The sequence below is a fragment of the Cyprinus carpio genome, chromosome A2 (assembly GCF_018340385.1).
Source record: "Cyprinus carpio isolate SPL01 chromosome A2, ASM1834038v1, whole genome shotgun sequence".
NCBI lineage: Eukaryota > Metazoa > Chordata > Actinopteri > Cypriniformes > Cyprinidae > Cyprinus > Cyprinus carpio.
Window position 1 is genome coordinate 20,102,231 of NC_056573.1, and position 55,487 is coordinate 20,157,717.

General features: G+C 39.0%; 1 protein-coding gene across 3 annotated transcripts; it reads right to left on the reverse strand.

Annotated features, from left to right (window-relative positions):
* Window positions 1–437: 437 nt before the first annotated feature.
* On the reverse strand, window positions 438–38,172 carry LOC109111126 (ephrin type-A receptor 4-like). Of its 3 annotated transcripts, XM_042777753.1 has the most exons (19): window positions 37,943–38,172; window positions 36,839–36,906; window positions 34,101–34,764; window positions 17,963–18,118; window positions 14,187–14,522; window positions 12,613–12,737; window positions 11,395–11,554; window positions 10,884–10,995; window positions 9,511–9,618; window positions 8,783–8,841; window positions 8,410–8,523; window positions 8,058–8,243; window positions 4,974–5,035; window positions 4,647–4,856; window positions 4,236–4,412; window positions 3,956–4,149; window positions 3,074–3,232; window positions 1,855–2,716; window positions 438–1,498 (listed from the first exon to the last, which is right to left on the reverse strand). In XM_042777753.1, exons 1-18 carry the CDS (start codon window positions 38,040–38,042, stop codon window positions 2,602–2,604), a joined length of 3,105 nt encoding a protein of 1,034 aa, XP_042633687.1. In that variant the 5' UTR covers window positions 38,043–38,172; the 3' UTR covers window positions 438–1,498; window positions 1,855–2,601. The 3 variants fall into 3 exon arrangements, with proteins under 3 accessions (XP_042633687.1, XP_042633673.1, XP_042633680.1); XM_042777739.1 differs by lacking the exon at window positions 9,511–9,618 and having other exon boundaries at window positions 37,943–38,162; XM_042777746.1 differs by lacking the exon at window positions 9,511–9,618 and having other exon boundaries at window positions 4,236–4,385; window positions 37,943–38,161.
* Between the last annotated feature and the right edge of the window lie 17,315 nt (window positions 38,173–55,487).

Here is a 55,487-nt window from a genome sequence, read left to right on the forward strand (position 1 = left end):
TTAAAATTGTTCGTCGGGGGGAATTTGCTAATTTTTTTAATCTTATTTTTTATACGCTTTTAATGTGTTGGTTATCCCCGCCAAGCTGCTTTTACTCACAATCAGCGTTTACACAAACACTAACTTCAAGCTCGGGCTGCATGAGACGAGCTGAGAGGGTGAAACCGAGAAGAGAAACTCAAAATAATCTGAATGCTACTGGCAAGACCGACAAACCTGTTTATACCACCACATTCGACCATTTCGTTTGAACTGTGGCCAAAATGTAATAGAAATATGTAACCAGCATTGGAGCCAACTGTCCGCTCTATGTGGATATAAACACCAGATCTGTTTCTCTCTGTGTGAAAATACCTCATCAGACGCTAATCCAAATACCTTTTCAGCAATCCGTTTCGGAGAATTAGTGGAATTAACCACATAGATTACTTTAGACATTAATTACAATGCACTTGGCAATCATTTATTTCTCTCATAGCTCTATTTTACAATTTACAAACTAGATAAAAAAAGACCATAAATAAATGACATGTTTCATGTACCTAAATTCATAAAATAAAAAATGGAAAAGGAAAAAATGTCACAATTATGCACAACATAAAACTTAAAATGTCTAGATCTGCTGGGAAAAAATGTGATTTGTTAGTGTTCCTCCGGAATAAACTACATTAGGAGACTTGGCACGGTACATTCTATTGAATTTCTCTCCTTTCACATTCATTGCATATTCAAACAGTTCCGAAACAGATGAGGAGGGAATATTGAAAGATGAAATGGTTAGAAAGCAAGGAGCATTTCATATGAAAATGCGTCACATTAACACATTAAGTTTTTCAGATTGGACGGATGGATGCGGATGACATGAAACAGAGCACACTTGAAATGTTAAATCCCCCTCCCCCCTTTATAAACATTCCTGTAATAGGTTTATTTTAGGTACAAATAACGTGCCTCTTCTTGCAGTCCACTGGAATTAGTATTGAAATTGAGTCAAACGACCGGAATAAATGTGGCATGTTTTTTTTTTGTTACAACCTCCAGCATTGGTAAAAAGCGTAGAACAGCAGTGGCTTAGCATTTATAGCAACTCCAATATGTTGGTCTCCAGAGAATAGCCACAAAGTTCTGCAGTCTTAGCACACATCATGTGCTTTTGTCCTTTGTGTATGTGCCTCAAAACAAACCGTCATACTTAAAAGAAAACAGCAACATGCTGCACTGAGAATGAAAAGTTATTCCTGTCAAGAGTGAGACCAAATGAAAATGTTCGTCATATCTTTCATCAAATCTCTTAGGAGACAACCGAAAGGCCTTCAACTGCTCCTCTGGTTGTTTGTCATATTTTCAGTTTCCCTTCGTGGAAGCATTCAGCATTTGCTGGGAATCATGGGAATTGAAGTCTTTTGTCCCGGTGTCAAGTAAATGTAGTTACTGAAACTGCAATGGATGCGAGTCTGCGCAGCAGATATCACTGCGGAGCAGATGTGTGAAGGTGACTCTGTGGAGCGAGAGAGAGAGAAAAAGAAAATGATTATGATTCAGGGATTCAAAGCGCGTTCTGTAAACAGACCAGGACACACAAACACAGCATTAATTTAAGTAATCCACAGAGTATGGAAACTGAAATTGCTCTGTTTGCTCTGTTGCTGGGGAGCATGGGAAAAACACATTTCACACTTTTGGCTCAGTTTTCATTTTGAGCTCATCCCATCAAATGGCACCGATATATATCCCTTGTATTCATCTGTACTGGTTCTAATCCTAACTAATGAGTGGATAAATAACTGCAGGGGATGGAGAGGAAGTAGAGCAGATCCCATAAACATTGGGTCAGACTTGTTACGTTGTGCTTACCTTAGCTCAGCTCTGATGGAACGTCCAGTAAGGGAGACATGTGTTGATTTCATGGCCCGCTGAAGGTCTCCGGAGACAGAGAGGCAAGGACAGAGAGTGCACGGATGGAGGTGGAGATAGAAAGATGTAAACTGAAGGCTGATTTTTCTATTCCAAAACAGGCCAAATGGAACAGTGTGGAGAATTGTTCAGTGGAGACAGATATTCCATTCTGAGGGTGGGGAGACCTTGAGACCTTCCAGAGTTGGTCTTCTATTGTGGACATAGGGAAGATGAATGCCTCTCTCAAATCCCCGGAACAAAAGCATTAAAGATTACATAAAATCTTGATCTCTGACACCTCCATTTCGAGTGTGAAAATTTTGCCAGGTGCCGCTCACTCAAGTCCCCGTGAAATGGCAGGAGCAGACAAAAAAATCCTGTACTATTTATACATTTACTTACAGGCACATACATACAAAAATCAAATAAACAAACAGAGAAACTCCTTCGTAGTTTCACTGAAATGAAAAGCTTCCTACAATCATATCCAGAGCTTCATTACAGCGTGGGACGATCCTCTTGACTGGACAGCGAGGATGGCGTTATTGAAAGAAAAGTGCTGTATCGTACCTCTGAAATGTATTTTTTTTCCCCAAAATTTAATTTAAAGTGCATGGATGAGGTAAATGGATTTTCTTAGAACCAAAATAAAAAAAAAGGAAGTCCAAAGTATGTTTTGAGTTTGTGTGTTCTGATCCCATGAGTTCAGACAGGAACCATCCTGTCTTGCATTTGTTGCATCTGGGACAGCATTCCTTGTGCGCTGTTGAGGATCTTATCCTGATGTATGGCAGAGGATATCCCTATCCTCGTCATGTCTCTGTTCCAACGAAACAAAGACAGAAGTGATGAGAACATGTTTGATTTGGTCTAATTTGGTTTAATATTTTTATCCCTCTCTCCTCATTTGCTTTTAACATGACATCTAAGAACTCGATCCTGGCTGAACATTTGAATGCCAAAGTAGAAATTCTCAATGCTTCGTTGGCATCTACAGGGGTTTTGCATGGAAATGTGACTACTGAACCCATAAGTCAGGACCGGGTATCCTTGAGTGTTGATTTAAGAGCTGGCTTTCTTTCTCCTGTGTTAGTCAAATCACACTCAAAGCCAACATACACACATCACACATCTCCTAACACCTGAAGAATGCCCAGTTTTTGTTCACGTGACTCACTCTTGTGTCATGTGGACCACAGCCTCTGGAGTGGTGTAGCCAGCAGCGGTGAAGTTGTCTCTGTAACGTTCCATGTTGATGGCCTGCAGCCAGTCGGCAACTGATCCCAGGGTAGATGTGAATTCTGGGCTGCTGGGCTCCAGGAGGGTGGTGTTGGGTCTACAAAAAGAGAAAAGACTTACTTGGGAGCCCCAAGAGCTTGGGCTGGCTATGTGTTGCCCACTTTGAACAACGTATGAAAGAACTATAAAAGATTTTATAGCCGCGAGCATCACTTCATTGGAACACGTTTATATAACACTGCAAGTCATGCATGTAACATGCACTTATGTGCCACAGCTAAAAAAGCATTTACAGCAATTTATTACTGGTAAAAAATGAGACTGGAACCAAGAATATGACTTATATGAGAAGTGGCATGCCCAGTCAAACTGAACTAAGATTTTGAGATGAAGTGGATTTTAAAAGGAGCAATGATTTTAAGTTAAGTGTATTATATATATATATATAATACACTTAACTGTGTATTTGTGTGTGTGTGTGTGTGTGTGTGTGTGTGTTTGTATGTATATGTATATATATAGCACCACATATATATATATATATATATATATATATATATATATATATATATATATATGCACAAAAATTTAATAATATACAGTATTATCAAAATATGATAAATATGATTAAAATAATGAATGCAATTTCCAAAAAACAGTTTTTGATAGCAACTGTTGAAGAAGAAAAAATAATATTAAAAATTATTAAAATGGATATGGAAAGATATCTGATAGGGAAAGTGCACCAGAACTGTGACTGGTGCCCTTCAAAAAAATAGGTGCATGTTGCACCTTGACTTATGTGAAATTTATTTACTACCTGGCTATCTCTCCTCCCGTCCTTTTCAAGCTGTTGGGGTTGCGGATGAGTTTGTCCAGCATGTTGACAATTTGGCTGAACTTTGGCCTTTCGGCACGCTCTTTCTGCCAGCAATCCAGCATCAGCTGGTGCAAAGAAACTGGGCAGTCCATGGGCGGAGGCAGTCTGTAGCCTTCCTCAATTGCCTTTATAACCTGAAACAAAACATCCAAATGGTGTTAAACACAACAGCTGACAATTTATACAATGAAGCTCTGAATCAACCATGTCAAACACTTACATCCTGGTTACTCATGTCCCAGTATGGCCGTTCTCCATATGACATCACTTCCCACATGACAATACCGTAACTCCATACGTCAGAGGCAGAGGTGAACTTCCTGTATGTAATGGCTTCGGGGGCGGTCCAGCGAATAGGTATCTTGCCTCCCTGTGATTGATAGGTTCCTGTTATTTCCTTTCAAAAGAGATAGCAAACACATGCATGGAGGTTAATCACACACACGCATGCACACATGCACGCACTAGGCACTCGATGTTGGGGTTAGTTTGCTAATTTCTATAATACTTGAAAAGATACTAGCACTTCATGTAAGCACATGCGGGTTAAATGCTGAAGATATTGGGTTAGTAAGCTTGTGTTAGGGCTGCAAACACAAGGCTGCAAACAAATAATATGTGTCAAACTTACCCTAGTAGTGTAAGCAGCATCTGGATCTTCCTCCAAAACTCGAGACATGCCAAAATCAGACACTTTACACACAAGGTTACTGTTAACCAGGATGTTGCGTGCCGCCAAGTCACGGTGGACGTAGCTCATATCAGATAAATACTTCATTCCTGAAGCGATTCCACGCAGGATGCCCACCAGCTGAATTACAGTAAACCGCCCATCGTTCTTCTACAAAGGAACGACATTTACAGTTAAAAGATGTTTAAGCCAATACAGGACACCAGAGTATTAAATGACCGCTGGGTCAAAAAGATGTGCTTGAAATAAAACACAAACAAAACCCACCCTGAGAAAGGCATCAAGGGATCCGTTCTCCATGTACTCAGTGATGATCATAACTGGCTTACCTGCGCAGACAGAAAAAAAAAAATGTAAGTGAAAAGTAACAGTAAAGTCATTTATAATGTTACAAAGCAGCACAACTCTTTTTGACATTGAAAATAATACAAAATTTTAGAATGCATATAAGAGTGATTTCTGAAGGGTCATGTGAGGACTGGAGTAATGGATGCTGAATAAATTACATTACATAAAATTAAAATAGAAAAAAAATATATATTTTTGATCAAATAAGCCTTGGTTAGCACAAGAGATTTGGAACAGTAGTCTATATATACTAGAACTTTAGCTTATGTATGCGTTTAATTTGCTTAATCTTGAGTTCCCAAGTTGGAAACCCAACTTCCATTGAACAGAATACAACATTAAAGCAAGCAGATCTTTTCTAGCTGCATAATAGCACCTGATTGGCTGCAGTTTGTCCTAACAAATCAAGTTTGTTGATCTGGGTCCTGAACCAACTATCTGCTTCAATCATATGTCTTCAAGAGCAAAAACACTGTGAGTAAAAACTCTAAGTGCATCAAAATGTCAAGAAAAATGCAGAGATTTGATGGTGTTTGTCCAGTGCATTTTATGCACTCAAGGCACTCTGCACCCATTACCACATTTGAATGACACTTCCCAATCAAGACCTAAAGTGTCCGTCTGCTATCCCCTCCTCTTTTCTCACACCCCCCCCCCCTTCCTCTTCGCTCCTATTTGCGAGTGGGATTTCTGTGTGGGTTTGTTTACTGAATGCAGCCGTTGCTGGAGGCTATCAGGGCTGGATTCCCACATTACCTGCCAGTCAGTACCGAGGCAAGGCAATGCTATGGCAACACAGTCCCCTCTCATGGAGCCAAAAGGAAGGAGCGGAGGGGCTTCACAAAAGAGGACAATGGCACACGCACACACACACCTACACAGAGCTGCTTACAAACGCATACGCACATACACGCTTCACCTCAGAGGAATCATTTCAGTGTTCTAGCGGTGCCTTCATTATGCAAATACAATCTTGCACTTAATGCCAGCGCATAAAAGACTGCGCCCACCAAGTCCGTCTGTGAACGCTTTCTGCGTCGACGGCTGGCATCCTGCTTCTCTCCCACTCTCTGAGGCTTAGGGGCATTTTGTCTTTATTTATTTAGGACAATTTCGACATCATTAGTAATTTATTTAACAGGTTTAATTGGCCCGGTTGGAGGCGTAGGCTATAAGAGGGCTGCCATTGTCTGTTTGTAATAACAGTTATCCTGAAGACACTACTTCTGCCATGCTGTGGATTATGGGAGAATGGCTGCTAATAACAAACAGCACTCCAACGCTTCAAACTAAGCCAGCCATGAGATGCCAGTCCTGTTAAAGGAAAAGTTCTGATCACAATGGTATCATACATTTTCTTAATTTTATCTCATGATCTTAAAAAAAATAAAATAAAATAAAATAAAATAGTCCAATTCAGTTTGGACCAGTTTATGTGCATTCACAGCGCCAACAAACTCTATCAAAAATAGCAAATGGCTCATGTAACTTAAAGGTGTGATTCTATTCCTAGAATCTGCATTTTTATTTTTTTCATGTATTTTTCCACGAGTGGTGTCTCTCCTGCTCCTTATGTCTCTGTGTTTGCTTTCTGTTTCACTCCTGTTCACTTTCTCTCTCTGTAACCCATCTATTGGCATTGTCTTCACTAATACATCAGAGAGGATGGGGATTTGCCAGGGCTGTCTGGAGAAAAGATGTGACTCGGTGGGATTGTGGGATTGTACGTGTCTGCAGAAGCCCCTGCATATGAATGCAGCTCTCTCCATGCAGTCTACCAAAAAAAAAAAAAAACATCTTCATCTTTGTGTTTCTGTAGAGCTCCCGAGCTGCCAGACAGCACAAGAACCATCAGCGTTAGAAGACACTAAGGGTGTTCTTCAGTCCAGCTGTCAAATGCAAAGCCATCTAATGCAAATCACTGCTCCATGTTCACACACACACACACACACACACACACACACACACACACACACACACACACACACACAGACACACACCAGGTCCTCCACATATTTGTTATGCACGTTGAGGTCTGGCCACAACTACACCCTGGAGGTTTCTTAAACACACATATGAGAGAGTCAACTTTCAATCAATAACAAGTTATTAAAAGGTTTGATGTCAGGTCTGCCAGCCGGCCAAGATTCCGTTCTGGTAGTGGGAAGGGTGCATTACAAAAGACAAGGTTGATTTTCATCAAATTATGGAATGGAGAGTGCGTCATTTCTTCAGCGTGGTTCCAAAATGCATTTAAGATGCACAGAGGAGGCAGACTGCAACAGTAAAAAAAAATAAAAAATAGAAGCAAAGTGGTCCAATTTTTAATAAAAGGCTTTTGATAGCTAAAAGTCAAAGCAAAAGTCAAAAACCTAAAGAAATGAAAACCATCAACTCTACAGCAGAGCTTCAATGGGTGGCCAACTAAGCTGGGAACACAGCAAACAATACTTTTACTTAATAGGTATTTTTTTCTTGTTTTCCAGTAAAAATATGTAAACATACTTTTAGGTGCTTGGCATACAAAAAGGAGTTATTAAAAGTTATGTAAGAAGCAAAACTGCATGAAACTTTATTATTCTTTATTTATATTTAAGTTAAAGCAATAGTTCACCCAAAAATGAAAATTTGATTTTTGATGTTGATGGTAAGCAGATAAACATCAAATTTTCATTTTTGGGTGAACTATCCCTTTAATAAAAGTATTAATATAAATAATGAAGTCTTGTTTCTTGTTTTAAAAATCCTACCAATTTAATGAGGTTCATGCTAAAAAGAAAAAAAGTAGTATTTAATTTAAACTTTAACAAAACTCATCATGCATCACTTTGTAAAAAGACTTTTCATGAAAGATGGCTGACAGTGAAGCACACAGCTTGAATTGTGAGATCAACAAGGTCACAATTTGCAAATGATATGCAAAACCAGAGCAAATCAGTTTGAAATGATGTGGTCATAGTAAACGAATAGCTTGTTCACATTAAAAACACTTGAAAAACTCACATTTAGTGACGACTCCCTCCAGTCGGATGATGTTAGGGTGGTCAAACTGGCCCATGATGCTGGCCTCGCTCAGAAAGTCTCGCCTTTGCTTGTCAGTGTATCCTGCTTTGAGGGTTTTTATGGCTACGCAAATCTCGCGCTTTCCAGGCATCTTGAGACGACCACTGCACACCTCCCCGAATTCTCCTTTAAATGGAAAAATCAGGCTTGAATCAGAAATGTCTTTGGAATATAATGACCCATGAGATACAGTATCTCCTGAACGGTGGGCTAACATTTCACTGTTACAGTTGTGGTCTAGCTACACTCAGTCTGAGGCAGACGAAAAGGAAACAGCAGGTCATTTGCTCACCAATGCCAATGACCTTTTCAATCTTGATGCAGGAGGCGTCGATTTCTTTAGCGAATTCACGGACTGCTTGGTTGGGGTCCTCATAGGTGAAGGGGTCTACATAGATCCGAACCCCTGTGGAGAGATAAAGAGAGGTGCCTACATGTTAGGAGGTTGAGAGAGGAGGAGGGGAGGATAGCTGGCAGACAGACAAAATGATGAATATACAACATCTGTTTTCCATTCTCCTCCCTCTCTTGTTGGCTTCTGTGTGTCCTCTACCACATTGAGAACATACAAACTTCTCTTCTTATATATAGCTTTAACTTAGATGATGAATACATATTTGAGAATGTGTAATTGTGTATATGTGTTTACATGGCCACAGCATTACCTGGATGTAAATGCCTCTCCTCATCAGAATCCTGTTTGGCTTTGCTGTATTTGCTTCTCCTGTTAACAAAATGATGTAAGGGATTATATTTCACATGAAAGAAAAATAACAAACAAGATCTCTTCAATGTCTAATTTTTTTTTTTTTTTTTTTTTTTCTTCATGAATGAGATGTCAAAAAATGTGATCGTTTTCGGATACCAAAGTGTGCAATTTAAGTCAGATTTTGCATACATACATACATAGATAAATAAATTCTACAAAACATACACAAAGATCAACTGGCACGTGTGAGACACAGTGGGCCGGTACATGAAGGAACATCCTGTTCCAAGTTACTGAAGCAGGTCAAAGTTTTGAACAGCCTTTTAACCTTTTCTTTAAAAGTGGGACTGTAAAAATCTGTAAAGCTAATAAAGCTGCACAGAGAGAGTACACCATCAAAGTAGAAAGAAAATCTGTCTATGAACCAAGTCCATTGGCCTTTCATCTGAAATCATTTAGAGATTGACAGATAAAGAACAAACAATAATGAGGTAAAGAGAATGACAGATGAGTAAACACAAACTCATCAAGTGGCAACAAAAACCCATTTGAAACCACTCCACCCCCTCCCTAAAAACATCTCTTCCCGTCTGTCCACAGTGACATAAAGGAGCTAGTATGCACCACCTTCAAGGTTCCCATTTCACCCAATTACCTGCTGACCCCTTAGGGCCAACCACTGACCCTTTGGCATGGGTGCAGGGAGCAGAAGAGAAGCAATGGAACGGATAACAACCCCGCCCAGGACGCTGCCCTAACCAAAGACTCCCTGCTGAGGGTGGGGTCACCTGCCTGTATATAGAAAGGGAGGGATTGGCCAGGAATGCACAACGGCTGTTATTGTTTTTATAGTGCGTTCTGGCGTTGATAAAGGCCCCCAAGGTTCGGGGCTAGTGAAGGAAGAAAAGGCTAAAGTGAGGGAAAGGGGCATATCCACAGGTAGAACAGGAGGAAAGGGCCAGGCTTTAATGCCTGAGCACTCCACAGAAGATGGAAATAGCTCTGCCTGCAGGGGGCCATGCCTTCGTGGGAGGAGGCCCTGCCATCAGCCCGAACAGTCGGTACACGTTTATTTTAAGAACAAGGAGATTATCAGGTGTGCTATCCAAGTAACGAAGCGAGGAACCCATGGCTTTGTGCAAAGCTGTAACCCCCCTCCTTGCCTCTATGATCGAGCGGTTGGTGTCCCCTCCAGGTAGAGAAGAACGGGCCAAAGGTGAGAGCTACTTGGGATGTGTAGTCTTGTCTCTTGTTGAAGGGCTCCACTGAGGAAGTGCTTAATGGCTGCTTGGCCAAAACAAAAGCCCCATTCATTAGCTTGAATTGTTATTTTCACCCTGAATGAGGGAGATGCTCCTCTTCAGGGACTTTGAGGATGTGAATGTGATTATCTCAGCTGATAATAATACAATGTCAACCACTATAAGAATAGACACCCTCACCCTGGTCTTGGGAAACTACTATCAGATACAATAGGAGGAGGCCTTATGAAAGGGAAATGTAGCTGATGATAACCATAGTGGAGTAAGAGTGTAACTGGGAGAGTTTGGCAAGAAAAAGTTGTTTGATTAAGGCAAAGCAACCATGACGTTTTGCCCGTGGGAGTATGACAGCCGCTCTGATTGAGTACAGTACAGAGACGTACATGTATGCGCACATACGCCGGCCTGGCGTGCGTCTCGGCTCCCTTGGGAATGGTACGTGTTCCCAACGGATTTCGACACACACGGCACAGAGACCCATGGCAGCACAGCGGAGACTAATCAGGCAGAGCTGCCAGTGGCCTGTCACAATACCACTAGCTACACCACAGGGGAAAAGAGAGTGAGAGAGCAGGAAAGAGAAGGAGGAAGAGCCATGAGAACCAGACTGATGGACAGGTAGAGAGAGGGGAAGACAGCAGGAGCACAACAGATTGACTGATACAGGATGACAGACGGGGTGAGGGAGAGGTGAGGGAGATGCCCCACAGGGACAAGTGGAGAGATGGAAGAATGCTTCCAGGTCCAGACAGTACCTGTGAGACAACTGACACCCAGTTGGGCCTGGTGGCTTACCTGCGGGTGATGATGAAGACTCCGATGAAGATGAGCAACAGAATCACACTGCCGATCACAGACACCAGCAGCACGGTGGAGTTTGCACCATCTCCGATGATGGGAGAAGGAACTGAAAGGAAAACAAGATTAAAGTTCATCTCAAATGTGTAATTCTCATTTAAAGCATCAGATTAATCTTTTGAATTCTTATTGAAGAGCCTGGTTTCATTAGTGAGGAGCAAATCCTGTTTTTTAAGTTGCTGAATTGACCTAGTATCAAAGCTCCAAAACATTCCAATCGTTACAGAGTTTACTTTAAAGTGCTTTTAAAAATATCAGCGACTTTGTAGTCAGCAAACAAAGAAACTATCGTAAAGAAAAGGAAAACATACACAAAGGCTATAATTACGTTATTTTAGAGAAATAGTTTCTGGATAAATGGCTGATCCATAAAACTCAACACGAGTCTCTAATTGTGGGAACAAAGACTTGTCATTGTCGGTTCAGTAACACGCACATGGAAACCTACCTGAATTGGTCATGAACTCAAAGGGGGCGCTGAAGTCTCCGTAGCCAGCAGCAGTGCGGGCACGCACATGAAACACGTAGGAGGTGAGTGGGCTTAGGCCTTTGATCTCAGCATTTCGAGATGAGGTCTTCATTATGCGATAGCTGCGCTCGTTTTGATCCTGATTGGATGAGAGAAACAGGAAATGTTGAACCAACCTGTGGGATTGGTCATTAGGATTGTTTTATTTGGAATCAAACACTGATAAAACAAAAAAATAAATAAAAGGGTTTGTTTAATGTCTGACACAGAAACTACAGCCAGGCTTTTGTAGGGAAAACCACAGCCCTGTTGTACAAAAACAAGGTTGCCATCTTTGTTTTCGCTCGCTCCCTTGGGTGTAACCTGAATTTGCTTGTTCGAAATTCCCCTGTTTCATCACTAGATCAAAACCACTTAAATGATGTCGAGTTTGAACCAAAACAAGCAAAGGAACTAAGTTTACTTTTCCCCCCAATGTCCCCTAATGTTTGGCTTGTAATTGTTGGATCACGAAACAAGAACCTTTGTGTCTTGGTCTTGTATGTGTGTCAGTGTATGTTTGCAATGGAAAACCTCACAGTGTAAGGGAAAAGAATCTGACCACTGCTGCAATCTGTAATCAGTCAGCCAGAGGAAGACACAGCAGGAGCAGAGAGAGGAGAATGCTGTTATCCTCTCTGTATCCCAACGGCCTGTATATCCATCCACCCCATGCTGTTCTGACCCGCCGGTTCACCAGACTCCTGCTGCAAGTGTGAGTGAGTCTGGTCTGGCCATGAACTAAATGCAGCTCTCTCGTTTTGATGTACCTGACATCATACAGTTCATGTTCAAGGCTTCACCTTGATTGCTACATCTTAATCTGCAGTTTCAAAGAAGCATCTCTCCCATTTGGAGTTCCTAACAAGTAAGTGACGTCACTAGGCCTAATCCTGAACTACATTTTCCAAAGTTTATCCCTCATCCCATGCTGTCTGGATGAGGAACCTCATGAAACACATGCAAAACTGAATGTTTCCAACCAGCATGGTCCTTCTGGTGAAGCAGGTTGACCAAGCTGGTTAAGAAGCATTGTGGGGCTGCACACCCACATCCAAAACACAACATATTACGGTGACCAGCTATGCTAGTCTTTTCAGCATGAATGATCTCATCAGGGGAAAATTTTGGAAACTACTTTCCCATGAATCTTCTCACCTTCTCGTAGTACTTGACCTCGTACTCAAGAATGACTCCGTTGGGTCTCTCAGGCTGTTGCCATGCCAAAGACACAGCGTGTCTGGTGATGTCCTTGGCCTGGATGGTGGTAACTGAAGAGGGAGCTGGAGAAGGAGAAAAGCACAAAGACAAAAAGCTTAATATTGCTAGAGCACCCCAAACGCCCAGTTGTTTCAAAGAAACATAAACATGTTAGTGCCATAAAGCAACGAGGAGGTATGATATTGGAGATATTTAAATTGTCGTACTGAGAAAACCTGAAAAACAACTAAACACTGAAAGCTGCAGGTTAGCATCTGAAAATTTAGTGATTACAGTTTTGTAACTCACAGAAAAATGTTGAAGCACCAAAGTGAAGTGTCCATTATATCATCATTCCAGATCCAATATGAGAATCACTCAAGTGCTTCTGATTCTTTTCTCTCTCTAATAATTTCACTTTGCTACTACAGAATTGATGCAGTCATCTAGGGAGCACATGCTTATCTGTAATCTTTAGGGTTTTATCAATGACACTCTACAGTTGCCAAAGGGGAAGCCAGACCATGAAATGATCCTGTCTTAATTCTTCAGTGCGGATGAAAATTATGATTAAAAACAGATGAGTGTTTAATATTTATATTTGCTTGATTATTATATTTTCCTGACAAAAATCAAGAAAACGTGCTACTATGCAGTTCCAAAGCTTTTCTGAGTGGCTGCATAAGCAACAATAGGTGGTTAATGGGGTGTTAAAACCACTCACCGCATGTTGCTACGCGGTTGCTAGGGTGAGCTTGGTGGTTGCAAGATCAATCTCAGTTGCTTTCTAAGGTGTTCTGAAATTATTTTTTATTTATTTTATTTTTTTAAGTATTACCGTGCAGCTGGTAGGGTGTTCTGGGTGGTGGCTAGAAATTGTAGAAATATTTATACTGATATAAACTTTAGCAAGCACCAAAAGGTTCTTCAGTGCTGTAGGACAATACCTGTTCAGAGCCCCAATATGTGGGGTTATAAAAGCTAAGAACAGAAGGTTAGGAGTGTAGTTCTGTTTGAAGAGTATACAGACAGGTGTGATGGCTATTATAGTCAAGAGTTCACCAAGACAATGGTGGTGAGAAAGACCCATGGAGGACCCCACTCCTGGGGGCCCTACACACAAAATCCCCAAAGCCAGACAAAAAGGCACTTCCTGTCTCACGCTTTCTCATGAACCTGAAATTAAACACCTTGTAAAAGTTAATAGTCCACTCAGCCCAAACAAATGTGAGCAGCCAACACATGCACATATGCGCAATTTGACCCGACACGCAGTTTAATGTCATAAAAATCCATTCCGACATACATAGACAAGGAGTAATTAGAAATTTCTCTGTGGTGATATAAGACAGAGCACTTTCACAGACAGGAAGCTGATTACCGACTTGATGACTATGTTCTGTATCAGACTGTGGTGACAAATTCAACCCATCAGCCTGTGACCAGATCACATGACGACATCAGCCTGGTATTTAGTAATAGCGGGAATATCATGTTCAGCAATCATTTTTGAACATAAACCACACACTTACCCGCTTGGTTGGTGGTAACCATCACAGACACCACCTGTTCTGGTCCGGGACTCTGCTTGGAGACCCCATTGACTGCCCAGATCTCAAAGGTGTAGTTGGTGTGAGACTGCAGGTCGTTTATGGATACCCGGGTGGTGCGGAGGCCCAGCTGCTGAGGGGAAAAATGGATGCCGTTGCCGCAGGGCTGACAGCGCTGACCATCAGAACTGCACCGCTTGCAAATGACGTTGTAAGCGAGGTCCTGCCTGCCACCGGAGGATGCTGGAGCAGTCCACTCCAGATTTACAGAGGTCTCATTCACATTGGAAATAAGGTGCTGAGGAGCAGATGGGGGCTCTATGAAAAGACAATTTTGGAAAAAGAAACCCAGTTTAGAGACACTATGACAAAATATGCACATGATTTATGTTTCATTTCCGCTACAGTGATGTCTGGAAGTTTTCGAAACAAACAAAACAGGATTATGACTGTGGCAGAGATTGATCTCAAAATACACCCTTGGCAAGAGAATCTTCAATGGCAAACAAATACACACCCACACACACACCCTTTTATTGCCACTGCAGGCAGATGATGTTACAGCCTATGACGGATACAAGTCTGTTTGTGTGCTTGTGTGTATTTGTGTACATTTGCGCTGTTTTTCTCTGTGGTGTTTTTTGTAAACCAGGCGCTGCTGAATTTAAAGATAATTACATTTATGACAAACCAGCACCACAGGCGACACAGTGCTAGCTGCGCGAAAAGGAAATACACTCAACCCGCGCGAGAGTGAGAGAAAGAGAGCGAGAATGATTACATCTCCATAACTGAGCAACTTGCTGATAGGGATCTCATAAATGCTAATTTGGTCGCCCTCGTTGCCATTTCTGGTATAGAAATGACGTTCTCATCATAAATATTGTTCTCTAAATCAGCAATCCCAGGTTGAGTTTCTCACAAAAGTTGCCCAGAGGAACATTTTATTGCTAGGAGGTTGCTCTTTTATTGCTCAGGAGATTTAATTGAGTTCTCGGTTATGTTATATTAAAGTATGAACTTCAATATAGATGTTATTCCTAAAATTCCGGAAGAGAAATAAAAATATAGAAAGAAGAACTAGAATTGTTAACATACATTATAATGTTTTTATATTATTAGAAAATGAATATGGATGTTATAGAGCAGATATTTTGTGAAGACTGGATGAGAAATGTGTTAATTCAGATTGAAATCTCAAATCTTGACACTGTTGAAATCACTTTTGAAACTCCAGATAATGTGAGGTTGTTAGAGTCTTTATCATCATGATGAAATCCGAGGAGCAAGAGATATCCACCTTATTTTTTTAATGCAGAAGCAAATTATTTCCTGTGAATTTGCAAGACTTCTGATTCATTAGTTGATTTATTAGCTGATTCATTAGCTTTAATTGGTAAATAACTAAAAGAATAACAAAGTTCAGTAAACTGTCAATCTATTTACGCTACAAAGTAGTGTTTATGATTATGAAGATTAAAAAAAAAATACCAGTTTGCAATAAGAAGCATGACAGACTGTTTTTGCACAGGAAACATTGCACATTCAAATTTAACAAATGCTTTTATGTAAAAAATAAAAAAACAAAAGAAAGTCTCCACATGGGTCACATCTGAATCTCATTGCTGTCATGAAGAAACAAATGAAATTTTAATGCTGAAGTGTGTCTCCTCATCTGCTATTGGCTAGTCAAGCTGGTAGTCTTGCTTCCAAATGGCACAACTGATTAAACCAAAGTTGGCATATTTAGCTGGTACTTTGTAAAATACTCACTTCACTTTTTAAAAGATCTCATTTGAGATTTGTCATTCCTATGGGTGGTCTCAACAACCACATGCCCAACATCAAACTCAAAAAAGTGAGTGAAAACGACAAACATTCAAAGAAGATGTCTCTCATTATCCCTCCATGAGGTCTCCCCATATGGCAAAAGCCATTTTCAAATATCTCCATATCCTCCAAATCATTTAAACACTTCAAACACATATCTGACCTAGGTCTGGATTAGATTGAATTCCTCCTGGCTGAGCTTTAAGTGTAAATGGTCTTTAAACTCTGTTTAACCTGTATTAAGTATGTGGCTGCTGTACCCACCCGGCAGACTGGGGTGAAGCGAGCACGCTCCCACGGTGGCTCGGTGCCATACGCTCCGTGATTGACAGGAGCTGATTAAGTCGACTGGCTTCGCTGCATTTTAATACGATAAGGTTAGAGAGAGAGGCTCTGCTCAGCAAGCGTAATGGGGTCGTTTCTCTCGCGCCTCTTCGATGTCTGTCTCCCCACTTTCATGATTTTCGCTTTTTTTTCCCTCCCTTGCTATCTAGCGCCTTTTTATCTCATTTGTTTTGCGTGAGCCGTAAGTGAATTGGCTGTTGAGTATGTGACGTGTGCTTCTGGGTGAACGACAGACGGTGATATGAAAGAGAGCTCCAATTAAAGAGGCAAGAAAAAGGAGATAGAAGCAAGAAAGACAATCTGATACGTAAAGTGCACGTCCGGACGCCTGATACTGTAGGTGCATGAGAGCCCTTTCCCCACAACTGCCGCCCCCGATCATTCAGATCTGGAAATCCTATTAAATCTGACACCATGAACACATCTGGCCTGGGTGCCTCTCTGCCCTTTTCCCAGAGATCTTTAATAAATTTATCACGTAATGTTTGAGTTAGCATGTGTGTGTGTCTGCAAAAACCTGAGTGATTTATATGTATGAAAGACAGTGTCATGCACGACTTGATGTGTATGTTGTTTTTTTACGATTAACCCTGTCGTCTTGGCTCAGAGCTGTGGTGCGTCAACTGCCGCGCTTTGGTGCAGGTCTCTATTTAACAAGCAGAACACTGTTATCAAGTCTATGGCTCACCTCAGGGTCTGACACACATATCTATCTTTACTCATCATGGCAGGACTCCTCCCAACTCACTGCTACACACACACACACACACACACATTTTCAGTCAGTCACGAAACTTTTTGATTAGGCAACGCAGGAATAAAAGACACAAAATAGCATCCGCTGCCATTAAACATCCAATAATTTGTCACTGTCAAACACAGTTTTTGTCCTTAACCTTTAGGAAAACAGCTCCACTGGTGTGTGAAGTGAACAGCTGCAGTCTGATACAAGTCCAGGCAGTGCTGGTTCTCCTGAGTGATATGTGCTTCCTCAATTCAAAATCCCTGACCTGGTCTAATGATTACTCATGTCCAGGGTGGTTTGTTTACGTCTGTGTTTAGTCTCACGTAGCCAGACTTTTGACTACAAGCATAATCTGGTCCACATTACAGCTTATTCTAGCCAAGAACGGCACACAGAAAGAGATCATCTGACTGGCGTGTTTGAGGTCAGTATTTTTTTTTTTTGAGAAATCAATACTTTTATTCAGTAAGGATGCCTTAAATTGATTAAAACGGACAGTACGGTCATTTATGATCTTACCATTTTTTTTTTTTTTTAAATAATTGCAGTTCTATCAAGGTTTCCACAAGAACATTATGTAGCATTATGTAGAACTGTTTTCAACATTGATAATAATAAGAAATATTTCTTGAGCCCCAAATTGGTTTATTAGAATGATTTCTGAAGGTCATGTGATACTGAACCTTTTACAATGTATTGAAACAGAAAACTTGAAACTCAAAAATAATATTTCAAAATATTACTGTTTTTACTGCACTTTTTTAATCAAATAAATGCAGCCTTGGTGAGCATAGTTAGTGTGAACCCAGATAAAGTGTGTAGAGTGAAATACACTTACGTGTGCATGGCATAGAGGAAGGGTCTGTCTCAGACCTGAAGAAGCCTTTGTCACAGGCACAGGAAGTGGATCCCTCCCTAATGGAGTAACTGTGCAGGGGACACTTAGAGCAGCTGTCGTCTGTAGCCAGCGCTCTGTAGTAACCAATCTTACAGGCTGTGAAGAGAAAGAAAGTGAGAGAAAACTGAGACGTTAATGATCATGAACTATTTAACATACTGTATGCTGCTACAGTAGCTCATCCCTTTGAGATAGAAGCCTTAGTCTTTCACCTCAAGCTATAATAACGACACTCTGTGTGTGAGTGTTTATGTCATGCCTGTGAAACACACTGTAAGGGAGTGGTGTGGAATGTCTGAATGACAGACAGCAGTGCACGGCTTTATGACACTCTAATGAAGAGAGGAAGTGATACTAGAGGAATGCACAGTCATTAATCCCAACACCCAAGCCAAGCCCTTTCTCTCTCCCTCTCAGTATTTGTTCTCTAGCTCTGTTTACTTTCATTCTCTTTTCAAGTTCGTCCCCTTTCTTGCCCATTTTTGTCCTCCCTCCAACTTTATTCTTTTCTTCCTTTGTTTGTTTGTCTTTCTACTTCCTTCTTTTTTTCTGTTGCTCCTTCTAATATGCCACACACACAAACACACAGCATAATTTCCTATTTACGGTGACAGAGACAAAGGAATGCTTTGAGGTCTTTTATTGACTTTTTTCTCTACAAAGCCATCGATACCCGCACAAGTACAGATAGCATTTGAACATGAATAAAGCCGCTACTTATGACATTTATCTAAGAGTTTATTGATCTGTAGATAGTTTACAGATCTGTTTCCCTAAAAGGTCCTATCAATATAAACGCTCCATGCGGAATATCACAAATTATAATAATGCTCTTAGCGATAATCATACATGCTCTTAGCAAAGCATTATAGGAAAGAAACACAAGGCTTTTATATGACAAATAGGACAAACAAGCTTTCGTGTGTCGAGAGGACAGCCCTTAAAGGGCGGTCACACTTGGCTTTGTGTGCCATTCACTTACATTCATATGAATGCGAACAAATGTGAAGAATATTTGTCTTTCACTGTCTACAAAAGTTTGGGTTTGGTGAACTCTGACCTGCAAGTCTGCAAAGAAAAAAGACGTTAGACCAACAGAGGATCTGAATGTCACAGACTGGCCTCTTGGGTAAAAATCAAACATGGGGGAAACTCTCATTCTGTTGGTTTTGCATCAATAATAGTATGAAAGAAAGGACACTTCAGTTAGGAACACACTCATTGATGTTGTAGAAAAAAAAAGTTTATACTAATTTGTCAATCATTCACATTCCTTTCGATCAAATGCTTTACTGTGAATTTAGGCACCAAATGTACAATATGAAAGATAAATATGATATTTTGCTACACTATGACATTTAACAGTATTTTTTATTATTATTAGTATTAAGCACTAGATGATATAAAAAAAAATAGCAATACAAAAAAATAAATTAAAAAAAACTATCAAATAAAATAAAATAAAATAAAATAAAATAAAATAAAATAAAATAAAATAAAATAAAATAAAATTTCTCATGTGTAAAATCTAGTGTGATTGCCCTTTACACTACTCCTAACCAGTCATGGAGCCACAATGAAAAATATAGTCCAATCCAAAATATAGATCCATATTAAACATGAAATGCATTCTAATTGTCTGTGATACCGTTACTTCACACAGAATTTTCACTTCAAATGAGGACAGAAAAGTACCCTGAATTTCACAAATATAAAGGACAGACAAGATGCAGGAGGTCAAGAACATTGTTGGGGGTAACACATTATAAGATTACTTTTTTCAAATAACTAGTAAAGTAACACATTACTTACTTTTTCAAATAAGTAATGCAAGTTACTTTGTTTTCCCATTTATTCACTGACTGTCTCCGTGTTAAGATAAATTGGGAGTGACGTGCAGAGTCAGAGGCATTTCCTTCTGGCTGAGGCTTATTAATTTTACTGTGACTTTTGGTGTGAAAAGCCCTTTACAGTTGCCAAAAATATAACTTTTTTTATTTTTTTGTTATTAAAAATTCATAAGCAAGCTCGGCTCAGGTGACAAAAAGTAACACAAAAGTAACATAATGCTTTGCTTTCCATAAGAATTAAAGTAATGCAGTTAGTTAATTTTTATGAAATATTGTAATGGATTACTTTTAAAAGTAACTTTTGCCAGCACTGGTCAAGACACAGTACTTCAAATAACTGTCCCTCATCACTCTGTGCCTCATTCTCTCTTAATTTCTCTCTCTGCTGGCCAATTTTTTAATCTCACCCTGGGGCCGCATTAGCGCTCCCCCTCGGGAATCACCACCTTCCACTCTCCTCCATTTCTCCATTTTATTTCTCCCCCCATCACAGTCTGCCCAGGGGCCAATCACTCGCAATCAGCCACAATAGCACACTTGATCAGAGGAGAGAGTTAACGTACATCTTCTGAGAGAAGATTAACACAGTTTTGTCATTTTATAAACAAGACCCATAAAACAACAGTAGGGGGTGAGGGATGGAAAGACAGAAAGAGCTCAGGAGAAGAGATGCAGGCCTGGGTCGCGACCTCCACTGGACGGTGTGCTTTGTTGCCATGTGTTGGAGGGGAATAATGGGTATTAGAGCTGGAGGTTTCATCTGATCAACTTTGGTTCATCTTAACACCAGCTGGAGGACAGAGATAATTGAAGAGGATTCTTGGGAAGCTTAAAACGATGATAGGAAACTGGAGGTGTGTTCAAGAGACCTCGAGTGCAGGAACTTCGGTCTTGTTTATAAGCGAATGCACTCGTTGACTTGTAGCACTTTTCTCAAACACTTAGGATATCTAATACCCTCCACCTGCTTAAGAGCCTGAGTGTTTACTCAGTCCTAGACCCTTATGGAAGACGACCAGCTGTCCCCTCCCTTCCTAAGTCCTCCATCCTAGGTCCCTCGTGAGACCCCTAACAGCTCCTTGTTTTAATTCCACACACAGCTCTCATCCCCCCTACAGATCTGACCTTTCCACTCTCTCCCCATGAAGCCTATGACAACTGGGCTGGACAATAGCAGGACAATCACAGTCTCATTGTCCACTCCGGTGGACGATTGAAGAGATGAGCTTACTGCCTGTGAAATAATAGGGTCGTAATTACCAGCCCATGCCCAAATATTCAGGGTCAGCGCTCTCGTCCTACCGTCCACCATGAGGACAATGTTCATCTCAATGAAGACATCTCAGACTGATCTCTGAATGCTTTCTGTGGGCTTTAGACCTTAAAACAGTCACCTGTTGTCTTGCATAGAAAGACAAAATGCAGGGTGGAGTTGAGGACAAAAGCGGATTGGGGCATTGTGTTGGGAAGCGAATATATTATGGAATTCTACAAGGTATGTGTGACGGTTTATGAGTATTGAATGATGTTCCAGGTGGGACAAAAGGACTTCAGTTAGATGCATGTAATCCGAGGACGTTCGGCTGGACACGTAAAGAGGTCTGATGACACTTGTGTCAACATCTGTGGTTTCTTTTCAGATGATTGTAAGTAAATAAATAGCGGACAAAGAGGTAAAACTGCAGTAAAAATAAATAGAAATGTGAGGAGAAGTGGAAAGAAAAGAACGAAAGAGGGGGACAGGAAAATGAGAGGGAATAGAGCTTCAGCACTGGGTGGTCTTCAGAGTGTGTGTGTCCTCTCGGAAATTCAACACTGACTTAACTCTGCCAGGTTATATTTCTCTCCTCACACACACAAGTGAAGTGAGACTCTTTCCATCTATATCTCTCTCTGTTTCTGCCTGTTTTGTTTTTCTTTTTTCTCGATCACCACCTGACACTGTTATTAATTTATTTTCTGCAAAAAATAAATAAATAAATAAATAAAATAACAATTTGTGAATAAAATTTCAGTATTGTGTTCAAGAGAACAAAATTCACTTCAGAGGAAATTTGAGCAAAACATAAATGAAAATTGGGGAAAAGGGAATCTATTCAGTAAATGTGCTTAGTGGTTTATATGGAGGTCTTAAATATTGGGACTGAGAAATTGATTAGAAATTGAGCATATTGTACAATTTGGCTGCTTCTCTGAAGAATAAGAAAAATAAAGTCTCTTTTGCACACACACACACATACACACACACACATCCACCCACATACACACACAAATATACTCACTTGCCGAAGGCAGTGAAAGTGAAGTCAAGAGCTGTGGGTTGGCTAATGGCTAACATATTTATGACACTTTTATGATGCTGGCTTATCTCTGAAGCCGCTGCTCAGGAGGATCAACAGCAGCTAATCCACCTCTCTCTCTCTCTCTCTCTCTCTCTCTCTCTCTCTCTCTCTCACACAGGGGCGTTGCACAAGATCCCGGGCCCTATGCATAGGCAGTCCTGATAAGCAACCACCCTCCCCACCCATGAAAACATCCATATAAAAAAAAATTTTACCAAGACTTTTCAAGGGCCCTCTCTTCCTTTGGGGCCCTGGTAATCAGTACTGGTTTTACCACCAGTCCGACGCCCCTGCACACACACACACACACACACACACACACACACACACACACACACACACACACACACACACACACACACACACACACACACATATTCTCATTATCTCATAAATTACCAGGTTCATGTCAGAATTTCAGGGACTTTTCATGACATTTATGTAGTTTATAGCCTTTTACACTGCATAAAAATGCTTTTCTTACTTAGATTTGTTGTCTTGTTTCCAGACAGAATATATATAAAAAAAAAAATCTTAAATCAAGAAGGACTTTCTAGGCAAGTAAAAATTGTCGTTTTCAGAAAAAAACAGTAAAGTAAGTGTCAAAATTAAGTGAGTAATTTGCTTGAAACAAGCAAAATAATCTTGTTTTCTGTTTGAAATAAGATTATTTTACTTAAATAAATACACATTCTACAGAATGTATTTTATATATATTCACACTTAAATAAATATTGTATACATATTACTTCCACAAAATCCAAGTTGTCTTTTCAAAGACTGCTTTCACTCTTATCTGATGCTATGCCTGAATGAGCTGCGAAAGAAATACAGTGAAAAACAGAATGGGAAAAAGAAAGATGATTATCATCTCTGCCCTCCAGCATGAACACACCAATTCCCTCATTGATCGGTTCCCGCCTTCTTCTGCTTATTAATTACATCTGCAGTGACTGATATACCTTGATCCACGCGCTGCATGCAAACATTCCTCATCGCCACTGTGTGCTTGTGTGAGATGATGCTGTGATTGATGTGGCTCTAACCCTTGAGAAGCTCGTTTGTCAGCGAGGGGCCAAGCTGTGTCAAAGCTTACTGGCTTTAATCTCCATATATTCGCCTAGGTTTTATTTATCGCTCTTCTGTCTGTCTCTGCTTCTGCGTATGCTTCCCTTGCCCTCTCTCACTCTCTGATCCCAACAAACCTGTCAAAAGTTTCCTCAAACTTTTCTAAAGACAGTCCCAAGGTCTTACTAAAGTAATATGGAGGTACAGCTAGAGGCAACATACACAAAGGACGTGTGTTAACCTTTATGTGTGAGAGCTCTGCTCTGAGGTAAATTATTACGTGGCCATCTGCTGTAAAGAAGTGTGTGTGTGTGTGTGTGTGTGTGTGTGTGTGTGTGTTGCTGTGTTTTATATAGAGAGCTGTGAAAAGCTTTGAAGAAAAGGCAGAAGGGGGCAAAGCAGCATAGACAACAACTCCAGGGTAGGTCTTTCTGAATCACATCAAGATCCCCAGCCAGTGGTTCGGATCTGATAGGCAGGAACTCCACCTACACACACACTCACAGCATTTCAGGAAGTTCTTTATGAAGGGTTGGTTCAGGCAGGTGACAAGAAAACACTCTTTTCTCCTCTCAGTCCACTGTGGGGGAAGGGACAGTGCAGCAGAAGGGATGTGGAGGTGAAGTCTTTCTGAAATGCAGCTCATTGTCTTGTCTACTGTCCTCTGAGGGGAGCGGGCAGCTGAGAGAGGCAGGGGGCCAAACGTCTCACATTCCTAACAATTCCTGCATAGCAAACAAGGAGGAGCTGCCTTGCAATGTGTGTGTATGCGAAGGCAAGTGTCATCTGACTGATGCAAATTCAGTCATTACTCACCATCATGTCGCTAAAAACATGTAGGGTTAGATATCTACAAATGTCATTTAGTAAAAAGAGGTATAGGCCACAATTTAAGCAATTAAATTGTGAATGTGCAATCTGAACTTGCAGGAGGACTAATAACTCGGGTGAAGAGCAACATTTTTCAGTGATTGATCAAACATCCTCAACAGACTAGGAATATAGTGTTATAGCCGTATGGACTACTTTTATATAATTGGTGTTTTTAACACTTCATGGTATTTTGTACCTTGGTGTACAATAACCTGTTACTGGAATACTTAAATAACCTGTTACTGGAATTGCTGTGCCATGGTATTTACATGCAATATTATTTTATATATTATAAAGGAATTTATTACATTATAATTACAGTATTTATAAATTTTCAGTTTTCATCTAATATTAATATTTTACTTTATTTCAGTTTTATTTCAATAAGCTTTTTATAGTTAACAATAACAACACTGTTTGCATTGTACTCCAACCTTTACAAAAAAATACTGTGGGGAAATTATTTTACAGTGATGGCATCAGATGGTAATAGTATGCTACTTTAATAAATACTATGGTAATGAAATGGAATTTACATGACAGTACATGGCAGTAGCATGGTACTTTTCTTTTACAGCATATTTTATACTTCCTTTTATACTTCTACTACTAAAGTAAAAGCTCAAAAACCTCTCACTTTCTCCATCTCTTGGTCTTTTTCATCACTTTCACTTTTTTCTCTGTTTGTGTCTTTTTCCACTACTTACTCGTGGTCATAATTGCCTCGCTTCAGAGGGCGCAGAATCATTGTCTTCTCATTGCAAAGCCAACATTTTTCCTCTCACTGCAAATGCTCTGGCCTGCAATTGCTTTTCTGGCACTCCATAAACCACCCCCTTCAGCCCTGTCTGTCTCTTTCAACACATCTCACAGGCAGGATTACTCTTACAATCATTAGCAAATAGCACTCGCTTCAAGCAGGCTTGGCAATGGGCTCTCTCTGGACCGCTATATTAAATTCTGCAGAAGGGGTCGGAGCAGTGCATTCGGCATGAACCCTGGCTAAGTGGTGGTCTCTTGAAGAGCTGATGTTGCCGAGAACGGGTCGTGTCCCGTCCACTTGTTTTGTTCAGCAGCCAGACCGCAGAGACTGCAAAGGGCTACTCTCAACTGGGCCACAGCCAATAGCGGTGGGACGTGCTTTGACAGCTCATGGTGAAATTCAAACCCAAAGACAAACCCCGTAAGAAATTTATTCTTTAAAATACGAACTACGGTTTAGCCGTGGTGTTCATGTAGAAAATGCAAATGCAAAAGTTTGCAAGGTTTTTTTTCTCTCTACTAAAAATCTAAATTTGGCAGGTTAAAACCTGCAAACGTTCATAATATCCTTATAAAGCTCAATGTCTCTAAGTTATAGCTTTGGTTTTCCAGACAGTGCCAACGCTGAAGTTGGTGAACCTGGACAAATGAAGGGGACGTCTGTACGGTGCTGGATGATGCCAGAAAAGGTTGTGGTCACTAGGTAGAGATATAGTGCGAGAGAGAGAGAATGAGAGGGAAAAAGAGAGATAGAAAAAGGCCCTTATTGATTCTAGGAGCTTTTGACATGCTAATGTTCTCGCTGTCGGCTTCAATCCCCCACCTCCTCTTAGCCAAGGGCCTTCAAAGGGAGGCTGCCACACAAAGACAGGGAGAATGCACTGTGCTGCCCGTTGAATGGACGCTCTTGCTTAGCGTGCAATCTGTGCCTTAAAAAAAACTACCAAGAACGGCTCATGACATGGAGAACATTGCAGTGGAGAAATGGGCAGACTCTTTAAATCTCAAACGGAATGGATAAAATCTAATGTTTTGATTACATGCATCAAATCAGAGCCAAAGAAAGCAGTAACAACTTACAGTGAAAATAAGCAACATTAAGACTATAATTTTTTTCCCCCTCTCAAGTGAGCCAAAATTCAACACTGCGCAAGAATTCCTCAGACATACTGAATGCACATGCAAAGGGTTATGGGTTGTGATTACTGTGAGTGCCTCAGAGCAGAGGTGTGTGTGGACAAGGTGGTGAGCGAGCAGAAAATGTTTCTGGGTTCCCGGATTAATGTCCAGGAGAGGATATTGAAGGGTAAATGTGTCAACACCACGGCAACGATGAGTGAATTACACTTCACAATAGTCTCTTTTTCAAGTTTCTGCTTTGCTTTCAGTCACGTGTGTATGTTTTTGAAGGTTGAGGAGTGCAAATATAAATGAGAAAAATGCATGTGTGGTTAGATTGCGAAAGTCTGTGTGTAAGCACTGGGAGTCTGTTGAGAGTAACATACTCCGCTTATTTAAGTAAGCCACATGTGTTAGAGGAGGCCCACAACATTGTAATCCTGTTAAAGGTCGTTCACACTGCAAGAGGAGTGTGTGCATGCTAATTATAAAATGCATGAGTTTGGTTCCTTACTAGCTGATCAGTTTAAACACTGTAGTTTAATAACTTCTCCTGTAGTGGGTGTTATGTTGCATGCTGAATAAATGGAAAGTCGTTTTATCTGCAAGAAAAAAAAAATACTTCTCAGATTACAGTCTTTACAGTGAACAATAGGAAAAATACACTGTTTTCATCTCGTATCACCTGCTGTGAACATGACAGAACATTAGTATTATTACTGTGCAATGCTGGGGAAGCCATCTGAAACTTTATCTTGCCAAGCTGTAAGTTACTTGTGGTTTAAAAGAGATCAAGCTACCCTTAAAAAGAGAGAGAGAAGAGAGAGAAAAGAAGTCAGCTACACAACAAGCTACTAACAAAAAGAGAAAAATATCCTTAAATATGTAAAATTATATAATATCTTTAAGTAAAAGACTTTATTGTTAAAGTTTAATTATAAAATGTATGTAAAGTAATAATAATAAAATAATTGTTAATTGATGTAAAAAATAATAATCAAAATCCCATTTAGGATGAAATCATTATATACAAATAATCATATGTTAATTCAATTAAAACAGCATTATTTTGCTGAAAAAACTACATTGTTTTGAAAACAACTGAGCAACTGTCAAGTTAAAAATGCAGCTAGCTATTTTGCTACTTTTTCTACTCAAGGACACTGAATTATTCTGTGATTTCACACATAAATTTTAGCGACAAAAACTTCTAAACAACGTGTAGCTACATTTCAATGCTTCTATATAAGGCTCCCATTCCTACGTTTTGAATTTCCTTGGTGAGATTTATGCCCACAGAAGTGCTTCAGCAAACTCTCTTCATCTTCCCCTCCCGCCTTTCCATCTCTTTCTCTCAGTGCTAACAAAGACATAAAGTCAAAACTAATTGTGTTCAGTGACAAACCGAGTGGCTTTTTCCACAGCAGCTGGTCTGAGAGAGACGAATCCACTCTAACGAAAACCCCAGGAATGGAATAAACCCTCAAGTCTAATGGCGAGCATTAGATTCAGCCATGCTTCAACCCCTCCAAATAATTACCAGTATTAATGTGCAATGTGAAGTCGCCGCTCTGACCCCTCTGGGCTAATCACTAGTGTTGCCCTGCATTGTGGAAACAGGTCTGCCGACCCCCAAAATAATCCCATTACTAAGTCTGTCCATTCTCCAGCTCCCGTTCTCGTAGACACGCTCTCAGCTAATTGACATATGTTAAGTGACGTCCTATCTAGAAGTGCAGAGAGAGAGTTTTGCAAAGAGCACTTCAGTCAGGAATCCCTGAGTATGCTGGCAGTATGCATGTTTGTGCAATGGAGAGTGCTTTTGTGCACGTATATAAAAAACATTTCTTTCATTCACGTTTGCATATTTACCTAAGTAAGAAAACACTGAGTCACTTCAGTTCTTGTCATACACAGTGCAGAAAAGGTTTGTTATTTAGTTTAAGTTGCTAGCAAGAAGATTAATTTGTGGCATCAATCATCATGAATCAAACCATTCATATTAGGCCTTCATAAACACTTCATTAGTAGAAAAGAACAACTGCATTCATGGGCTCCATCTGGTGCATTTGTACAGAGAAAATTTTGGCAGCGTCCTAATCAAACCCAAAGACAAAAACGCGCAGCAGCCATGCTGACTATAAAGTTAACTGTGACCCTCTTATAAGCATAAAACTTCAGCTTTAACGATCCTTTCAGAAGAAAATGATGCCTTGGGCCTCCAAGGCTCAGGATGACCTATGACCTTTTCTGGGTTGAAGCCAACTTAAGGGCTTCATGTATGCAGTGAGAAAAGAAAGGAGCGAGGCACTAACTCACAGGGAGGATCGCATAAAGTAGCTGGGTTGGGTACTGTTTGCCGCTGATGGACATCTTGTCAAATGAACACAAACCCTTTGGCATGAAGCATGTGTGGAGAGCAGCATCTAAATGGATGCTGGGTTAATCAGGGAGAATGGGAGGACAGACCCTCAAGCAGTGAGTCAATATGGCTCATCCACTCTAAAAGATATTTACCCTGGCATGCGGACGCTGAGACAGTGCTGTCCACACCACTATACCAGTGACGCTGAAGGAGATCTGTGCTCAGCTCAGCTCTTCTGATCTAAGGGATCCAGACCGCTGGTAATGAATGTGTGCCAGACGGCATAATTAAAATATAATTAAACACCAGAGAGATGAGACTAGTGCTATCAGAATTTCTCAAAAGGGAATGTGGGCTAGTTCGCATTAGCAAAAAAAATGCTTAGCATGTAGTTTCGTCAGACTTTCTTGGGAAATGCTGTGAATTTATCAAGCACTTAACATACTAAAATATATTAAAAAACAGGGTTTTCAAACATTTTGCCTTACAAAGAAGTACACTGATGATCTCATACCATGGTACTTTGATATACCATGCTATTGAACGGTTACCATTTGAACATATAGTAAAAAATAGGGACATTTCTGAGGATAGCCAGATTCCTGGAAAGCACAGAGAATTTACAAGGTAAAACCAGACACAATGGTATTATCATGATCCTTTTTTATAAGTACTTCTTCATTTATTTCATTGCACAGATGCAAACAGTTTGGCTGATTCACATTAGCGTGTGGTCTCAGCAGCCTGTTAATTTATCAATGACACTACAGTATCCAGATTAAGTGAAAATATCCAGAAATGTTTCCTTACAAAAATGTACAATTATGGTATCAAAATACCATTGTATTTTGATGTAAACTATGGTGCTGCAAACACCACTTAAACATACAGCAAGAAGCAGGGACATTACTGAGAACAGCTTCAGGGTTCCTAGAAAACAGCGTCTGGTTACCCTGATTCACCATGGTAATACCATATTTTTCCTCATAATCTGTACATTTCTCACCTCCTCTCAATCCTAAAATAGCATTAGCATGGGTGCAAACAGTTTGGCTAATCTGCATTAGCAAAACAGTCACAACTCCTGAGAAATACTTTGAATTTATCAATGATGTTAAAATACCAAAATTAAGTTGAAAAAAGTTACAGAAATTTTTGTGATGTTACGAAAGGTACAGTGACTGGATCAGAAGGTAATATCACCCTGTTGATATTAAAAACCAGCATATGCTGATTAGGTATGTTTTGAAGCTGGGATGCTGGTTTGAGCTGGTTTATGCTGGTCCTTAGATGGTCCTTAGCTGGTCTTAAGCTGGTCGGACCAGCAAAGGACCAGCATTAACCAGCTCAAACCAGCATGAACCCAGCTTCAAAACATAGCATATGCTGTTTTTTTTTCAACAGGTAGGGTACTTTGAATGCTGTGATAATCAAATACCATTTGAACGAACGGTAAAAAATAACATTTGTCACCTCATCTATGACCTAAACTATATTAGCATGGATGCTAACAGTCCGGTAGGAGGGCGACAGTCACCTCCATCCCTCACCCTTCCCACCAGTTCTGTCCTTCAGGCCGTTTTCCGCCCACGGTGCATCCATCACAACATGACAACTGAAGGGCTGTGAGCTGTCAGGGGAGCTTCCGTATGGGAGCACCGGATGATGATAGACAGGAAGAGGTCAAGGAGAACAACACACACATGAGCAAGCAATTGCACACATACAGACCGTGAGAGAGCAGCACAGATAGACCGGAACATCTGAACTCTGCATGTGAAACGCAAACGTCAGACTCAGCCAATTCAAAAGATTTGGATTTAATCATGCGAATCATATTATCCAAATGATTTCAAACGTATACAGCACGCTGCCATGATCACAGAGTGAAGAGGATGGACCCAACCTTCGCTCCTCCCGCTAAAAGGACGAGCCGCCCATTGTCTTTGAGAGACAAGTTTGCTGGCTTTGCATTTCACGGACGAAATATGCAAATGACGTATTTGTTTCATATCAAAGAGCACCTCTCTCCATCTCTCTCTCTATCTCTCTTTCCCGGGACAGCTGACAGTCCATTCAGTAGACGATGGAGGGGCTCATAGTGGAGAACTAAGGAGGATCGTGACAGGAATCAACATATGTGCTTGCCATCAAAAGCAAAAAGGAAGTGATGAATATTTATAGGTAGGAGCATTTTGGCAGGCAGCGACTATTGTTTAACAAAGAAAACAGCAAAAATGACTCACAGCTGAGGATGATGAGTCTCATACACCTGCTCATAATTATGACAGCAATGAGATACACATGCAAGCTTTTTCTAATTTGGCACAGAAACAACCGCATACAGGTGCTAAGGTGTAAAGTTAACACCGAAAAAAAAAAAAAGCTGTACCTCAACAATAACACATGATAACCAGATCAATACTTCCCCTCAAGTACACCAATTTGCTTAATGTGTGATTAAAGCAAAAATGTACTTTTGCTCGGTAAAGTCTATACAAACCGCGTTCTCTTGAGAGTCTATCTCAGCTTACATACATAAATAACGTCTTGTCAAGCATCGTTTTCCTTCCAGTTACACAAACCGCTGTCTGTTCTGATTCAAAGAGCAGTGTTTCATATTATCACACCTTCCCATCATGCTCTAGTTTTCAAACCCTTTATCCTTTCTAACTACTTAAATATGCATGAGCTGTTTTACATTAGCACCCATTAAAAAAATAATGTGGCAGCACCATGGTTGAATGATGTATCAGATGGCAATTTGATATACATTGTCCCTCTTGAATTGCAAGGTACACCAAAAAACACTATGTTTGTTTGGTCAGTTATCATGGTAATTGCTCCACTACCTATTTTGTACAAGATACTATTATGAGGGTAAAGTTTTTTGCAATAATACAACAGTACTTTTTCGTTAGGGGCTTATTAGTCAATAGAGCGAAAAACTCACTTGAATTGGTTTGATTTTTCTCCATGCAGTCTTGTTGTTTCACTAAACTATTTGTACGTCTATAGTGTAGTGAAACACTGAGAATGGGCTGTCATTCTCCATTGCAGCCTAGCACCTCAGCGGGCTTTTACACGTCTCCAGCTCGCCGGACGCCCACTAACAAACGGAGATTTCCTCTCTGTCCTCACCTCCTACTCAACACAGCAGATGAGCAGTGAGAAAACAACAAACTCTTATAACGATGAAAAGACACCAAATCCTCTGGCCAAGTCTCCGCTCCATTCACCAACTGAACGGCGGCTGTTTTGTGACCTTCTCTCACTCTTCTGTTCTTGAACCTGTCCATCTAGGCTGCAGCTGTCAAAATTTTGACGTCTTAATAAATCTCGGCCATGACCCCCGTCTCTCGGGGAGGAGAGTGGGATAAAGCCAAGGGTCACCCCTGACCCTGTCTAGTGTTCCTCCCCTTTCTCCCCCATCCCCGATCACGGCGTCCCAACAATTGGGGATGAGGCTCCCATTGAGGCCTTCTGGGGTATGGGGGCTTGTTACCCTTATCTTCAATGGGCTTTTTCACAAGGTCCTCGGGACGCCCCATTGAGAAAGTTCTCGCCCTCTTCTACACCCTCACATTGAAGGTGAAACTCTGCATCCTTCCCCTGGCCTGGGCTGCACACACGGACTTATTAAACTGACAGTGACTCCCATCTGCATGCTGGGAGAGAAAGCCACCTTTTGAACCCGCCTCAATGAGGAAACAACTGCCTGTTGCCTTTCTGAAGACAGCATGTGATGGCTTAATCAGCCATTGATGACAGGCTCAAGCTGAAATAAGACAGACATGAAGATGGTCTAAGGATACATAAAGGAGTCTAGCAAATTTATGAAAACTGGAATTTGGCTACTAAATATTATGTGAATTTTTATTTGTTTTTTATTGGTCACTTTTCCCATTGACCAGTATCAAAAATTAATTTGTTTGGAAACTTTTACATTTTTAAAAACAAATAAGGATTCTTTGGATTTTTTTCTGCTGTTCAGTAGGAGTGATTTATACAGTACTTGCCCTGTCAACATATTTTTTAGCAATGCATTTTTATATTTTCTAGATTGTTTTTTTTTTTCCTTTTTTTAATTAATTTTAAATTGTATATGCAAGACATTAACATGGACATGCAAGATCAATAAATGTAAAATTGTCAATGCAGCACTGGCCTGAAAGAACAATGAGTGATGGTTTTGTGAACTAACATGAAACCTGATCCTTATAGTTCAGTCCTGTGCAGACAAGTACCCAGAAATTAAACAAATTATCCTCTACATATATCAGCTTTTGGGACTTGAAGGGTTTTTTTAATTGATGTGTGAGATGGGAAATGAAACCTGAAAACTTTTGCCTATGCCAAACAACAGAAATATTAAAAACACCCTCTTCCAAATATCTCAGAGTAATGAAATCATCATTGCAAGCCCTGAAGTGATTTAAGTAAAATGTTCCACCAAATGTCTGTGTGGAAACGCCGTTCTGCTCTCAGTAAATTACAGCCTCTTTCCTTCATTTAAACATATCTGAAAGTCAAAAGAGAGCAGAGGGAGAGAGAAGGAAAGCTAAGAAGTGAGTGGGGAACCCGGCCGCTGCCAGTGAGCTCTGCTAATAAAAGAGTGCATGAGAAAAATGGCCAGATCTCTAAGAATGGCCTTTCCCAGTGTACCCCATTCAGCCACCCACACAAGCACATCCACTGAGAGAGATCGCCCACGGTGAATGCTGACTACCCCCCTTGAGCCCGCAGGAACCCTAAATTACAGCCCGTATTTGTCATGCAATTAGCCCGCTGAGATAGCGCTCATAAATAAAGGCAGTTAGACTGGCCAGTCGGCCGTTTATCACCCTGTTCAAGCGATGACCCTCTTCTGGACCAGACAGAAAAGAAAGAAAGGGCGTGCTCAAACTGTCTGCATGTCCTCTGGTTCTTCCTTTTTGCCTGCACTGACCTCAGCATTACCCCAAACACTATATCACAGCTTTTTCCATGCCGTATGGCCTGACTATGGACACTAGGAATCAAAGCCAGCATGGAAAAAGAGAAATGGCCCTCTGGTGACAGAAGCAATCTATCTGATCCTCTCCTTTTCTTCTTTTATCTCTCCTGCTCTTTCAGTGTTTTGCCAATCATGTCTATTCCCTTAAATGTGAACTGAAAACCATTGCACATGCTCTTGAGAGATAGCAAAGGAGAATGAGAGCGAAAAGGGTACGAGAGCCTTGGCCCATGATCTAATTAAGCGGATTCTGCTCATAAACCACACGGCTGTTGCTCCAACAAAATAATTAGCGCCAACGTTTCTCATGCACAAATCCACAGGGAGGTGTTTTGATATCAAACAGGGCGATTCATAATCATAATCAGACCTCTCGAATAGCAATACTAGCTTAATCCACAGTGATCTGCCGTGTACCCAGCTGTCTACATTTGAAAAAACTCTCACATCCCTGAGGGGGGGGGGGGGAGTGTATCCGGGTCAGCTAATGGTCTCATGTTAAATTATAGAATATAGCACTGCTGATTTTTTTTTTTTTATATATATATATATATATATATATATATATATTTTTTTTTTTTTTTTTTTTTTTTTTTTTTTTTTTACTTTCCATGTGGGAGGTGCATAAATCTCGACTCATAAAAGAACCTGGTGAAATGCCCTGTTGGCAAAAATGGAGCAAGGGCGTTATCTGAGCTCTTACCTTGGCATGTTCCTCCGTGTTCCTCATAGCCAGGGTTACACAAACAGTTTCCAATAGGCACCAGCCATTCTCCATCTGCTCCGCAGTACATTTTAGGGACCTCACGTTCCTCTGAATTGTCCACACAGGATCCGCGTACCTCCACTAGCGATGAGGTGTCTGCCCCGGTGGTGGTGTCTGGAAACTGGGCCAGGTTGCGTACAGTTAGGGGGCATTTCTTATAGAAGATCCGTACAGATACCAGAGCGATGCAGGCACCGACATCCTGGAACGCTAAGTAGAAGCCCTTCCGTGTCAAAATTCCCACATCACGAACTTCCGTGTTCAGCTTCATGATACGGTCTCCTATGTCCACCTGCGTGAAGCTCTCGTCGGCCGCGATGGTGTCAATTTTGGTAAACTGGTTCTCTCGAATGTACCGCTCTTTGTCATTGTTGGACTCGTAGTAGTAGAGGTTAAAGGTCTCCTTACAGGTTCCCATGACTCCTGGCAAGCTGTTGCAGTCACGCAGAGTGAATTTTATCTCGATGTAGATGCGCTGAGCTCCACCACGGGGGATCCAGTCCGTTCGGAGCCAGTTGTTCTGGTTGGGTTCCATTACGTTGCATACCTGGTACGTCCTGATTGGCGTATTCTTCTCATCCATGATGCTCACTTCTTCCCACTGTGAGAGAGATGGAGGGAAAGACAGAGAGGTAAGTAGGCCTATAGAAATTCTACTGGGGAGACTTTTGTTAAAGCAGGTGCACACAATTCCAGTCCTGATGCTGGAGATGTTCCACAGACTAACAGCTGCAATGATGCAATGATTTCATTGATTACAATATGATAATGAGAATTGAATCACACATCTGCCAGATTCTGTGCACTTATGTGTATGTGCTGCTCCAAAAATGAAAGAGACAGTTCACCCCTAAAAATTAATTTTTGTGTTCCAGCAGAAGAAAAAAGACATACAGGTTTAAAAAGGACAAAATTATGACAGAATTTTCATTTTAGGGTGAACAATACCTTTTGGACAAGCAGTTTTAATAGTCAGTCTTTACACTGTTTTTGCAAACTAACAAACTCTTTGGCCGTTAAATAATCATCATAATTGGTATAATATGATTCATCAAAGCATTGTTAAGATCCATTTCTGCACACCAGAATAGCAAGTAATGTTTAAGCCTTCTAAATGTTTACAACATTTACAAGAACACCCTGACTTCCCGGTCACCATTAATCCCATATTAGGCCATTGTAATTCTATGGGGGCTAGAGTTTGATGCTTCCTTCTCGTGAGAGTTTCAAATGAGATGTTCACAGTGAAGTAGAAATTTAAAAGGCCTGTCACAATCTATGACGCTGTCTTTTCTTCTCACTATTTCACTCTTTGTAAGTCGTAAGTGTAGAAATCCCAGCTGTCACACCGATAAAGCTGTACATTTGGCCCATTTTCGTGAGGGAGGGGGCTCTGTCGGGACCCTGTCAATCAAATGGGCCGTTGAGATAAAGCAGCAGAGGGTTGGGGAGCACATTTCTTCAAATGCCAAGTTCACCATTAAACCTGAAACCAACAAAAGTGGTACGTAGAGAACAATGTTTTGGTCCCATGACCTTCATCAGGCATACAAAAATATATCATATGTATCATTGTAGTGATTGGTCATTTGTTGTTTTTAAATGAGGTTGTATACCTACAACAATTTTTTAACAATTTTTGTATACCTGATGAAGTCATGGGACTGAAATGTTGTAAATATATATGTGCAAGTATCGATAGTGTGCGAGACTGTTGAGGTTTTTTTTTTTTTTTTTTTCTGGCCTTGGTTTGGTATGTTTTCCTATACACCTATCTATTACCTTCAGTTGTGCGAGGTTAATTGTTAACAGACAAATATTTTTAATAATGTTGGTTACAACATCCATTTTTTTCACCTAATACATAATAAAACTAATCACAATAGCATTAACAATAATAGTGACTAAATACAAGGTGCTTGTGCTACTTTAACACATTTAATTGCTATAATTGCATAATAATTATAATCAAGTATGAATATCAGTGTCAAGTGTGGCCAAAAATGCAAACAAAACTTTTTATATAAATCACATAATGTGTGTATAATTAACTTAAGGTAAATAGCACTGGAAAAAGATATATTGCCTATATATATAAAATTCTTAGCACTTTAACACTTAAATTCTTAAACATTAGCACATAGCCTTTTTTCATCAGCCTATTTTTACTCATTTTAGTAAGCCAAAAAGGAACATTATAATTACGAAGCATAAAACCTCTAAATGAATTATCCTGAGCATCAGCCCTTAAACTCAACTAGTTTCTCAGTCTGTATGAAACATCAAATTATAAGAACAAAGCCATTTAATCTGTCAGGGTTTATAATTATGGATGTTTGTATAGGTCTCATTAGTTGTCTGTGCTTCATCTATGCACTAATAAAAAAAATAATTACATAATACTTTATGACTCCTAAAAAACTTTCCTCCTTTTTTTTTTTTTTTTTTTAGTGGGGCTTTGGCACAACATGAGGCCTTGGTTAAATCCTGTACCTTCTTATATACAGTGTGAAGCAGCAATTCTGCTGTGCTCAAAAAAGGATCTTTCATTTCTTTAGTCTGCTTTTTCATGTGCAAATATACTTTTCAAGACAATAAACACCTTCAAGAATTTCCGATAGAGATTTTTCCACACAAATACAAACGTAAAAGCAGCATTGTCTCTGTAGACTCACCCCTCCTTCTGTCGGACTCGCAACCCATTTCAGTTCTCCTTGCACAGTTCTCGAGTCCAGCAGCGTCACTGCCGAAAGACAAAATGCCGTGAGTTAATGAAGATGGATCATAAATCTCCTTATGACTAGCTCAAACTAACTCTTAAGTCACAACTTGTTTCTGTTGCTACGCTTTTGTTCCCAATTGCACAAAGTTATTACAGTCATTTCCTTTGTGTAAACTGATTTATCCTAATAAGGAAAATATTCAAAAGGGTTAATTAAAAAATTTGATTTAAAAACTATGGTGGCTATTGTCCATGTAAAATTATGTCCTCTGAGGGTGGAAAATAATCAGTGGAATGAATGTGCAAAGAATATATAAAAGGCTTATGTTCACATTTTATTTTTATTATTATTTTTAAGGGTTTCAGAATTTAAGATGAGCAGACACAATAAATGTGTGTGTGTGTGTGTGTGTGTGTGTATGTGTATATATATATATATATATATATATATATATATATATATATATATATATATATATATATATATATGAAATTTTAGAAATTTAAAAATGTGCAGTGTAATGCGACATTTACGATAATTTTATTGAGACTACAAGTCATTATACTGCAGTGGTTGTATCGGTCTTGTGCGCTTCTCTGAATTTCGTGCATTTCGCTAGTGAAAAGACTCCAAGGAAATAAGTCGTGAACTACTTATATTTTCCTTTCTGGCCATCCATGCACATTTCATGAAATATGAATGAATGAATGAATGAATAAATAAATGTGCAAAAAATACGTTCCAATAAAATTAAAAATCGGTTGAACCAGAGTATTTATTCCCAATAGGGTCCGAGTTTAACTTGGTTTGATGAAAAAACGCTCAGTCTTCCATTCGATCTGCGGATTTGGGAACAACAGACACTTGGAGATCCCCAAAGGGACTTTCGGAGAAAATTATATAATTCCTTTTCGCTGACGGGATAAAGTCTCAAAAAAAAAAAAAAAAAAAATCAGTTGGAAGTCATACACTGTGCCACTCTATACCATCCCATGTCGTAACCCAAACAACAACAAAAAATAACTCTTGGAGAGATTTTCCCTGGTAAATCCTTACCTTCATTAGGAGGGTAGACCCGTGCGGTTAATACGAAAGTCGGTATCCATATTATAAGCGCAAAAGTCGCTGTGAACACAAGTGCAGCCATTGGTGTCATTTCGTGTGCGTCTCCTTCGCTCCGCGCACGGACCGAAGTTGCGTCTGTCCCGGTGGAATTTGCGTTTGAGAGTGATGTACAGAGCGCAGCTGAACACCGCCGAGGGGCGGATCTTTACTGCCTGACGTGCCTGTCACAGCGAGACACCAAAAGTCAACAGTCTGTCCATTCGGGGAAATAGCCAACCTTTATTTTTTATTTTTTTCTCAGGTATATGGTAAAGGAAGAATTTTTTAAGTATAAAAAAGTCTGTCTTCTTTCAGTCTTTTGCCTATCATAAAAACCCACGCTTTTGCGTGTGTGAAAGAGCTAAAAACAAAAAAGAGAGGGCGGCTGTTGTTAAAATGCTAATTTTACATACAGAACATGGTCCATGATATATTGGAAATACCCTGATCATAATTATTATAGCTGTATACGTCATACATAAGTCTGTATGGAGAGTCCAAGTCATTAAAGTTAAGAGAAACAGCCATATAGTGGGAAGACCAAGTGCGCCGTCTAGTGTTTGCAAATTATCTCCTATCCACAACACTCGAGCAAAAGGCAAGTTTCTAAACTTGCTAGGTCGTGTATAAATAAGCCTACTTCTGTTATTCAGGGGAGTACTCCAGTAATTATTATTCAAACATTAACAATCATAAAATATAAGAGAATGGGGAAAAACGTAAATCTGACCACTTTCAGTTTGCATCCTGATTTAAACTGCAGTGCTTTAAGCCTTGAATTTCAGTAGAGATAAAAGTATTTTTTATTTTTTTTTAATCGGATCTTTCAAACAGTTAATTTCAATAGGGTTTTAAAAACGAATCAGCAGTTATGTCTCGGCACAATTGCGCCATTGATATCCTGGCGTGGCACATTACATAAGTTCAAATAAACATATTGCCTAGAGAGAACCTCTTGGGCCGATTGACTTCTGAATTGTTCAGACCGGTTTTCTGAACCGGATCGCTCAACCTTAAAAGAATGATTCATTCGCGAATCAGGCGTCGCTATTCAGCATGTGCTGCTGCATATACTAAAAGTTATTAAATGTTAGGGTGAGACCCTTTATGCCTTTATCAACTGGACGCCTACACTTCATGACCTCTCCTGCGCCTGTCAATCAATCTTTTCACGACGCCCACAACCAGGTTGCGCACCAAACGCGTCTTTTCCATCGTTGAATTCCATCAATAGCAGCAGATGCGCCGATTTCGCTTCACGCTTTCCACTGACTTACTGCATGCGCCCACCTGATGAGCCAATCCACACCCTGTAATGGGGAACGGGGTTCACTGTGTGCTGACAACTTTGACAACAGGGTGCTTGCATACGGATGGGCTGCAAGGGAGATTAACTGACTTGAGTTATTGGGTGCCGCCCTCGAAGCTGATGGATCTGTACAAGGCATGTTTATACTTGAATATTAACAGTTGTAGCAGCACTTTATTGTTGTGTCACAAAAGATAAGTGTTGATGGCTGGGATAAAGCTAGATATAGCGTTTTGCTTAAATAAAAAATAACCCTTGCATGATATATCCACAATGACCACAATGACAAAAAAATAATAAAAAATAAAATATATATATATATATATATATATATATATATATATATATATATATATATATATATATATATATATTATATACAGGCACATTTTGGCATCACATGACTTTCTGAAAGCATTAAAGACAAATTCCATTTATTTTTCTCATTTTACCTAACAGTTCGGTTTGATACTTATATATACTTATATTAATTATATAGCTTAACATTAACCTGAAAACCTCAATTTGGGCTACATTTACAGCCCACTTAACCATTCTGGTGTAGTTTTTATTTAACAATTTGTTCAGTTTATACTTTATATTTATTTAATATATTTATTGTATGAATCATATTATTGTATGAATTGGGAATTGATTGCTTTTTAGTCTCTGATAGAAGGTGTGAGCTTACTAAATGTTTCTAAAACAAAATTTACAGGTTAATGATCAATGTTTTCTGAAGGAACCTTACTTAACATTTGTTGAGAAAAAAAAGTAAACTTTTCAGTCTCACACCGCATTGTTTTACCCTTATCATAGAAAGTGCCAGATGGTAAAAAATGCAGTTGTAGTCAAGTTGTTGGTGTAAAGTTGGTCTCAGTGGATTGGATGAAGACTTGAAACATGTTCTGCTGCCTTCTCAGACTTTAACATTCAAGATCCGTCTGACCACATCTAGCGTTTCCTGTTCATGTATAGGCCAGAGAAGCTAAGTTTTTGTTCTTTTCCATATACATTTGGGGCCTCTTTGGGATCTCTCGTTTTTAATAGCATTAGGCTGAGGAGCAGGTGACGTCCGGGACTTTGTCTCTAGGGCCACGATCGAAACGCTTTGTGGCAACGCCGTTGCTCCGCCGAAACCATCTCGGCCAGCATAATGAAGTCAAGAGGAGCATCTGGCGTTCAGAGATGGGCGCCCAACATCGATTGTCACTCAGTTTGACGAAGAGAAAGGCGTTTTATTTTCTCGATCTGCACGAAAGACTGCGCAATCATAAAGGTGCAATTAGCTGAGAAGGAGGCGGTTCACTCTTAGCGGTCTCAGCCAATCACTTCTGCTCATATCGGTGTAGGCCTATTGATCGTGTTATGGTCGGTGGGCGGAGAGTCACCACAGGCAGGGGTGTGTTTGTGCGAGGCTTTGCTCTGGGCCGTTGTGTTTGGTCATTTGTGTCACAGTTTTTTTGATTGATTACCGTCAGATCATTTTCCATTCTCTTTCTGGATTCTCGGGTCTCCTGACTGAATTCCCTGAACGGCGCCCCCACATTTGGTTTTGTTCTCCGAGCCCCAGATGGCATCTGCCCACACATCTGTATTGTGCGACGCTAACACAGACCTCCAGACAGAGTGCACCCGGGACCCCCAAGGGACACTGTGCGGTCTGTAATTGCCAACTTCGAGCAAGACAACACGCTTCTATTTTCTGTACGCCCCTTGTTCTGGCCTCTTCCAAACAACGTACACTCATATCCGATGGAACTCCGCTCTAATGCGTACATCCTGTGCACATGCAAACATTGAATGTGTGATGGATTGGTTAAAATGTAGTAGAGGGAATGAATGCAGGTAGGCCAAATTAAAAGGACAGGCTCAGCAGTCTGAAGAAGCGTGTGGGTGTTTGTGATTGAGAAACAAAAGAACTGAAGGAGAGCTTTGGGCTGTTCAGTTTTTTTCTGTATTCCGTTAGCCTTAAAATACAGTACAGGAGGTTATTTCACCCTCAGCTCGATTGAGATGTGACCGAGTCCAATAAAATAGGAGATTGATTGGTTTTCCATTTTCAATAAAGTTGTACGCTTACTAGATGTTTCTATAGCTTTTCAGAGGAACCAAATGAGGAGAGAAGTTTCTTTGTTAGAACGTGCCTGTCTTTCAGTAAATCCAAAAAGACCTTGCTGAGGTTTTTGCATAAAATCCTCTCTCTCCTTCTGATAAAGATTAGGAATGACTCATGGTCTCCCTTTCTCTGTCTCTATACATGATTTTCCCAAAGACCTTTTTGTTGGAGATAGAGTCCTGTTCCCCCTCGAATGGTGAATGGATTCCAGACTCTGCAAATCAAACACAAAGCTATCAGCCCTGCTCTGTGTTCTCAACCGCTCATCCCCGGGTAGAGGAGAAATCAATGGATAGCATAAGAGCTCCTAATCATCGGCAGCAGAGAGTCCCTGATGTTTTCCCAAATACAGCATCAGATACCCAACAATCAATCTATCAGACACTCGAATGGAGTTTGGACAGTTTTTATGTAAATGTTACTTGCACAGTAAATGACATGAAGAGTCTCTGCTATTTGATGAATTTGTTAAGAAGAGCATGCCCCCCCCCATACAATGGAGATCAGTTTGGTTACCAACATTATTTAAAATATCTTCTTTTGTGCTCAACAGAAGAAAGAAACTTAAACAGGTTTGGATCAACTTGAGGGTTAGAAAATTATGGCAAAATTTAAATTTTTTAGTGCACTATCCCTTTAAGAGCTAATGCATACTAGGAAATTAAATGTTGTTCCACCCTTGTCAAAAGTTCATTAAATCTAATTATATATATCAACTACATACACATTTCTACAGCATTTCTATCTATCTACCCATCCAATATCCTTCAGTGTATCTCTCTTCAAAACTTTCGAAAAAAGTCTATCAAGCCAACATTCAAAGATGACAAGCTGATTTTTTTAAATTACAAAAAACATTATACATTACATCATTAAATCTGACATTAAAAAATTCAAATTGCAATTCTGCATCCTGCCTTACTTCAAATTTAGGAATTTAATTTTCCTGCAATGCATACATAATATATCCAATCATAGCAAATGAGATATACTGTACACAAGCTTAATAAAATTAATTTAAAAAATGCTGTTTAAAAATTATTGTATGCAATATATACTGAAAATTCACAATCAAATAAAACAAATTAGTTAAATAATAAAGAAATAAATAATGATTGCATACATAAAATGAATAAATAAACTGATTAAAAAATAAATGTACAAAAAAAAAAAACTAAATTGTTTACTATTGACAAAGTTGTCAAATGTATAACTGTTATTTTTGCTGATTTGATCATCTCAAAATGACCAGATTTAACCCAATCTATCACTACTTCAAAGCACTACAGAGCTTTCAAACCCCATAGGTGAAAACATACCACGGAAATCACCAATCCTGAAGTGTTACCACTGAAGGAAACAGTTGCAGGCTGTGGCTCTTTATTTTTCCCAGACCTCCATTGGCAAACATCCCACAGTGGTGCGGACTCAGTGCCACATGGCCTCAAGGTTTGCTGTAGCATGGTTTCTATTTGCTAATTCTTTTACTCTTAAGAGTTTTAAATAACAGCCTAGTGCCAGCCACAACCCCGCAGCAGTAAAGCAGGCTTCAGATGTGGCGGATTGGCTGTTTGGTGAAGACGGATAGACTGTGTAATGGTGCAGGGTGTCCTACAGCATTTCAAAAATAAGTAGAGTCATTAGAATGGAGAAGGCATCACTGTCGGTCCCATCGCACCAGGCAGCTATCACAACTGTACGGAGCAAAAACTCAGGATGAATGAGGAACGAAAGGGAAAGAGAGAGTCATCCGTGACTGTAAAACACATTACAATATTCTAATACTCTAGAAAGCTCCATAACCTCTACCTCTGTGACTTATGTATACCATTGCTCAAAAACTGAGACATCTGATCTGTCATGCAAGACTGCACTCTGCCTTTTGTCATTTGACTAAACTAACTGCCCTGACTGTTTGTAGCTCTAACCTTGAATTATTTCAGTGCAGCCTTATATTGCTTTGTTTAAATGTCCTCTGCCTTTTGTCTGAGGGACGGCTCCATGCTCAGTGGTGCTGAGAGGTAAAGTCTGACATACAAACAGAGACTCACAGAGGCAGCAGGTGCTGGCAGAGAGGCAGGAAGACAGCGAGACATTTTGTTGTTTCAAACGAGATGCTGTGCCAATTTCAGTCCCAGCATAAAGTCCTGTTTAGACAAATATACTCAATTACAAGAACTAGTATTCACAGTATTTGTATGTAACTTTTACACATACTGCATCAAATTTTTCTCTCTGCTCTGTCATTGAAAAACAAAATCTATTTTTTTTAATAGCGAAACATACAATATCAACATATTGACAACACCACGGTTGCTTTGATATGTACAATTTTATAAATCTTAAATAAGTGCCCAGAACATGTTCAGCAAGTTCGATACTAAGACACAATAAAGCAGGACTCTGATTTAGCACTGAAAGAAACTGAGAAAGTTATGCATAAATGAAATCCAGATGGAAGTCACTTATTCTCTTTGTATGTACTAAATTAATTATAATAAAACCACAACAACTATGAAATATGTGAAACCCTGTAACATTCACTTATTGCTGTGTCCTGTCAGAATTGTTCCAACTAGACTTTAACGTGACATTCAGCCAAGTATGGTGACCCATACTCAAATTCGTGCTCTGCATTTAACCCATCCGAAGTGTCACACAAAGAACAGAGCAAGTGAACACACACACACTGTGAACACACACCACCGGAGCAGTGGGCAGCCATTTTTATGCTGCGGCGGCCCGGGGATCAGTTGGGGGTTCGATGCCTTGCTCAAGGGCGTGTTAAATAAATGTGATAATGTTAATGTGTGTGTCCTGTCAGAATTGTTCCAACTAGACTTTAAAAATCACACCAAACAGAATGAAATGTCATAATGTCAAATTAGGTAAATGCATTAACTGTGTTAAATAAATGTGATAATGTTAAGCATACTCAATTAGTTTAATTTATTATGAATAAGATAAATTCAACCTATTATTCTCTGAATTCAATATTTTATGACCCTCAAAGGATACATAAACATTTGTATGCCTATAGAGTTGTTCATACTCAATATAATGAGCCTACATTTAATAATAATAATAATAAGAAGAAGAATATTATTAATTATTATTATTGTTGTTATTGTTGCAATAAATAATTATTATTAATTAACTTATGAATGTAATTTTAAATATTACAATTAATATTAATTGTTGTTATTATTATTTGTAGTAATTATATTAATATTAATTATATTAATAGTAATAATAGTTGCTGTTGTTGTTATTATTAATTAATAATTAATCAATTACATTATTATTTAATTTATTAACTTAAATATTATATTTTATTCTTATTCAAAAATACTTACATATAGTAAGTTTCAGTGTCCATGCAAACCACACCTAAAAACAAACAAACAAAAAAACCTTCAAACATACAGTACACACAGACATATGCACTAACACATAGGACCCCAGACAAGCAAACACAGACATATGGAAATGAATACAAATTTGCACACACACATACAGATACACATGCCAAGAATCAAACTGACACACACACACACACACACACACACACACACACACACACATGCACATGTGCACTCTCCACACACACCCGCAGAGAAGGGCGGAAGACAGCCAGGTAGTGAGTTTCACCAGTGCCAGAAGCCTAATAAATCATCAGACGTGAGGCTTGAGGTCTTGAGACAGCAGCTGACTGGATCTTGGAGCGTCAGTTGCCTAGTTAGATATGTAAATATCGCGTAAAGAATTCTGTCCACAATGCCTTCTCCCATCTGTTCCTCTTGGCATATTGATTTTTAAAGCAGCACTTGGAACATGGCAAAGCCTCGGCCTTCCAAGTCACTGCTTTAATTTGCCAGAAATTACAATAGCTACACTGTGCAAACCTTTTGTATATTATTTTATCATTACATGTTTTTTTTACATGCTGTTTTACTAGAGCAAGCTGATCCCAGTGCTATAACACAGCTTACAGGTAAAATCGCAGTTAGTTTTAATAGTATAAATGATCGATTTATGTAGAAAAACAGGGAGGCAGAAAGAGAGAGCAAAGTTTACTTAGTTTTAACAAGGTTCAGTAGCAGTGGAGGTGAGCTGCCCGTGCCTGGTCTGCTGAGATGAATGAGAAATCTATGATCTGTCTGAGCGATTTCATTAAGAAAGGGAGAGATGGGGTGGCAGTGTTAATTACTGGGAGTACGGCAGCACTAAGCTGCCACTGATACGTGTGATCAGAGCCGTTTTTAATTACTGCTGTCGTAAAGTGAGCCACGTTTACAGTAATAACATGATTATGGAATGAATATTACAGCATGAGAGGAGGCATCGCCTCACACTTGGTAATATGTTACGCACTGACTGCAGTAATTAGTGTGGTAATTGTGTTGGCATGCTTACTGATAAACAAGCAAATTATTTTGGGTATTACTGTGAGCTTCCGAAAGGCCTGTGATACATTTATCTAGGGTGATTTTTATAAGAATACATCAAAGTTTAGATGAGTTTATTTGGTTTACAGCAAGGAGAGTCATTTTTTAAGATGATGAAGGTGTGTGTTCATGTTTGTGTGTTTGTGTGTGTGTAAGTGTGTGTGACAGCAGGAAAGATACCAGTGAAAATAGACTTGTTAGTGGTCTTGGTCTTGTCTGACTGTCAACAGGTCACCCAGCTGCACTGTGGGGTTACCTGTTGACCCCTTTGGCTCCACTGCTCAGTTGGTTCCCATGATGCCCGTTGATTCCCTTTTCAGTACCAGACCTGGCAAGGTGAAGGACTGAGTTTCAGGCCTCTGGGAGTTCAGATAAGACCCGCCTCTAAAAATACCTTCAACAGCCCTGGAGAAACCTTCTGTCCCATGTGTCCCCTGCAGCCAGGAAAAACTGTTCATCGAAAGAAAACTGTCCAAATTGTACAATGTTTATGTCCTCACTAAAAGTGCAAGTCCGGCACAATGCGTCAGACAATCAGAACATATTTGAAGTTTACTTTGCAGTTTGAAGTTTATTTGCAAGTTTATAACTAGATTGAACTGTGGACGGGACTAACTAGAATGAATCAACAAAACATATCTGCGTGGCTAGACAAAAACTCAGAATAATATATAATAAATGTAACATATAATTTACCATTTACCATTTTGGTTATAGGGCAATATAAGAGGTTTTTTTTATTTTTTTTTATTATTATTATTTATTAGTAAATATAGATTAGGGTTTAGGGTTGATATGATTTTTTTATGCATTTGAAAGAAATGCCTTATTCTCGCCAAAAGCTGCATTTATTTAAACTGTTTATACAGTGTATAAACAACAAAAGTAATATTGTAAAATGTTATCTCAATTTCATATATCTGCATTTTATTTATTATATTTTTAAATAAAAATAAAAGTTATTTATTCCTGTGATTGTACTTTTTTTATTTAATTTAATTTTTTTTTTTTTTTGGGGGGGGGGGGGCAATAACTTCAGTCTTCTGAAATCATTATAATATACTGATTTGATGCTTACGGATAAATATATTTAAATATTGGTATCAACTTGTTGCTTAATCATACTGTGACTGATAAAATTTTGTAGATTTTCAACAACCAACAATAACTAACAAAACCCCTGTTTAACCAAAAAAAAAAAAAAAAAAAAAAAAAAACTTCCCCAAATCAGACAGCTCTGATACTGTATGACAGCACTGTAAGATGATTATATATCACAAGCTTAAAATTACAAAAACAGCACAGGACTTAGTTTGATTTATTGTAAATCTCTAACTCTGAAGTCTGACTGATGTGTCTTGCATTGTCTTTATTCCCCACCAGCAGTATACTGCAGGAATACAGTTCCCTCTGCTTGGACTTCAAATTCCACTGTTTCTTATAAGCTCTTTCCCTTTGGCTCTCTTAAAGTTTGGTTTCCATTTAATTGCTATAGTGTCTATCCTTCTCAGCGTGCCTCTCTGAAACGTGACTCTTTCTACAGTTCATTTGTTTCCCTTCACCTATCCTTACCTCGACTTCGCTCCAATTAGCTCCCATTTGCTGGAGTCCATTAAAATTCTTTAGTCCAATTTTGAGTGGTCCACAGTGAAAGACTTTCTTTGCCTGCTCCGTACTCGGACACACTTCTGTGGAGAGATGGGTTTGGCTGTATTTCATTAACTTTTTTATTATTTTATAATTATTTTACAAATTATTCTATAAATAAGGCACCTTGAAGGAAATACCATGATATATAAATGCAGTATAATGGTGTAAATCACAAAAAACACAAAACTTTCCAAAAAAAAATCCTCAAAAAACACACAAAGAAATCATGCTGTATAACGTGAACTACAACTGTTAGCACCCATGCTAATGTTATAGGATAGACAGTGCTTCTTTTAGTAACCTACAAAAGTGCCGTTACCATATTTTGGACATTACCATAATTGCAAAACCGTGGTATTCTTTAAAGCACCTTGAAGAATAAATACTATGGTAATACATTATCATGACATATCATAGTACCATGGTATTAAATTCACAGCCTTTTCCAAGAAATCTGTTGAAACTTCATACATACAGCTCATACGCTCATGCTAATGTTATAGTACAGAGATGAGGTGACAGTATACTTGTTTGTAATAATATAAGAAATACAAAATTACAGATGAATAGTGAAGATGTAAAATAGCAGTTGCTAAATGTTAGCAAAAGTGCAACATTGGTGCAAAAGTTAATCATCTAGAATGCACCACGTTGGTTTTAAACATCATATTTGTGTACAAACATCTTAAAAACACCTTGCACTGGCATTTTTAAATATCAAATATCACTAAAAATACACATACTGAATAGATTTCTTAGTGTAGTATGATGCTACAGTCTTGAAAATAAAGGTACTAAATGGGTGTTTTTGTTTCAATGTAACAGAAGAACCATTTTGGCTCCCCCCCCCCAAAAAAAACCTTTCAGGTTCACTGTGAAAACCTACTTTCAAAGTCTTTAAATAATCTGAATCACTAAAGAAACTTTTGTGCAATGTAAAGGTTCCATGGATTTCAAAGAACCTTTACTTATAAGAATGTATGATGGGTAAAAATGCACACTTTAGTGAATCAATCAGAGTTTGAGGACTAAGTCTAAGTGGCATCTTTAGGGTTGTTTAAGACCTTTAGGGTTCTTGAGTGGCGAATAAACCAGGTAGTGATATGCTATTTGTAACATATATACTCAAATGCTAAATGTTCTCCACTATATACATACTCTTCCACACACAACTCACTCTTGAAGTCAAACATTTCACTTTTTTCCCTCTCGTTACACATCTCTCTTCCAAGTTTACACACTGTGCATTCATCCCCACTGGCTAAAAGAATGTACTTTAATACTCATCTGTCTAGCTTGTTTGAATTGTGCCGGTGATGAATGATATTTATTCTGCTCAGAACCTTGAGGTAGCCACATTTTAGCAGCCATTAATAACGTTGATGGCATGCCCTGGCCACAGAGGGGCTTGTAATCTGCGGATGGGTGTGGGGAGTTGCGGTCTAGGGGTCAGTATGTGTTTTCCAGTTTGTACTTCCAATCCAATCCGCACTCTAGTCTGATACCTTGATTTACCATTGGATAGAAGTTTCTACAGAGTCAGAAAGAGTGAAAGAGCCAGATAGAGGGATCACTGCAGGGTTGTTTTGTTCTGGACAGAGAGTGTTTAAAGCTTTACCCAGCACCAAAAGGGGGAATAGAGGGGTTTTTCAGCTGTCCTCCCACTCCCTGTCCCGGCTCTTCCTGAAGAGAGGTGGGTAACAAAGAACGGCCTCCCCCCTGCGGTTCTCTTCGGAGGACGTGGGAGTACCTGCAAAAGGCAACACTTGGCTCAGCACAGATCTGTGCTTTCAGATCTACAGACAAGTTTTCCACAGTTGTGTCATGACATCTGAGTAAATATCTCCATATGGAGACCCAAACACAGTCACTCACACACACACACAAACACTTGAACCTGAGCGCACACACTCATATAGCTGAATTATAAGCACGCCATACACTGGTGCCACTAGACATTTGTGTGTTCAGCCAAAACATACACACATGTACACAAACACAGTCCTGGTCTGAGACCCATATTTCTACTCAGACCAAGAACTACTTCCATCTTGACTAGAGCTGGCAAGCAGTCGAAAAACTGGAATGTGGTCTGGAGGGAACACACAAACCACAGCCGCATTGATCCAAAATAAACTCAAATGTGTTACACATACACATACACACACAAATTGATTTGGAAATGCACAGCACCATTATAAATGCAATTTTACAAACCCTGTATTGCGGAAACAACAACAACCCTACTCTTAATCAGTATTTTTGTCTTCGTTTCCAGTAAAACCATACTTAGATGCAAAAGTACCACAAGACTTGTTTCTAGAGGATATATCTATGTGTGTGTGTGTGTGTGTGTGTGTTTGTGTGTGTCTTTGTGTCTGTGTACTATAAATTAAAATGTAATTATAAATAATATAAATTAAATAATATATTAAAATATGTAAAAATCTTAAATTACAATATAAAAATATTTTTATGACCTCACAAGGAGACAATGTGCAATATTTGTACTTTTTGAAAAATTCACTTGTCACATCACAACATTATTTATGTATATATATATAGTAACACATTTACATTTGATGTGATGGGAAACACATTTGCTCTTTTTTACTGTACTGAGAATGTCACAATGTCACAACAGATTCAGACTTTTCTTCTCCTCGGCCTGAAATATGAAGTGAAATGATCATGTTTCTGAGTGCGCTCAAACAGGCACGAACACACTGTCAGTTAGGAAAATTTAGTCTCTCATTTGCACATTTCTCAGACCATTAATCCACTGTAATCCCTCATTTAATTTAAGATGATTGTCATGCGCTCTTGAATACAGGGTGGTCTCTTAGCTCTGTCGTCATTCATGACAATGGCTGCACATCTGCGCTGAGCAAACATGAGTTACGAGTAGATTACAATCCCTATTCAAACTCTGCGTAATCTTACATAACAACCATGTACCATAAACAAAATCAATAAATTTAACATAAAACATATCATTAATTTTTAAAATTAATACCTATTTACAAACACACAGAATGAACTACAAACAAATAAAACACATCAAATTCAAACTACACCCCTTCAAAATCATTTCCTGTCCCTGTGCGAAGGTTTACTGTCTCGCAATTTTTTAGGAAAGCAAACATAGATAAAAACATGTCCAGGTCACCTTTAAAATAAAATAAATTAATGAATTAAAAAAAAATATTATATATATATATATATATATATATATATATATATATATATATATATATATATATATTTTCAGTTATCAAATGGATTTATCTTAATAATAACGGTCCCAAACAAAGGATTAATTTTTGGTATTTGGTATTTTTTTCTTTATTTAATTAAATTTGTATTTAATATTATTTTTAATGACAAATAAGCACACTTTCTCCCCTGTATCTCATTACTGTTATGCAAAAATAAAAAATATTAAAAATAAGAACATGAATGAAAGAATGAAACAAGGCAAGGCAATGCAAGTTTATTTATATAACACATTTCATACACAATGGTAATTCAAAGTGCTTTACATAAAAGGAATTAAAATAATCATAAAAAATCAATAATAAAAGCATGGAATTAAATTTTAAAATGATCAGTGAATCAATAAAAAATTGATTTAAAATGAAATTAAGAATAGAAAATGATACATACAATATGGTGCAATCAGTTTGGACGTAGCACAGTGCTCATTCAGTAAAAGCACAACTAAACAGATGTGTTTTGAGTCTAGATTTAAATATGGCTACTGATTTAGCACATCTGGGCCCGTATTTATCAAGCTTCTCAAAGTGCCATTTTAGTCTTAAGTGCTGATAATTTATTAAATTTACTCCTACTTTCAAACTTAAGTATAAAAGCAGGTTATCAAATTTCTTAAAGCTAAGAACCACTCTTACTCTCCCAGTTATTTAAGACAGCTCGAGAGGTCTCTCAAGTGGTTAGTAGTTGCCAGTAAAGGGCTTGTGATGGCGCTGAAGAGACAGAGACGTGCGTAAATCTTTCAGGAGAGGAAGAATGTTCTTGAAATGTCTGACGATGAGCAGTTAATCAAACAGTTACATTTCCTCAGTTGTTCAAACAGAAAACGAGCAAAGAATATTTACATTACCAAAGAACATCATAACTGACTTCAGTCTAGCGCAATTATTATATGCTTTTTAAAAACACTCCCATTATAATCAGTGAAGCTACACTTTATATTACACTGCACATGTCTGCGGCGCGTTATGGCTCTGACAAGGCCACCAGAGCTGCATCACTAAAGATAGGCGCCTATATTTTTGACGGATAATAATAATAATAATATTCATCTTGCTGTCGACAAAGAAATCAGTAACAGGCGATATCTCACTATCACGAGCCTATCGTCTACCGGCACAACCCTAAATTGAAGGTTGTGATGACGATTCGTTTCCTTACCATAATGTATTCTCTTGAAAATTCTTTATTGTCAAATGTATGTTGAATATAAACTTGTCAGTTTAATACTGACATGCACAAACAGTGGAATTGAATGAATATAAATCCAATACTACAGAGATTTATTTCTTCGTTAATTCGTTTTTGTTTATTCTTTTGTGTGTGGACCATCATCCTTTTTTATAAATAAATAATAAATAAATTTCCTTCATGAAAAATACCATTTGTATTTTTTTCCCTCTTTGATTTTTATGTATAAATACAACCCGGACATGGTTTTGTTTCATTCATCCAGGCACAGCTTGCTAATGTGCTGGTTTTCATAGAGCCTATAAACACACTTCAGCTTGCAAACACACCAGAGAGACATCCTCTATTTATATAGGGCTCTCTGACTGTCTTTCTCTCAGCTTCAGTGACACAAACTCATGATCGGGCGGCATCAAAGAATATACATTCTGTCATGGCCTTTTATACACTAACAAAACGGCTTTCCTGCATACATAAGCAATACATCCAAACACACACACACACACACACATATACTGACCCACAACAACCCGAGTGTGGACTCACATATACACACAGACCTCAAGATGCCGCCCACACTCTGAGCAGAAGGGGGAGGAAGTGACAGTTAGCTGTGGAATTCCTGCTGTGTGTCTCTCACTTAGCATGCACTTTTTGTTTCTTTGCCATACACACACAATGACAAACACCCATGGACTCTCACAGAGTGACAGGACTCTAAGAAGTTTCCAGCATGTATTCTGGAGGAGAAAAACTCATTGTAATGTGGTATACCCTCACTATGGACAGACCCACAGAAACTCTGCAGATTTCAAATGCCTGTCATTCACAAAGTTGTACATTGCATGTTAATTTAAATGTATTAAATATTTTGGCTTCTAACACTGCATGCTTGATTGGCCGATTGCAATCTTCTATGGTTTTTGTATAAAAACGAATACACTGTGAATTTGACCTTCCTCACTGTTTTACTGTCCTGTATCATACTAAATCCTCTTCTGGTACTGTAATACAATAAATTCAACTTTGAACTCAAATCAATATTTAATGTCTGAATTTTTTTTTTTTTTTTTTTTTTTTTTTTGCTGCTTAACATTTTCATATTTTTTAGACTTCTTTCAAAAACATATCTTTAAAAAAATCTTAATTATTCCAAACTATAAGTAATGTTTGTATGTAAGTGTTGCAATGCTTCATTTCTATTTGAAATTACTCAAATTCAGGAAAAATCTTCTGGGATTTAAAACGGATTTAAGAGTGAGGTAATCCTAACTTTTGTGTGTGTGTGTGTGTGTGTGTGTGTGTGTGTGTGTGTGTGTGTGTGTGTGTGTGTGTGTGTGTGTGTGTGTGTGTGTGTGTGTGTGTGAGTGAGTTAATCTGTCTTCTGAGAACCCTTTCTACCATGTTTAAATCCATCTTGCAAAATTAATCAGATTTTCACCCAAACTCAAGATGAGAAAATGTGGGAAAAGCCCACAAAATACGGTCAGATCTATTCATGGGAAATGTTTCTGTGGGTTAATATAAATCGGTCATAAATTCACTCCAACATAAAGTCATAGCGCATTAACACATATTCTGAGAGCTTTTAGCAATAAAACACAAAGATAGCCAAAGAAATATGTAAACGACCTCCCGGTTTATATCTAGTTTATGGTTTTTATAATTGCTCACAAAGACACACCAGTGATGTGAAAATGAAGGGCATTAACATCAACGCACACATTTGGAGGAGGATAAGATACAATCGCATCATTTTTTGGCCTCTCTGACCATCTCCCAAACCATTTTTCTGGCTCTTTGTACAAGATGCACCGTTCATCAGATGCACCATCTTCCTCCTCCATCACTCCTCCCACTGCCAAAAAACGCAAATCTTGTGTATACTATATACTAACAAAACAATTAGCAAAATCATATTTCATACTGTATTTCCTCTAGTATTCCATTGCTAGCATAGCATTTCTGCCTCTCTCTTTGTCTAACCCGCCCCACGCAGCTTCGGTCCCGTTCTTTCTGGCGGTCTTCTCAGAAACTCATGTCTGTGATAAAGCTAAAGTTGACACGATAAGCTGTGCAATCATCTAGGTCTGAGGTGCCCTAATCCCTGCCTAAGCCCTGTCATAAATCCATCTGTTATCTGTGTTACTCCTCTGCTCCTGACACCGAAACACAAAGCACCCGCGCCGAGAAGCCTCTTGTCAAGATGCATTCTGCCTACAGATTGTGTATGTGTATATGTGTGTGTGTGTGTGTGTGTGTGTGTGTGTCAGAGCTGGCATTTTGATTTATTGTGATGCTCTGGCCCATGCTCCTCTGGGCCAGCAATGTGTGTTTGTTTTCTGTTACACAGGAGGACAGTGTTGAGCAAATGTTAGCATGCTGCACGGAGCACTAAATTGTTTGCATTAGCAACTCTACGGTAGCAGCAACACATAAAGAATGTGTGTTGATGGGTGCATGTCCTTCATTAGAATTCCAAGGGGTTCATTATTGTCATGATGTATGGAGATTTAAATGGATAGTTCAACCAAAAATGACAAATCTGCCATCATTTACTCACCATCAGGTTGTTCTAAACTTGTATGACAGAAGAAGATAAGTGTTTGGTCCATCCAGTGAAAGACAACATTGGACCCCATAGACCCTTTTCACAGACTGTGATGATGTATTCCCAACGTCATAAATCTAATCTAATCTAATCTAATCTAATCTAATCTAATCTAATCTAATCTAATCTAATCTAATCATGCTTTGGAAAATCAAAATTAAGTCATAATTATGACACAAAAAGTTAAAATTATGAGATATTATGTCAGAAAAAAGTAAAAATAATGACAAAGTTAAATTACTATGAGATAAAGTCATAATTTTGACAACATAATTATGATTTCTGATCTTATATTTATAACTTTCATTGCATGGATGAGACAAAATAAAAAAAGTATATATATATATATATTGTTCTGTAGAAGAAAGTAAGAAATTTTCTCCTTTTTTGGGGTGAACAATCCATTTAAAACAATTCATATCCCTAAATATGATTGTCAAACTGTAAAATCAGAAGGAAATGAAAGGCTCATAAAAACGTGTCGTAACTGTGACACACAGACTATCACTTAACAGTCTGCATCAGAAAAAAAGTGCACATTAAAGAAACACAGCAGCTGCTAAAAAGGTAGGCAGAAACTCATGAGCACCCTTATGGACACCATATGGTCTCATATACAACAAGTTTGCCATTTGGGACAGGGCCTGCTAGTTCCAATTTAGATACACAAACCTGCTCACTCTTGAGTCTCTTATATTCATTGCAAATGCAGGACTGCAAAGGACTCCAAAACTTTTACCCTGACACTTTTATAGAGTTAGATCTGTGCTGTCTCTGGCACAGGGCCCTCGCTGCAGGAAGTGGGGCCTTAAATAATCATTCATTCTTTTCGGTGTCCTTTACATCCTTCAAGCTGTCATTTTGCTGGCTTTATTGGACCAAATATATCACAAACT

Coding starts and splice junctions, on each gene's coding strand:
- LOC109111126 (XM_042777753.1), bottom strand. CDS start 38,042: ATGACACCAATGGCTGCACTTGTGTTCACAGCGACTTTTGCGCTTATA. Junction 8,842..9,510: donor CCCTGCACCCATGCCAAAGG/GTCAGTGGTTGG, acceptor TTTTGTTAACAG/GAGAAGCAAATACAGCAAAG. Junction 8,244..8,409: donor TGAAAAGGTCATTGGCATTG/GTGAGCAAATGA, acceptor TTCCATTTAAAG/GAGAATTCGGGGAGGTGTGC.